The sequence below is a fragment of the Hirundo rustica genome, chromosome 5 (assembly GCF_015227805.2).
Source record: "Hirundo rustica isolate bHirRus1 chromosome 5, bHirRus1.pri.v3, whole genome shotgun sequence".
NCBI lineage: Eukaryota > Metazoa > Chordata > Aves > Passeriformes > Hirundinidae > Hirundo > Hirundo rustica.
The window spans coordinates 22,478,160-22,539,107 of NC_053454.1; the positions used below are offsets into that span (position 1 = coordinate 22,478,160).

The window sequence follows — 60,948 nt, forward strand, 5'->3', positions numbered from 1 at the left end:
GAAAGAAAATATATTCATAAAGGCTGGAGTCCCCTAACTTATGCCTCTCCAAAGAAGACCAACTCTGATAGTCTTCATAACTTAATAATAGTCATTATACCTTATACATGTTTTCTATAAGCTATTGCTTGAGGATTCATATCTGTGCAATATCACTGCTACCTTGGCTTAGGTCCTCTGCTCTATCTCCCTAGAACTATGTAAGATGTTTTATTTGCCTAGTTCAAAACCAGCACCCCTCACTGCTTTGATAAAATTTCCTCTTTGTGCGGGATTGATTTTTTTAATCACAATTTGGCGATAGGCCTTTAAAAACACCTTGGAGTGGGAGAGGCAAGGAGCAGCTCACCTTGCATGTAGCAATGGAACAAGTGGCACATTACAGTAATGAGGAGGGACGTGTAGCTATTAGATAAAGAGGGTGGATAAGCTCAGTTCAGCTCCCAGCTGCACCTACGGCAGGTGTGGGTGACTGGGCAGCTCCCAGCCCCCCTGCACAAGGCAGGTCAGCACCTGTGCCAGCCTCTGATTTAGCACGCCCTGGGCTTCCTGGTCCTCTCTCAACCTCTTCAGCCATCCTCCAGAACCAGCCTGGGCTCACGTGTACCACTTCACCACAGTTCTGCCTTCACTGCAGGCAGAACTTGCAGTGAAGTCCAGCAGGCAAAAACAGCTTCTGCTCAAACCATTGCACAGAACTCAGGCCCCAGCTTTCATTAGGAACAAGTTAACTTTTATCCATCGTTCCTTTCCTCATCTGCCTCTTTCCTGCTGAGTCCACTCCCATTCCCGTTTCAGTGGCATGTCTTTTGTGTGTCATTTAGCTGAACATTAGTGGAATGTAGTATACATGAAACATATATAAAACGTTTTCTCTGCTGGAGAATCAACTCCCTCATGGGGGGCAGTTTTTTTATTTTCCTTCTTTGTTGTTCTGGGAGCAGTAAGAGAAAAGAGCGGACTCAATGGTATTTCAAAGATATAGTCCCACTTAATGAAAATTGAATGAAACAAAAATAAGCAAAAAGGAAATATCCTTCTTTCTACATTCTTTGTAGTACTTCACTCACAGTATCAAGCGGCAGTACAGGGTTAGACTGGTGGGGAGCTTTTTCCCGTACAACCTTGCCAGGGCAGGCCAAAGCAATGCACCTGGCCTGAGATAAAAGGGCTGAGAAATACAGCCTTCACACTTAAAGCTGTTACTGCTGGTATGAAAAAAGCTGTGTATATGTAGATTTGAAGCATGTTAATTGGGATCTCAACCTCCAGAAACCCATCTGCAAAGCACTGATATAGTATAAAGTCACTCTGACAATTGAGATAGCACCAGAAAATCCCTGATGGGTTCACTTTGACTGGTACCTGCAGGCTCTATGCCTCACCCATTACAATGCTTGCCTGACCCCCTCTAGATTTTCACCAGCCAGGCCAGCACAGAGAGGCAAGAGAAACATGCTTGGGGTGATTACACAGAAATGTGATCCTGTGCCACACCTGATCTGAATCAAACGTGTATTTCTGGGAGATCCAGTCAAACACGGATCCAGTGTTAGTAGTCATGGATTTACAGCCTGAGAAGTTTCCAGAGAAAAGACTACAGGCCCAGGAAACAGACACAGATTCATGGAAATTGGAGGCGAAGACAATCAGTATTGCAAATGGCTTCTTCACATAATAAAGCCTTTAAAATTGTGTTGAGAGCCATCTGTTAAGAAATTTTTAATTTATTTAATGCAATCAGGTTGTACTGTATTTCTGTCAGGCACTTTTTAAAATCCGTGTCACAGGGAAAAGTGCTTTTCAGAAGTCTAACAGTTGGCTGGAGGAGCCAATTCTTAGCCCAGCTTCTAATTTGGAACTGTAGGGGAGAGATAATGCTATCAAATTGAAATCTAACTACCATACAATTTAATGGCTGAGCATAAATCACGCGACTAACATTTCCGCTCACTATTTGCATGCCACAATAGCCCCTCTAAGATTTTAATTGAGATCAGAGGAGTTTCCTGCTTCAATCTGATGCAATTTTCAGACGCTAGCACAGATCTTTGCAGATCTCTGCAAGACGCCTGTATGTGCTGAGCTCCTAGGCTGGCAGTTCAGAGGATCGTTCCGACAACTTCATAACGCTCTGGGGAGAGATTTTTGGAAATGTTTAACTTCAACAGTCAGTGCTTTGCGTCCCAGCTGGTTGGTGGGAGCTCGTTTGTGCCCAGCGCAGGCAGGGCCGGGTGCCCCCGGGCACGGCACATCCCGCCGCTCCCCGCGCTGCCCTGGCACGGGCAGGGGCACAGCGCAGCAGTCCCTGGCACGGCAGGGGCACAGGGCAGCAGTCCCTGGCACGGGCAGGGGCACAGGGCAGCAGTCCCTGGCACGGGCAGGGGCACAGGGCAGCAGTCCCTGGCACGGGCAGGGGCACAGCACAGCAGTCCCTGGCACGGCAGGGGCACAGGGCAGCAGTCCCTGCCCCGGGAGCCGGGCCCTTGCTCAGCGCTCCCCGCCGAGCGGCAGGACCGACAGCGAACGCGCGTTGTTGTGCGGCTTGATCGCGATTGCTGATCCTCTCGAGGCTGCTGGAAATATTCTTGTCTCGGTGCAACACCCTGGCTGTAGGCTTTGGGGAGACTGCTCGCAGTAATTACAGTCTGTCATAACACGAGTTCATTACAATAGTCGTGTTCTTGTAATAGGCAGGAATGCTTTTACCCTTATGAAATACACAGATGCTGGAAGATTTATGTGGATAATGCAAACAATAACGCCTTTGCAGATTACAAACCACAGCTAATCTGCATATACTGTACTGAAGTAATGGCAAGAGCAGTTTATAAAGTCATCTGCCTAAAGCCAAGATTTCAGTAAATTATTTATCTTCAAGGAAGCAACATACTGTCTTTCAGTGATGCTTCTATTCATTAACAATTACAAGTTATTTATTGGCGCTTAAAAATAAAACTTGGGGGAAGGGGAAGGGGATTTGTCTGCTCAGGGGGAGGACTTCTGTTGGCATTTTAAAAATGATCAGGCCCTTCCAGGAGCCAGGTACAGCATTACGCTATCCAGGTGCACCAACGTAAGCAGGTTTAGGGCCGAACTCTATTATTATGGCTGCCATGGCTCATTACAGTAGTTGAAGGCCTCGTCCGCAGGGAACAGGCAACCAGATCTCTGCACTGGAGCTTGCTCACAATTATGGGAGCTGAAGGTCCTTAACTCTAAAAGTATTTCTTTAGCCTTTTCAATCAAAGAATCACCTAATGTAGGGGTGAAAATATATCCTTTACTCATCTTCACTAGTGCAGCCACAAGACTCTTCATAAACAGCTACCAAAAATGAGGTTAAATTGTCAGGGTTCATTTAGAACATTTTCTCTTACATAACTTGTTTCCCCAGGCTTACCCGTGTGGTACTGTGCAACTTATATACTGTTTTTCTGTCAGGCACTTTAAAAAATTCATTTTATTTCTTTGTGATTGTTTCAAGAAAGCTTTTTGAAGAGGTGTGGCTCACCCCCCCACTTGTTGACTCTTTTAAAGGACAGGGCCTGAAGATGTCTGTGACGGGCAGGCAGCTGCCACAGCAGCAGATTTGCTCAGCTCTCAGGCTGCTCATTTGTGTCAGTGTCATCCAGGAGATGCTCTCTGTGTCTCACCCAAACTGCCAAACTGCCACAGGCACCTAGCCTTGAGAAAGACTCTGTGGCATGTGTAGAAATTCATCTTCTCTAAAATTGATACTTTTCTCTTGAAAGTTTTTACATCTGTGTGACACTCTCTTGCTGCCATTATAGCAAAGTTTGCAAAGATACTTATTTGTGTTTGGCATAGCAGGTCACCTTTTTTGTACAAGCCACAGTGACAACTCTTATGTTCAGTCACCTCCCTGCACATCAAGGTGACAGCAGGACACGCAAAGAAGACAAGCATAGCAGCAACATCACTGTTTCTTGGATCTGCTGTTGGTTCAGGTCAAAGTATTTTTATTTAAACTATTTTCCTCTGGAAAAGCAGCCAGGTACACACCAATCAGGCGCCAGTGAGGAGAGTAATCAGTATTGCTTATTGTTTAGAAAGCACCACAAAAATATTTGTCAACCTACAGAACATCAGTTCAGAAGTATTGAACAAACATGCAGGATAGCCCCTGTTCTGAGCAGCTCAATTTAAAAACAGGATGTAGTGGGGTTAAGGATAAAAAAAGAGAAAACAGAATAAATGTGTTACTGAAAATTATGTTTAAAAGTTCTGTACTGAATAAATTTAATTGCTTAAGTATTGCTCTGGCTTGCAGCATCCTTTCAGAGCTCTCAGTGTACTTCATGCTTAGCTTTCTACTTTAATTTAATTAATTTTTGAAACCCCAGAGGCCCCCAGTATCCATAATACTTGATGGAAATTAATTCTATTTTAACAACATGTTATATGGTTTCATCTTCTTTTATTCATTTGTTTAAATTTCCCACCTGATGATTTCATTTCATCCCACCTAAATCTTGTACCACAAGAAACAGTAAGCAGTTCAACCCATATGCATTTTCTCCCTTCCACTCTGTTCATTAATTGCTTGTTTATCCTCCCTCATTACCTCTCCTTGGGCTCAGGAATCTTGGTCTACTGAAGTGTTTCTGATATGAAAGCTATTCCATATCTTAAGTGATATTTCTTCACCTTCTCTATACCTTTTATAATGTAACTGTGGCTTTTTGAGAAGAGCACACTGTATTCAGAGCAGGGTTGTATCACAGTTTATACAGTGGGATAGTTTTATTGCTGTAAGCAATTTAGTATTTTCAGCTGCTAGTTTAATTACATTTTGAAAAGAAGCACAAAGACTATAAAGGAAATGTAAATCTTTATAACTTAGTCACCTCACACTGATTCTGGAGCTAATATTCAAACTTAAATTTCTAAAGACTAATTACTGATTTGGGGAATCTAATTGTCCTCCTGGAGCATATAATGCTAAGTATTTTTGAGGCTGTAAAAAGAGACTCAGGTGCTTAGATTCTGTTTGAAAACTCAGCTCTGGATGAAAAAGAAGTGTAATATTTTTGTTTCATTCACTCTCCAAGTTCCTATGTGAGACTAGAGTAAGAATGAAAACTCTTTATAAGTTAAAACATTTAAAATCACAAAATCTCCACTCTGCCTCTGTTTTTTTTTTTTAACTAGTATTTTCTCTGTTTGCTCCTAGAAGCTAAAGATACAACCTATTGCTGTAACTGGCCTAAAAGAGGCTCATAGAGAACTCTATAACGCAAATATACATACATATATACTTTTAATGGTCACACAGTAAGGAAAACTTTTCACATTATGAAACTGGTTATAGCCTATATACAAGGGTATAATGCATCACTACAGCACTTCTTATCACAGAGCATTTGGGTACTTTGAACAATATCTTAAATCAGCATGGGTTCTCTGAAGGTAGTGGAGCCATGAAGGTTGAAATTAGATGAAAAAGGATGAAGCAACTTTCTGGCCACGGCAGAATTGTATGTCTCCTGTCCCTTTCCAAAGTACTTCGAAGGGCTCAAACAGCATGATTTACCTTGCTATAGGAGGTCCAGACTGTCCTTACACTGCATTTGCAAAGCTTTTTGGTCACAGCCGTACTGCTGACAAAGGCATTATTTACACTGACAGGTCTGATAAGAGAATGTAAACACCTTAAAAGTGCCATTCCTCTTGCACAATTAGCTCCTGGCTGCTGAATCAGCATTCTGGGGACAGCCCTTCCTGCCAACCACCCCTCCTGTTGTTCAGCCTGCACCTATCTGTGCTGCCATCGCACCATTCCTCCTCTCCAGGGCTCCACAGGAGCCTCAGAAAGCCCAGCAAAGCCTTTTGCCAGCCAGCACAAAACGATTGTGCCCTTTTTCTAATCCAAATATTTCATAAACTGACAAATTAAAAGATTAGTTGTGTGTGATAACTGGTGAGAATCCTTACCATACAGATATTTTCTTTCAGGTCAAGGGCACTTTTCTTGAATTACCAAACAACCCCCTAAATTAGAGATATGGGAAATCCCAGATAACTATTGACTGGTTAAAAATATTTTTTGCATAAATTTGTGGGTTTCTTCAGGAACCCCATGACTTCATCAAGCACAGTACTCTCTGAGCAGAGACAGACCTACTGTGTTTGCAAAACACACAGCACCATCCGAAATCCTCCATCCATACTGGGTAAAAATCAATTGATTTGAACCACAGATAAAGGTTTATCTTTTATTATCTTTTATTATCTTGTAAGAGATAACAGTAGAGCTGATGATATGGCCCAACAAGTGTTTATAATCATATTATTGTATTTCATAAGCCGCCACTCCACACCTGTCAGCACACCCCTGAGCTGTAGCTGCTGTGCAGGCTGCAAGACAGCAGGGTACACTCTGGGTGCAGATAACTGGTTGAGATGCTCAGGGATAACAGCAGCTGTTGCATGGCAGTGTGAGAGAGGACAGAATCAGGCTCTGCTTGGAGATGCACAGGGGCAGGATGAAAGACACATGCTCCAACATGGGAAATTCCAACTAGATACAAGGAAATTGCTTGCACTATGAAGGGAGCCAAGCACTAGCACAGGCTGCCCAGAGAGGCTGTGGAGCCTCCATCCTTGGAGGGATTTAAACATGGTCTGAGCAAGCAGCTCCAGCTGACCTGCTCTGAGCAGGGCAGAAGGAGTGGAGTACCCAGTATCCAATGTCCCTCCTCAATTACTCCATGATGCTCTGAGTTTGTGGCCAGTTACTACATTGCAGTTGAAGGACTGCTAGCTAACAGGTTTTGAGGATTTTTCACATCACCATAACTATCCAGGGGAAGTAGCAAGAAAGTATTCAAGAAAATTCAAGGACAAGAATTAACCCTACTTAAAAAAAAAAAAAAAAAAAAAGAAAAAAAAAAAAAGAACAGAAATTTAGATGTTGGAGAGATGCTTTCCAACCAAATTATCAACTGGCAGCACAACTTCTCAGGAAATGGAGTTCACTAAGATATGGGGAATTTCCAGCATGCTACAGTGTGTTTTTAACCAGATTTGAAATGAAAAATGCAGATCATATGTTTTACAGGAATAATCCAAAACATTTAAATCAGTAAAAAATGTTAATAGTGTAAGAAGATCATCACACAATACAGACATGCACATACATGCATGAACATAAATAAAATATCAATAAATATGGAAATACAGCAAGAATACCAACACTAAAAATTCAGGAAAAATTATGGAGAATCAAAATAAAGCAGGGAGAGAATATCCAAATGGAATATCACAATTCAATTTTGAATTTCTTTGAAATTTTCCCATTGAAAAAGCCATTTATTTTCAACATTCTTCTTTGTGAAATACATCTTGTACCCTGTGGAGCAGCATTTTCTAAAGGGAAAGTTCCGTTTCAAAACTTTACATCAGTTCCCTTCACCTATTGCTGCAAGAGCCAGTATCTTTGAGGAACATGAGGAATGCAACTCGTATTTTACTGAGCCACAGTTTTCCTTTCATCACATTAAAGCAGTGAATTCTTCACGTTTGTTACACATTCCTATAATGTTTCACAAAATGACATCTACAAATTTTACTGCCCTGTTTCTTTCCGGAGCACCCTAACAAACAACTTCTGCTTTATTTTTAGAATTAGCCCTTCTTGCTGGCTTTTATATTCCTGTGCCACCCTGGCGTGATTTACTGTAATTCAAATTTAACTATTAGTTTGCAGCGCTGCACACCTGACTCTATGGCACAAATAATACTTACTGATTTCCCTCCAAGCCCTCATCGCTCAGGCTATTTGAATTTCCCAAGTGCTGACAAACAAAAAGGACATAAATAATGTAACTTTCTTACTTCAAAGTATGGAGGAGAGGTAAAGAAATTAGCTTCCCAGAGATGCTAGAAATTGGATGCTCACTACATTAAAAGCTTTGACACTGTGCATTATGTCCCTGGGTGTAGGCATATAACATTTATGGATGTGAGTTATGGCCCAGAAAGGAGATTTGTGCTTCCAGTGGTAAAATGCCACTAAAGGTCATGTCAGAAGAACTGAAAGTCTCTGTATCACAAGGTTATAAAGACCCCTGATGTTTCAAACTCATGGTAGTAAAAAAATGAGTGACTGGGGCTACTGCACAGTTAGTGTCTGAAGCAGCTGCTGCTCCACAGTGGGTCAGGAAAAGGTTAAGATTTTCTGGAAGTGATGTCTCCACAGATGGCAAATTCCTCTTTCTGTTCAAATAAGACTGTCAAAAACAAAACAATCTCTTTCCCAGAGAAAGAAAATTAATTTTCCACGAATTCAACCCTTCTTTCTTCCACCATTTCCTCCACTGTTGGTTCACTGCCAGCTCACTACATCCTCAGCCCTCACTCCCCGTGGTTCTTAGAAAAGATCATGTTTGCTGTTTACTGTTGATTCCCAGCCCTGGTTCCCCTTCTCCCTGCTCTCATTCCTACTTTTCTTCTCTTACCTTTGTGGTTGCATCCCCAGTTTTTGCAATATCATGTTCTGTTTGAGCAAAAGATTCTACCTCTCCCTAAAAAATCTGACTCATTCACACCACTGTACTCAAAAAGTTAATTGCCTCAGAGGTTTATTTATCCCAACAGCATCAAGCTAAGCCCCTTTTTCTGATTATTCACTTTCAAATCTGGGTGTCACCAGCTTTTTTTGCAGATCTCTTCCAGTGACAATCTTCATTTGCTTCACTAAGATCTTTAAACTCAGCTGACTTCAAGAGCTGCAGTGGTAGGGGTTTTTTCTACCTTCAGCCTTCCTCCAAGGCTTAAAAGTCTTCTCTTACATTCTCCCTTTTGTTTTTTATCATGTAAGAAGAATCATCTGTAGATCACAGCTAGTAGGAGCTCAGCCATTAGAATTAAAAGTCTTAATGAAGCCCTGTATCCTTTTGTGAATGCCTGAACGCTCATTTCCGAGAATGTGGATGTACAAATTTGCCATTTCTGTGAGCCTAAAACTTTCTCCGTAGCAGACCCATTTCTCCAGGAGGTGTTGTAGTTCTGTTCAGTCTATGGCTCAGGGGCATCAATAACTTAGATATTACTGCACTTCCAGTCAGTTTCGTACTCTCACATGGCTATATTAAGGGGGATTATGTTCTAAGGATTTATATAAAAATCTGCTCAATAACATAAAAAGCCTTTATTAGGTAAACAAGACAGCAGAAGAACAAAATTTTGGTTACCAAAACTTGAATAATAATGTGGAAATATGGAAAAACACATTTGTGTGAGACTGCCACATTTTTTAGGAATTTACATGGAATTTTGAAATCTCAGTTTTTCTATTGGTCTTGGCTGCTTGTGCATGCAGATGTTAATTTAGCAAGTGTCTGCACACACAAATCAGATGGCAAAACTGGAGCTGCACATTGGTGTGGCAGAGGCACTGCTAGTGGCATGACTGACAATGTTTTCATCATTTTCAAGGAGCGAAACCTCATATAATTGCTTTTTGAACGCACACAAAAACTACAGCTGAAGTGATGAAGAAAATTCCCCAGCTGAGAAAGAAAATCCCCAGTCAAACTATTCATGCAGATGGATCCCTCCAGCTCTTGCAAGGGAGACATAGCAGACAGACACCTATTTCAAGGCACCTAATCTCAGTGCTGGGCTAGCCCATTGGATATGCCACTTTCAAGTCTAGATTCTGCCTGTAATTCCCATGCACAACACTCACGGGGGCTCCTCTTCCAGTCTCTTTCTACAGGCAGCTATACTACAGGAACTATGCAGTGAGTGCACACACAGACACGGGTTTAGCTCTACACTGTACATGTTCAGCTGCCGAGTAACTTGGGAGAGACAGGCTGTGTGTGCTTCAGAGCTCAGCTAAACAGGGGAACTTCCCCAAAATGTTGTACTTACAGTGTCAGGGCTCAGAGCCAGTTTTGGTCTTAGAGCAACTAAGGCACTTGTAACAGAAAGCCCCACTTCTGTGAGAAGAGCATGCAGAAGACACCTACATTCGGGAAAAGATAAATACTTTCCACAGGAAAATTGTTAAATTCTTTCTTGATATTATCACACATTTTCTAACTCTATGGCACACAAAAATTATTACTTCACCATCTATTCCTACTGCCTACATTTTGAACTCCATTTTCACTCCCTTCCTAATTCCAACCCTCCCTAATCAGTGCCTTTCCAAAAGCAGTGACCTCTGTCCAAAAGCAGTGCCTACCAGCCCAAAGTGCCCTGTGTACCATGCCTTAGCTGGCTGGTTCACTGATGTCTGTGCCAATTACTCCTGATGGGAGAGGCCTTCGTGGGCCAAGGGAATGGAAAGGAGTCTCTCATTTTGCTAATCATAATTCCAGTTATCAAATGGGATTCACTATTGTTTTTCTTTGCCCTGTTTTCACAGTAGTAGCCGTGAATTTTCACGCAACCTTTGAGTAAGCTGTGCTGGCTGTCCAAGTCCTTCCATTATAAATACTATCTAGAGCTGTTGATCCCTGGGCTCAGTCTCAGCTAAGGAGCAACCTGTTTCCCTAGCCCTCAAATGAAGTCAAGCCAGTCAGTTTTTGCATTGGAAAATCCTTACAAAATATGTCTCCAGTAACTCCAAGGAGTTTCGTAGTTGTTAAATCAAACTATCCCATGACAAAACAGAATACAGTCTCAAAATTCTTGCATTTCTGTAGATAAATGTTAAACGAGGACAACGTGGCAAAATTCCAGATATCTTGCTGGAAAGCAAAAAAAGTTAATTAATCCTCAGTGTAGTTTCAATCGTGAACAAATAAAAGTGCTTAAAGAGCTCGAGGGTTTAGATTTCAACAGAGGCTGCTATGTATATAGCAAGACTGTGATGTTCGTCATCAGTGTCTGGTGCTCCAGAGATTTTCTGTATGAGTCCCAAGATTCAGGATTTGAGTTTTATTCACATAACAAAGCTTAGGCTGAATGGCTGAGCCAAGCTTAGCAAGATGTCAGGACATCCTTCTAGTTTTAACTGCTCGTTTCTCCTCTTTACCATCTCTCCAGCACCTGATCTCTATTCCCTTCAGAAGCCACTGCTGTCAGTTCCACACCAGAGACAGGCTGTGACTGCAATCTGGCATTTCTAACCACGGCAGACCCAGGAGTGTAGTCCATGACAGGAATTTGCCTGTTCAACATTGTGTCCTAAGAGTGCAGTGACATGAAAAACCCTTATTCTTCTACCATCCTAAGTTTCCTGTCCTAGACACTATATTATCCCAAAGGTTTGCCTTTTTTATTTATAGGGGAGAAAAGAGGGGGGGAAAAAAAAAAAAAAAAAAAAAAAAAAAAAAAAAAAAAAAAAAAAAGGAATTTTTTGCCGTATTATAATTGGACAAACATTGAGTGAAAGATCATAATTTCTAGGAGACCTCGAGACCGATAGTTCTGATCCTACCTCAATCAGAGGAGTTTCTTGCCATGATTTTGGTGGGCGTCCAGTCAGCCCCCAAATCTCATGAGTGATGCTTACAGGTGAGCTCATATTCACTGCTGGCTGTTTGCCAGTGTGGCATATGAAAAATCAGACTGCAGCTGCCGTACCCAGGAGCTCAACACTGAGCATCAGCACAATCCAGTGAGAGTGCAGTGAGTGTGACAAGCACGGTGACTTACAGAACAAGGTGGCACACCCAGCATCAGTGTTTCAAGAGCTGGAATCTGATGTATTTGCAGAAGGACAGAGAGCATTAATTAATGTGTATTACAAGGATGTAAATTTGAGCTGTGAAACAGAACTGTGAGACAAGCCACAGCCAAAACTATAGAACCGAGTTTTGTATCTATCTGCTATGGGAAAATAGAACCTTGCATACAAGAGCACTTAAATCCAGGGCTTAGGACTTTGGACTTGAATCTAACTTCTCTATCTTTGTAGGTTTTTCAAAATTATATTCAGATTTGATCTGAAATTCAGGCCCAGACCCAATATCTCAATTCAGACTCAACTCTGCTGAAAACGAGTTACCCAGTTTATGCCATCTAAATCCAAATTTGTCCTAATTTCTAGGAAGTTCAACCTCAGTTAAACTGATTCTGAAGTTTTATGGTGAAGTTCAGGTTCATATACTGGAAACGTGGAGAAATTAAAATACCTTGTGTAAGAGGAAAACACAAGGGTGAAAATCAGAAGGAAAATATTAAGAACACCAGCTGACTGCCAAGAGAGGGGAAAGAAGGGGACACTATTGCATGCCTTTGTTCACAGTTCTGTCAGGTAGGACGTAGTTCTAGTGTGGAAGCTGTGGAGATAGCATGAAATGTCTATGTTATAATCTCTGTTTTCAGGTAGACTTGCTGGAATGAGAACATTCCCATTCTAACCAGTGATGCACACCTGTGACTGGAACTGACTTGTATCTCTCTTGGAAATGATGGCACCTGGCTGCTTTCACCCTGTGAGAAGGTATTTAGTATTTTAGATAGCTGACACACTGGCATGATGGTGTAGAAATGACATGAATGTGGGGTAACTTAGTACCAGTAACATCTCTTCAATGGTGAAAGACCCTTATATTAAAATCAAACTCTTATTTTAAATATGGTTTCTTCTAAACTGAAATGGTAACATTTTTTCTTTAGCCCTGAGAAGGTCATTTCCATAAATGGAGACACGTGGAATATTACTGTTTCAGTTTTGCTGTTCTTGATAGGGAAGGAAAGCACAAATCCTTGCTTGCTCTGTACTCAGAAAGACAGAAGGAAAACCACTAAGTGACCACTTGCTGTGCAAGCACAGCCTGAGATGTATGTAAAAGAATAAAGCCCTTTTTCATTCTCAGTGAGACCAAAGGTATAAACCTCCTGACACATGCTGTCTCCTTGGTGAGCAAGATACGCACGGGCTGTTGAACTCAGCACAAACTGTGTTCAACAGAAACTCTCTCTCTCATATGCTCACCACAGAAAGTAACTCCTCTAGGTGCTGCATAGAACCAAAAAGGTCATTACTCAGACAAGAAAGGAAAAAAAGCATCTTGCAACTGCCCTTAGAAGGGCAGTGACATTGCAGAAACACAAAAAAATTATCATGTGAAACTCAATATGATATTGTGGGGTTTGTCCTTTTCATTATCCACGTTTCTATTTGCCAATTTGTCATGTGCATGTGTGAAACTCTGCATCCAGCCTCGGGTGCAGTTTCTGCTGTACTCTTTTGGACACTCTGTGCAAAGCTTTGGCACACGTGGTCCAAGTGCAGGTTCCACACAACCCACACTGGGCAGTGATGGTTGTGCTGCAGAAACACACAGGGGGAAGAGAAGGCCATGCATGGAAAGGGACCCCAGACTATGTGCCAGAGAAGCCTGATAGGATAAAGTTTGAAATTACAGGATGGTTCTAAAGTTCAGCTAGGACTTGCGTGGGACTTCAGTGAACAGCAGGCTGAATGGGTTCTCTCATAAAAAAGAGAAGAAATCCTAGCAGTGTTTAAAAATTTTGTGAAAAGGAGAAAGCAGAAGCAGTAGCTACAGAAGAAATTGAGATCAAAGGTGGAGATTTTTTAAAGTGGAAAAGTCAAACATTTGTTTGCATTATGCAGCAAAAACTCCCAGAACAAAAAGAAATGAATGTGGCAAGCAGAAGAGAGTAGAAGTGGAGAGGTGCAGCCGGAGATCAGCCTCCAGCAGCGGCATATTCCCTGCTTCTCATCCCGCACACTACTGCCAGCCATAGGGTGCCTGTAGCTTGCACAGCACAACCATTTTCTCTAAACAGCTGCTTAACTGATCATATTCCTCTTTAACCATTCTGGAATGTGTATTTAGGATGTTTTTGGCTGATCATTGCAGTGGGCCAGGGAGCAGTAAGGACAAATCTGACCTGGGCTCTTGCACCTGTAAGTGCACATACAGACTCTGGGCACAGCCTGTGCTCAAAGTACACTCAACTTTTCAAAGTATGTTTTCCCCAAACAGATGGCATAGTCTGGGAAATGAAATCTTGTCTCCAGAGCATTGCACTGGGACCCACAGTGCATTTTTAATTCCATGCCTCATACACAGCAATTTATTGATGACTACTCACACAGTGAGCTGCACAGTTACCCCCACACAGCAATTGCTGGGAAGTATCTTCCAAGATAAAACATTAATAATTTTTGACAGAGGTGGAAAAGTTAAATTAAGGTGAAGCTCTCTTGGTTTTCTTTTCCTTTTTGTGAGACATTCACCATTTGTCTCAGTCCCAAAGTTATTTAAGTGTACTTGGTGCTCACACAAGAGTTTGAGGCTGTTGAGCATCCCAGAGGGACGGGGACACAAGTCCAAGGCTAAACTTTTCTTAAGGAAACATTTCAGGTTACCTTTAAAAGTATTGGCTAAATGGCAACAATAAAACAGGTAATAAATTACTATCACAACCAGAGCCTCCTTTGCAAGCAAACATCTGAGCAAGACCAAACTACCGGTAGTGCAATAAAACACATAGGGTGTGGAGGTTGTGTAACATGAAGACATAGTTTCTGCTTCATGAATCTACTTATAGAAAGAGGAATGAAATTGTGGGAAGTAAACAAGTCCATTTAAACAGAAAATAAACTTCAAAGAGAATCATAAAAAGAGGAGGGCAAACACAGAGATCACTTCGTTTTGAACTCTGTCCAATTGCTCAATAAAAATGTCTGCTATTCATATTTAATTTTTGGTTTAAGCATTACAGTTTCTTTTACCACTCTTGGCAAAATTATCCTCCTATCCTGTAGGCACTTCTGTCATTACAATTTTTCTTGGCCTCTGAGCTTAAGGCTTCACAGGGACACCAGAGTTCATTCCCACAGACTGGCCTCCAGGACTGTGGGTTGCTTATAGCTTATGTGATGGAGTGATATTTTCAGATATGGACACCGTATCTGCAAAAGCAGTACAAGTTTGACACACTGGATGAGTTTGAGGAACTGGATGTGCAGGAAAAAAAATTCCATTCTTCATTCTTTCTTTTCAAGCTACAATATAGATTTTAACTACAAGTAATCTATTTCTGATTTTTAACTTAAAAATGCATCTCTTTAGAGCAGCAGAGCGTTAGCTGGCAAGTCAGCTCCTGCTTTTTCCTTGTCTCTCATCATAATTCCTCTTTTAAAAGACTATTTGTGATCCTCTTCTGCAAGGCGTATCATTTACCAAAGAAAGATTTTAATTCTTATCAAATGTTATAGCTATATTTTACCCACAATTTTCATATTCTCCTGAGAACTGAACCAGCTGACATTTATGGATTTAACTATTAGCATACTATACATGATATATCTTATCTTACATATGCAGTCTGCATACAGTGGCAAGGATTGCTCTCTTTAATAATTAAATTTCCCATGGCATTTATTAGATCAAGCTACCTATGGGAATCAACATTTTCCTGTCTTTGAAAATCCAAACCGATATTAATATCTAACAGATTTTATAGCAACTCTTTTAATACCCCAAAGAAGACAATTGGTATTTGCATACAGCAGATCCCAAAGACCTAAGAAGATAAAGAAAACCGAAACACAAAGTCCACCGGAGGCAGAACAAAGACGTGGTATGACCCCAGCGACATCAGGATCATTCTGGTCATCTGCTGCACTGAAAGCTGGGCGGGGGCAGTTCCTTATTTTCCCACAGGCTTGTCCTCCTCTTGTGAACATCAAACTCACCTGGAGCATGAAATGTTTCTAGAGACTACGGCGTTGTTTTGGTCTGGTTAATATTTCTTTTTGTGAAGCTTTTTATCTTGTTTTTCAAACAGTGCTAGCACGAAAATGACCTGTCAGCTTTTATTTTTAAAAAAGTATCACTGGTCAGATTCCCAGGAATAACTATTTAAGCCAAAGGACATGTGGTAGCCAAAGATCCTCTACACATATAAACAAGTAGTTCTATAAAACATTACTTCAGGCAGAGAAATGTGGCAGATAAGGCTCGCTGGATGACAGCTACATTTTCCTCAAAGCAGGAAAAACAATGTCACAGTTCCCAAAGGCCCCATCTCTGTAGGCTTGAAATAGAGCAAAAGAATTAAAAAGAATGAAAAAAAAAAAGCAGGCACAGTTTTCCATTTCTCAAGAACTGCCAGTAATAAAAAGACAATGGATAAGCCTTTCTTGCACTGTATGTAGTATTTTTCCATCTTCATGAATGTTATACCCATATATACAAAGCATACACAGAGATATGAAGAAAAATAACACCATCAGTGGAACCACAGAGCTGAGAAAACAGGCATTCAAAGGCGGGGAAACAGAATCTTAAAATAAAATGCTGTCCCTGAACTTTACCCTCCTATATGTATTCTAAAATATTGGATTGGACTCCAAGAGCACAAAAACCATAAAACCATTTTTTGTACAACTCGGCATATTATCCTTCACCAAACGTAATGCTTGGCCCTTGCACATCTATAGGCTGGAGAACTTCTTCTCAGGTAGTTTTCTGCAAGCCTGTCATATTTGAATTGCAAAAGTGTATTAATTAAGCTAACTTTGGTTAAACTGTCTTATTGCTCAGTTATCCTTGCACAATGAAAGTGTGGTTTTATCAGGGGAAAAGTTATTTAATGTGTTTAGAATGAAAAATGCAGTAGATACAGTCTCCTTGCTGCAAAGGGACAAACTATGAAACTCAATTAAATTTAGTAAAATTGCATACCTTTGATGTAAGGATTTAGAAATCTAAACTAAAGATTTCTGGTTAGGACTCAAAATTACTACTACCGTCCTTTTTTAACCCACTCAAATGTTAATGGTCTCGTAAATTAGGCAACACACACTCTGAGTACATCCTTTTGTTTGTTTATTTTTATGTGAAATAAAAATAACAATGAATTCATTAACTGTCTGCATTGATATCAATCAGGGACATTTAATTAAGTACTTTACAAATGCACCATTGAAAAAAGTATTCCTGTAGGTTAAAAATAAATTAAATGTAATATTAGTTCCTGTATTTAGGGATTAGAATCAAGGACTCCTGCAGCATGGTGGAGGTTATCAACTGAAACCACAGAAGAGAAAACAGAGGATACCAAGACCACAGGAAATCCATTAGACCCAAATGTAATTATGAGCTAAGTAATGCGGTCCTGGGATATTTCCACTGGAAATGGAACAATATTCATGGAAATGTGCATTGCTTCACCTAAATCTGAAGTATTTAGTATACAATTCTGGACACTCATTGTTCAGAAGGGATGAATTCAAGATGCAAAAGCAGTGCAGATGACTGGCATGAGCCAAAGAATGGATAGGCCACCATACAGGAAAATACAATAGGCTCACCTGTTTAGCCTAGTGAAGTGATGGTCATCAGTGAAAATGGAATCAAGCATAACACCAGAAAGCAAAAATAACTTTTTCAGCTATTGGATAATGCTGACATTTGATGGAAATTGGAATTCTGTCATTTTTACAGTAATGTAGATCCTTAAACAGCAAAGAAATACGTTTCTGAAACAGACACTGAGTGAGAACGGAAACCGAATTGCTTTGCCGAGAGACACAAGTAACTTGTGAGAGGGACTGTATGATACAGCCGTCTGCAACAGGAGAGATGATCCAAAATGTCCTTTTGAATTGTATCATCCTACCTAATAGGTATTAATCATATAGATATGGTATCATCTATAGGTTTAATGAGGTTCAGCCATCCATAGAAGACTGGGCATCACCAACATTTCAAGGATTGCAACAGCTGACAGGTACTACCACCACAAAATCACTTTTAAATTTAAATCAAGAGCTCTCAGCATTTACCCATGTTTACCATTTTCCTGAAATCACTCTGGTTTGCTACGGCTACAAACGTGCTGCCAGTGGCTGTCCCTGCTAAAAGCAGCTCCCAGCACACAGGTTACCCAGATTGTGCTGTGTGGGGTCTCTTCCCTGCTCAGGCTTCTCTGCCAAGCGCTGCCCAGTGACACAGCCCTGCTACAAACTGCCTTGCATTGATCACCAGCACTCAGGGAGCTGGAAACCCTGCACGGAACATGCAGTAAACCTAGAGGACTGTGGGAGGGACTAGCAGCGTTGAAGCGGCCAGGATTTGGAAATTTTGGCTTTCGAGAAGAGGACAGTTTGTTAACATGAACTGTGGATCCTGGAGCGTTCTAAGCCCGGCTTTTTGACTCCAGCCTGTTTTTGTCAAAGACCATCTTTCTGTTGAATGGGGTGGTCCCAGCAGGGGTCACTTTCTGGTCTATCTGCAACCCTGTCACCACAAGGTGAAACTGCAGCTATTGTTACACTGAAAAGAAGTTTTGCCCACCTACAGCCATCACCTGCTATTCCTCCTGCAATCTCATTAAGCCGCGTTTTGCTTTGCTGACGCCAGCGCTGCCAAAAAGCTCAGCTGGCGAAGGAGTGTGTGTTAGTAATGTGGCTGGCATTCTGCCTCCTGCAGCTGAGGTCACTTCTGAGCACTTCTGAGTCTCTGCTGGTCCACTCGGATGGATGGCCTTAAACCGTCTCCCTCTGTTCAGCTTCCCAATGATGCAGCAGGCTTGAAATTGGACTATTGCACTGGCCTTGCTCCCTAGCAGTGATAATATCTATAACTGCTATTTTTCTTGCCTTGTATCTTCCCTAGCCAGCCACCAGAGTTGTTGAAATACTTCGTGATCCTGTGTTCCCGTTCCACTCAAAAGTTCCAAGCAGCCGTGCAGACCATTCCCCCTAATTCATGGAAACAACTTAGCTTTGCTGGAAGATTTTACTTAAATCGTTTCAGATATGGGTTAGAATGCTTCTTTCTCAGCTCCTCTGTGAAACCCTCATCACTCTCACTCATGCAGGTCTTTTGATTTCAGAGGCCAGAGATGTGAAGCACAAACTGCTTTATTTGCACAGTCTATAAACAACCTTAACTGTCTAGGATGGAGTCCATTTCACTTCACCTTAGCCATTGAAAAGTCAGCCTAAGCCAATAATTTAGATTATCTCTATAATGGCTAGAAATGAGAAATTTCTTTTAGCAGGAAAACATCACCTAAACTGACACATGGGGAGATCTTACCCCCTGGAAAGGTCTCGCTCCACTACATGAATGTCCAGGACATCTAACACCAGGAAACAAAAGGTAGATGAGTCTGATGATTGATGGTCTATGTCTTGATGGTACTTTGTAACAGAAACTAATTATTTCTGGCTCCTAAAAGCTAAGTAAAACCTTGTAGCTCATTTCAGAGAAGGTAAATAGAAGCACATAGAGAACACCTGACCTGTCAAAAGACAGACTGGCAATCACTGTCAAAGTCACAAGATGAAGACAGGAGATCCTCAATCACAATCCTGTGCTAAGACCATTAAACCATGCCTCTGCCAACAAACACCTTTCTACTTGTTGCCTGCAAACATATCAAAAGCAGGTTTATATGGGTTATTAATTGCTTGTAGCACCTTGCCTAGAATAGTGCAGTCACACACAAAGGATTTTCTGGTGGCCAGTCCATGCCCCTTAACCCAGCTTGAAGAGAGCATCCAGGTTCCACATCCAGAGCCATTCTAAGTGATACTTCACTCTTCCAGATTCAACAAAATTTCAGTGGAAACACAGTTGTACCAGAAAAGTGTTGGTTCATTTCTGGTTGTTTTGTTTTTTTTTTTCTCAGGAAAGCAGGGATATGATCAAAAGCAATCTTTCCTCTGATCGTAGTCATGGAAGGTTTGCCAGCCCCAAACATATTTTCTAGAGTAGAACAGACCTCAGGCCTTCACAAGTACTATGTCACCTTCCATACATAAAAGTCAGGCAGCTAACCTTCAAGTTCTTCGGTTATCCAAGCCACTATGTGACTATCTGTAATAATATACACATTTACACATATTTGAGCATACCCAGAAGTGTTTGCATGAGCACACACACAGTTTTATCATTTTTAGGAGTAACTCTAGATTCTGAAATACCTGTTCTTACTAATGAAGTATACAACTCACTAGAAATGTGTATGCACCCACAGGGGAACTCCAAAGAGATATCTTTCACTTTATCATGCTGGACTTAGCCTTCTGAAAAGATTGACCAGATCAGGAAGGGAGAGGTATGGCTATAAAGCCAGGGTGAATAATCTGTGGTGCAATGTAGTTGTAAAATCACTGGGCAAATACCTACCGTATCCCTAATCCACTGAGCTGCTGCATGTGGTGCATGTTGTGGAGAAGCTCAGCTCTGTCATAGAGAGGCTGTATGGAGTCCTGAATTCTTATTGCCAGCTTATCAGAAAGAGTCGTAAGATGAAGGAAATGCTCTTTTTCAGACAGTTTAGTAGCTGAGAGCAGAAATAGTGGGTTTGTTTGTGGTAAAGACACAACTACACCTTTCACTCACTCTGCTACTGTACAGAAAGAAAATGTAAGAATGCAAAGCAATAGCATTTTAATTTCAGGTTGTAAATGCTACACTCTGCCCTTCATGCCCTATGCTTCATGCCAAGGAAAAGCTGCAGCATGCCAGACGGGAGCTCTTTTCAATGAGCAGAAACAAAACTGAGGAAACTGGAAAACCACACTGTTTTACTGCATTTAAACTCCCTTCTCATGGTAAGCAACAGCAGCACCAGCCACAAACCAAGAGACACCTTAATGGTCCAGGAAGTTCCGAGATCTTTGAGTTAAATATTGAGCAATGCAGGTGCAGGCTGCAGATGGGAGGTTTGAGTGTGAAAGTGGGAAAGCATGCCAAGGGCATAACAAAACTCGATTGAAAGAAGCCAGTATTAAGATCTCAGTCTGAATTCATTGCACATAGATGGCAGGAATTCCACAGATAGCCTGTGCGAAACAAGAGTTTTCAAGGTTCCTCAGTGTGCAAGCCACAGGCATAAAAAGGGACCTGCATTGCTTTGCTCTCTCTCAATTATCAGTATGCACACCCAAGGATATCTTCTGCTAAATATACAGCAGCAAATAACTTCTTGGTGCAACACAGCTGAGGTGACTGTACCCACAGAATCAATGTTTTTTCAAGATTTGTGTCTAATTATTTCAGATTTAAGAACTGAGTATTTTGCTGGTCTTACCCCATGATGCTATTTCATCTGTAAACTATGAGAGATAATAACAGAGGTGACTCTCTTACACATAAAGCTTAGTGAAGGGAAACCCTATCAAAGTAGCCCCTTGCATTTCCTTGGAACCATTGATATACTGGCATTTAGAATCTGGGCATTGTTCATACAGTGGTTTTGATATATAAAGCCCAGTGCCTACACTAACTACTCCATTACTATTGACACATACTTTAAAAGACTTTATGATTTATTCTTCATGCTTTACATTTCTTTGCTTAGGTTCCAATTCTTCCTAACCTTTACAGCCAGCATTTTAAGTTTACACATTTTATCAATTATTATACCAGAAATACATGCAATATATTAGGTTAGACATACACGAGTCTTGGTAGAATGTAGGAGACTTCACAAAGACCGAAATTCTCTCTCCTCAAGTGTCTTTGAAATTACCCCTAAAGTTTTATTCCAACTTAAGGATGTATATAGGATTTATGCATGAAATCAGCTGTTGCTGGCTATTAGCACATGGGTGAATTTGGTCCAGTGGGTGTGTATGTTGATTTTCCACTCTAGAATTTCTGATCCTCGCAATTCTTCATTAATACCTGCCAAGATTGCTATTGTTAGGTTTGGTTTTTTGTACACCTGAAGAAAGATTTATAACCTTTATGGTCAAAGTATTCCACATCTGATCCTTTTTCTATTTGCCTTTAACTCTCTTCCCCAGCCCTGATTATAGCTGCTTTAAAAAGTTTAAATGGCTTGATGAAGTTTTTATTAATTATTCATGTAACTAAAAGCTAATTTATTAACTGAGTTAACTTGGTTTCTGGAGTACTGGGGGAAAAGCATGTCACTGAGACTTCTCTAAGTTTATGGTGTCCATATAAGAGGTTCTAACTTTCTCAAGTGCTTATTTCTAAGATCTTCCACCTGCAAAGGACTGGTGTTTGCAACCATTTTCTTTGGAAGATTTGAGAGTTCAAATGTTTCAGACTTAGTAGCAGATTTTAAAGCAAGTTAACAGACCTTTCTGAGAAACATTAATTTGTATTTTGAGTTATATAATTATTACCCTAAGATAATAAAATTCAACTGCTTTTGAAAATGAATGTTATTTTACCTCTCTTATTTTTTAAAATAGTATTTCCTTAACCTTGATTCTTAAATTAAAGTACCTTTTCTATTTTCACATTACATCTTAAATAACTTGACGCATTTTATGAGCCTCTTTGGAACCCAATAAGTAAAGGTCTGATTTGAGACTTCTGTATTATGAATTTATAGTTCTTGCCTGCCACAAGCACACTCCAAAAAGAGAGGAAACTTTGTGCCAGAGTGTAATGCTATTCAAGTACAGAAGAACAAAAAACCAGAAAGTTGAAAGTTGCATTAAAAGCACCATTAGTATTATCCAAGAAAAATACATATAGTCTCTACAAAACTGGGGATTCCACAAACCCCAAACTCTAAATTTTCAGCTATTAATTGAATACACACCTGCAGCAGATTGTTCAGGCCTTTTATTACAAGTATAAACAATATTGCCCTCTCGAGATGTACTCTGCCACTGCTTCATAAAGAGGAGAAATGGCAACAGGCACAATGGAAGAGGCCAAAGGAAGACTTTGGACATTGTTTGGCCTGAAGAGACCAACACAACAGATTTGATGCCTGCAGAAATTAATACAGCATCTTTATTTCTTTTAAATACAGCTTTTATTTCTTTTTTAAAATGAGCTTCAGGATTTCTACAGCAGATTTTTATAATAGTATTTCTAAATAACTGATCCCCAAAGGGTGAATTTCTTCACTGATGTGAAGATGTTTTTGCCATGCCTCACTGGTGAGGTTTTACTGAAGCAGTTTCTTTGAGAGGTCCTCACTACAGGAATAACTTTGCCGTTCATAAGGGATCTAAAGAAACCTGAGGAGAGCATGCCTTCAGCATAGACAGAGGAGAGTAAACAGAAAAGCCATCTTCATGTTCTCCTAATCTTGTTCTAGTCCCATGTCATTCAGACATCCCAGACAAACTCTTCAATATGCACGTGAGCAGCAGTGCTCTTCCAGAACAAATACACTTTAAAATGCAGCCATTATTAACATTCCCATGACTCTTCCCACACCCATTCCTACTAAAACCCTCTAATCATGTTTCTGAAAGCATCTTTGGATCTTTGGAAAGTGCCACTTGGCTATGCCTGTTCCTGTTCCAGGTAAACTATCTCCTCTCTAAAGACCTCTTCCTCTCTTCCATCCCTCTGTGAAAGGACACAGTAGGGATAAGGCTTTCATCTACAGTTTGTATAGATCCAACAACCCATGTTTTGATGTGACCCAGGAGAGGTAAAATCTAATTTCTGGATAGTTTTCAGTAACTTTTTCCTGTTTTGGGAACTGTTTTATTTCTGTTTAAATGTTACTATAGATACTGGAACTTAGCCTTACAAAGTTACATAACCAGCCTCTGCAGAGGCGAGGGCAAGGGTGTCTGGAGGGACATAACACCCTCCTGTGCAAATCTGACACAGAGAACGTTTGGTGCAAAAGTGCTGGGAGGGAAAGGTACCCTTCACACCTCTCCAGGTCTGGGAGGCTGTGTGCCTGCCCTGAGGCCCATAAGGGACAGAACATGGCTGAACAACATCTGGGAACAACTGGGTGAGATAAGTCATAGGACAGTCATAAAAAATTGAAAGGGTAACAGCAGACATTGTTCAGACAGAGAGAGACAGCAACACAGACTAGCAGACACTCCACAGCTTGGAAACAGGAATGAAGGTACATTGCATTTGTCAGGACTATTCAGGACAACGATGTGTAAAGAAACCAAACACCTTGGAAGAAGCCGAGTCTGAGCCCAGGGTGTCAGAGTGGCCAAGCACACCGGCTAACTAGCCCAAAATGCAGAGCTAGTCAGTTGTGTCACTGCTGTCTCTGTGCCCAAGATCTGTGGTGTTGGCTGGATAAGCACAGTTCAAAACCCACCAGTTTCCTCAGCACAAACTCTGAGCAATGTTACCTAACCACAGTAGTTTGTTCATGGTCTCAGGCATTTGTCTATTAGTCATGAATATTTCTTTATAATATGGTAGGGAAAAAGAAGTTTCTAAACCAACTTAATCATTAATTTGGCTCTTTCACCATCATGTGCATAATTTAGGAACTTGCTTAGGAAAAGTCCACTATCCTCAAAGCCCAGAAATTCTCTATTGCTCCACCAAACACATCTGAACTCCAAGTGGACACCTGCGTGTTAGAGGGGAAGGATGGTGCACTGCTTTCCCAATGTTTTCAACAAAGCCAGGTTCAGCTCTTGACCTCTTGAAACATTGAAGCCTAAATCCACAATTCTGAACTGAGATAGACATTTGAACATTTAACAGTGTCTACAAATTCAGACACTGTAATCTTCACACTTCCCTGCTCACACTACCAGTTTCCTGAAAATGGTGCTCATGCTTCCCTATTTCACAGAGCTGCAGCAAAGAAATTCCCTTAGTGAGTATGTGATGCTTGTCATCAAAATCTAAAGAAAAGGACTGAAGAAGAGCTGAAATGGAAATTCCCTGCATCCCAGGCATATAAAATGCCCAAATGCTTTTTATTTAAATTCATGTCCATTGTATTCTTGCCCTTCTTGGCAACTGCTACAAATGGTCCCTTTACAACCAGTGCAGATGCTGCTGCTTCTTAAGTGAAACAAGGAGAGAGCTCAACAAGACAGAAGAGACATCAGGCACAGTCATTTAGGACCAGAACTAAGGATTAATCAGTATCACATGGCAACAATATAGGCAAGCAGATTTTGTGAACAGAAGCCTTTTTTCACCTTCCCTGCATATACCTGCTACCTCAGTTTTATATCTCACAGCTCTATCTCACTGCCAGATACCAGAGCTTTTCACCCATATGTAGCTTTTAATTAAATTTTAATTTAATTAATGTAGCTTTTAATTTAGATACTCTTCACAAGCTACGAGTGTAGTGCTGTACTTGAAAGTCTCCAACACCATTTGAAATAAGTACACACTTAAGTTAGTAGATTTTTGCCAAAGCATGTAAAAACAGGTCAGGCATGGGTCCACTGCATTTGTACATTTGAAAAACAGGGTTTATGTAAACACAAAGAGGGACAGTAAATGATCTAGCATTGAGAAGGCAAGTAGGAGGTCCTGACTCCAGTGCTTGTAGTGAATAGATATAGATATACACAGACATTTCAATTTGATTTCCACCTTCTTTTACGGACAATGAAATGAAATTAAATCCCTCACAAAAAAACAAAACAAACAAAAAAACCCCACCCACAAACACCCACACACCTACAAAACAAACAAATTTTTAAAAGCCCACTTTGCCTTGAGAAATGCCAATAGAGAACAATTTCTGTGATGTATTGGCTCCCCCACCTCCCATATTTTCACTGGGATAGAGTGGATTTTTCTCTTAGTAGCTGGTACAGGGCTGGGGTTTGGATTTTGTCTGACAATGATGTTGATAACACACTGATGTTTTAGTCGTTGCTGAGCAGTGCTTACTCTAAGTTGAGCACTTTTCAGCTGCCCATCCTCTGCCAGCAAGGCGGTCCACAAGAAGCACGGAGGAAGCTTGACCAGGACAGTTGGTCCAAAGAGATGTTCCATACTATAGTGTCACACTCAGACTAGAAACTGGGTGTGGGAGGAGACTTAGGGTTTAGGTCAAGGAGGGAGATCGGATTTCAGCCTCCTCCAAACAGGACTCCATGGGAGAGGGGTCAATCACTGCGCAGGGATAGGCCTGGCATTCGTCAGCGGGCGATGAACAATTACAGTGATCATCACTTGTGTTTCTTGGGGTTTATTTTGCTGTCTCTTCTTTTTGTTGCCTCCTTTTTCATTTAAACTATTATAATAGTATTATTATATTTTATTCCAATGATTAAGTTGTTCTTATCTCAACCCACAGGTTTTACCTTTTTTCCCCCAATTCTTCTCCGATCACACTGGGGGCCAGGGTGCAGCAAGCAGCTGTGTCATACCTAGTTGCCAGCTGGGGTTAAACCATGACTTCCACTTTTTAACAACCTCATTCCTTCAAAACTGTTTCAAGATGCACTCTGAAAACCTGAGGACTTAAAAAGAACCTGGAAAATGTAGTACTAGTATGAAGTGATGTAGATTAAGGAACAAAAATTGTGAATTTTCCCTCAAAGCTTAGACTGGAAGATGTTTTTCTCATGATGGTTTTATCTGACTCATGAAAAATTTTTAAGGTGTTTGGCAAAACATACTGTACAAATGTTTTTCCTATTGCATTGAAGAAGCTATGAGCACAACTGAAAGACTTTCACGTAATGTGAAATAGTTTCTTTACTTTCACATAATTTTAATGTCACTCACTTTCTTGATGAAATCCTGAACCATAAACTGAGCTGTAGGCAGGATCCCTATGAAGTAACCCCCCCACGATGTTCTGAATGTCACATCCCCTTCCATCTCAGTACCTTTACTTTTACAATTCCATAGGGCTTTGCTTGAATTATAACTACTGCTGGAGTAGTTCAAATAAATTCAGGCCACTTTAACCAATCAGTTCAGTGTCATTCTTTGCTCAGAAATGCCAGTGTGACCTTACTATTTGCTGAATCTGTAAATAAGTAATTATTTGGCTTACTTATTAAGGTAACACACCCTAGCCAGGATGAAAAACCAGACCTACAAGATAATCCTCATCTCAAGTTTCTGCTGGCTGTACTGTCCCAAAGAATATACCCATATTGAATAAGTGGAATTTCATCTAGCCTTCATACTGTAGTTGGATGTGTGAGGCACGGGGGGTCAAAGCAATAGCTATTGAACAGGCATTTTCTCCCATTAATTTATGAGTATAGAATTTTGCTCGGCAGATAGAGAGATATTTTTCTTACTGCAGAAACTGTATTGCTAAGTATGCAATTAAAATTTTCTGTCAAACCACTTTAAATAGGTGGATCAATAATGACATTATTATATACCTGTGTAGAAGGCAAAGAAATTAAATTTCATAGAAGAGGTCTATATTTCACACTATAGCTGATATCACCCCATTAATATTTTTTTAATATACACTGAAATTCTAAATATCATTGTTTTACAAAAGTAGTTTGGAAGTATCATGAAAACAGCAGTTATATTTTAAAAAATAGACATGCTGATACAATTTTTAAAATGTTTTGAAATTATGTATTTTCCTAGGTTCTAGTTGTTTTGTTTGTGTGTTTTCTGTTGTTGTTTTCTGTTGGTTTGTTTTTTGGTTTGTTGTTGTTGTTTTTGTTTGGGGTTTTGTTTGTTTGTTTGTTTGTGGTTTGGTTTTTTTTTCTTTTTCTTTTAATACTTAGAATATGCAGTACATTTTTTAAAAATTGATGGAACAGAATTTAAAATGGAACAGAATTTGTTCTCTGTTTTTAACCAATAGATGCCATTCTTGCTTGAGCATATAGTACTATATATAGTTATGTAAGATGGTAGCCACTGGCTATTCCTGTACTTTGTTGTTAATGCCTGCCTTATGATAATTTTAACTTGCAATTTGTTCTCATTCAGGTTTTCTTTTTAACAAGTACAACATTTTATAGCTAGAAGTTGCCATGAACAGCCTGATTTTAAAGTACATAATGATCCTTATCTTCCCCCAACAGTGGTACTTAATACAGCAGCAAAGAAATCACAGGGTTGGTCAGGCTGGAAAGGATGTCAGGAGGTCATTTAGTCCAAACTCCTGCTCAGAACAGGTTCTGAGTTTAGAATGGATTTGTCTAGACTTTGTCCAGTCAGATCCTGAAAACCTTTTGAAAACATTTCAGAGCCTCTCTGGGCAACTTGTTCCAAAACATCACAGCACAAAAATGTTTATTCTTGTTTTGTTTTGAATTCCCCTCCCCCATTCCTTCATTTTTAGGAAACCACTGTCTCCCATTTCCACACTGTGCTCCTCAGCTTCAGTTTCACCTCCTCAGTAACCTCCAGTGCTCAGGAGGCTGTTCTTAGATCTCCTGACACCATTTCTTCTCCAGGCTGTCACAGCCTTTACTGAAATACTTGTTTTATATAGTGATATTTTTAATTTATGAAAATCAGCTAAAGATGGCAGCTAGTTCAAACTGGTCACCGTCTGCGAAGGTTTTTCAAACAGCAAGAGAAGGAACCAATATCTTACCAATTTCAGTACATTCTTCAGCCAAATGTAATTAATTCTACATTTTGCCTGATAAGTAATTTCAGGGCCTCACAATTCAGCAAAGAAATGGGCTAACTTTTCAGTAAGTCTTTAGTAACATTAGAGTAAAAGAGACACAACATTTTTTAGTTCTATATTAACTTCTCAAATTCTTCTAGTATATATTTTTCATACAATACCAGCTTTGCAAGAGAAGAAAACCCAAAACAACAAACCAAACCAAACATTGTTTCCCAAAATTGCATGCTTTTGGAGGTTGTTTTTGAGTATTGAGCATTATGAGTCATTTGTGACTGTGGAAATTCCAGTAAGTCAATGGAGTTACGTCAGACCTGAATTGGACTCTTTAATTCCTGACGGAACATCCTAAACTACACAAGCAAACAATGTCCCCAAATGTGAAAGGAGTGTTAACATCCTCCATATTTTGAGACAGTTCTCAATCACCCAGATTAAACCCAAAACCTCCATTCTTGCAGGACACATAAAAACCTGTGATCTCTGGATATATGAAACCTCCAAAGATCAATCTGTCTCCTACTCAAGTTACATAAAGCCATACATAATAAAACACAATAAATATTTTTTTTTATAAAAATAAATTCTTTAACAAAACAAAATAAAAACACCTCAACAAAATTCTTTAAATTTATCTATTTTCCCATCAGTCAAGCAAATTAATAATAAGTGAAGGTCCAGCAGCTTTAACTATAGGCTACTATAGTTAGATAGCCTTAACTATCTCCTGATGATCCGAGACCTGGTTTTCCCCTAGGAGTAACCTGGCATTACTCCACTGAGTTGCTTAACTGAGCAAAGTCAAATGGCTTTTACATGATACTGATCCTCAATAGACACAAACTGACACATCTAAATTACTTTTTGTGCAACAAACTCAACTTCCATCTATTAACAATTCCACTTTCTATCTAACTGGTGCATTACAAGATTTTCTGAGAATAGCAAAGAGCAGAATTACTTCTCTTGATTTCTCACCTGCCATGGGTTGACCCTGGCTGCATGTCAGGCACCCACCAAAGCCGTTCTCCACAGTGGGACAAGGGAGAGAAAATACCATGAAGGGCTCATGAGTTAAGGACAGAGAGAGATCACTCACCAAATACTGTCATGGGCAAAACAGGCTTGAATTAGAGATGTTAACTGAATTTATTGTTAACAAAATCAGAGTAGGATAATGAGAAGTAAAATAAGACCTTAAAAACACATTCCCTTACTCCTCCCTCCTTCCCAGCTCTACCTCCTCCCCCAGCAGTGCAGACAGAGAGGGAATGGGGATTACAGTCCGTTCATCACGTCGTTTCTGCCACTGCTCAGGGAGAGCAGTCCTTCCCCTGCTCCCTCCCACAGGAGACAGTTCTCCAATGTTGAGTCCATCTCACAGGCAAAAGTTCTCCACAAACTGCTCCAGCACAGGTCACTCTTCCACGGGGTGCAGTCCTTCAAGGACAGGCTGTTCCTGTGTGGGTCCCCAAGGGATCACAAGTCCTACCAACAAACCTGATCCAGCATGGGCTCCTCTCTCCGTGCATCTGCAGATCCCTCCCAGGAACCTGCTCCAGGACAGGTCTCCCATGGGGGTCACAGCTTTGTCTCAGGCATCCACCTGCTCCAGTGTGGGACTCTCCCATGGGCTGCAGGTGGATCTCAGCATCTCCATGGTCCTCTGCAGGCTCCAGGGGCAGAGCTGCCTCACCTCACAGCTGCAGGGGTGTTGGAGTCCAGGGCATTCCTTTGGTTGCCCTGGAGGGTCAGAGACCTGGGCAGGGGGGGTCTAGGACCCCAGCCCAGAGCTCAGAGAGACACTGGCTTTGATCTCAGTCCATGGGAGAAACTTCCTACACTGAGAGAGGGTTTACAGGCCACAAGAGTGTGAAAAATAGTAGTTTAGCTTATCACAGGGTGAAAATAACAGTAATTTTAGATTCCTAGCATTGAAGTGAATGGGGGCAAGATGGAGAATTTGGGGCGTTGTCTCCTTCTTCTTTACTCTCCTTCCCTCACTCCATTTCAGCAGTGACGTGGCACAAAGTAGTTAGTGAGGATTGGGTCAGAGTAAAGATGACCTTTTTAGTAATAGTGATAGACATTGGTAAGAAATAGTAAATAAAAAATACGTAGCAATTAGTATAAAAGATAAGGACAACCCAGCTCGGGGGGAGACGTGAAAAGTCCATGCAGCTGCAAAGATCTTGTTGGACTGAGAGAATTGTAAGATAAGAAACAATAAATGAAATATGTGCCTTGAAAAATCTAAACCTGAAGACTCCGTCTCTTCCTTCGGTTTGGCTCAGAGCTGTGCAGAGGGGCAAGAGACTCTGAAACCACGTGAAAAACGGGGAAAGCCCTGACACAGGGGAATCTCATTTCCAGGGCCTGGAGCACCTCCTGCCCCTTCTTCTCCACTGACCTATCTGCAGAGTTGTTCCTCTCACATATTCTCATTCCCCTCTTCTCTGGCTGCAATTACGTCTGCACAATAACTTTCTTCCTTCTTAGACATGTTATCACAGAGTCATTACCACTATTTCTAATTGGCCCAGCCTTGGCCAGCAGCACAGCTGTCCTGGAACCATTTGGCATTGGCTCTGCTGGACATGGGGGAAGCTTCTGGCAGCTTCTCACAGAAGCCACCCCTGTAGGCCCTCACTATCAAAACCTGGCCATGCAAACCCAACACACCATTTCAAGACTTCCAGAGCATATATTGGAACACAGAACAAATCTTTATACAATTAAAGTCAACAGAGTAACTAATTTTTTATCCATGTGTTTTCCATTGCTTTCTGTTGGGAAGGAACAGTGAACATAGATTGAAAGCAACAGACCTTTTATAACCAAACCACTGACTGCATATATTTTTGCATGAGAGAACCACGCCATCTTTCTGTTTCCTGTTCTGCACTCTGGAGAGAAATTCCAGCCCTGGTACTGAGGAAAACACCATTATAGAAATAAAGCTCAAGAACAGTATCAAGAAACAGGACACCTACACAAGACCATTCTCAATTATAACATCATCCATACATTGTCTTGAACTCACGTCAACATATACTTTGCTGATTTGGTCTCCAAACCCACCAATCTTCACACATACATACTCTTGCTTCCAAAATTGTTATTCTTTCTACTGTGGAAATTTCAGGTGTCCCTCAACTACATCTTGGACATCACTACTAAATTCAACCCTCTTTCTACACTTCAAATAATAAAATTCAAGCTCAGCAGCCTTCAGCAGTCATTACACCTGCAACAAAATCACGCCTGTTCTTTAAAACAGCATGTAGCAAGAAATCCAACACACACATATCCTAGTCCCCACATGTTGCCTCTGTACTTTTGATTGTTGCAGTGGACTTGAGGGCTGGCCCTCAGAGAGCTGATTTTTACTGACTTGTTGCTTTTAACTAGAAAGAGCAGCCATCCATCCCTCCTTGTGTGAGGTGGTGAACACAAAAGAACCTCGTGTTGAAATTTGTTTCTGCACGAAATGTGAATTAATTTCAGGGATGAGGAAGTATAGTAACTGTCTTGGTCCATGGGCCACAGGAAGGGACAGGCAGGAGGAAGAACCTGGGCCAGGTCAGGCAGCAAGACTCGTCATCCATGTGTGGGCAGGAGAGATGCAGGGAGGGGTTCACACACTAGCCTCTGCCCTAGGCCCCATGCACCTCAATACCTGCTCTGCCCAAGCTCCTCCAGTGGTTTCCTCTTGTCCACACCTGTATGACAGAGCCAGGAAGCCTGGCTACTCACCCTTGCCTTGCCCTTCCTCCAAGCAAACAAGAAGGACCCAATTATGCAAACATGCAGATTGACTCACAAGCTGCTCACGTGCCTACAAGATGAGAGCCCACCATTACAACACCGGACCTTTCAATGCAAAAAAAGGTGCATCTTATGTTTGCTGTGAGTTCTTTAATACCTGCAAAAGCCTTTCCCATAGACCACTGAATTGACACTAGCCACAAAACTCCCAGAAGAGCTTGGGAATCATCCGCCAGAAGACAAGGCTGAGTCACAGAATTCACAGAAGGATATGTCTGTGCTACAGTCACAAGTGATGTGACTGCAATACCGTGTATACACAGCCAGGCAAGCTTTACATTCCTTGTCTTGGGCACTGGTAGTAGTCTGGCCATTGAGTTCAGGCCAGCCTCACCACTCAAGTATTTACCCAGCTTTTTGGGCATGTTTTCCAGATAGCTACAGGGCCCACACTGCCACAGCTAGATTGCTACCAGTTTCCCAGCTGACTAGTTTTAAACTAGCTCAGGTAAGTACATGACTGTAGTGTAAACATACCTAAGCTTTTAAGTCATTTAAGCTTCTATTCAAATTCATACTGCCTCAATTTCTACATTTCTAACAACTTGGACTTATAGCATGTATCCTCACTGTATTGTGGAGATGAAACATTTGGGGTGCAATTAATTAATAGCATTTTAAGTGTGAAATTTATGGTTCTTCCAAAACGGGAACTGTCTTTAACAAAAGTAATGAATATTGCTGGCTATGTGATGATCTCTCCCTCATTCCTCCCAGAAGCTGTTCAGTGAGTACTAGATGTATGAGGCGACTATCTGACCTGAAACTCTGCAGAACACAGTAAGTTTATACACAGATCTTCAAATCTCTCAAACATGTATCCGTAGACTAAGGAAAAAGCCACTGGTTGCAGCGGACATTTTCCCTACATAAATAACACTCACTGATTATATATATAGTACATTTTGTAACACAGAACAACTTGGAAGAAATTCCAGCTTAACAATTGTACTGCTTGGATCCAGCAAACTACTTTCAATTCACCTCATAACCTAAAGTTGAATTATGGACTGAAAAAGTACACAGAATTCTTAAGTATTTTTTATTTTTTAACTGAATTTTGAGAAGCAGAATATGTCAGAAATGTGACAGAACAGTCACATTTATCACAGTGGCAATTTGGTTGAATACAGCAAGGGTTAATTTCAACAAATGGCTGGATTTGGTCTTTTAACAGACATTTGAAGATATTATACCCTTTCATTTAAAATTTTAATACTGATTTGTTCACACCAGAGATTCATACATTCCCCTCAACCCACTCTAGGTAACACCTCCTGCCTGCTTATATCAGAAACCTATAACATGTTGCCAACACTCTTCCTAATGCTTGGAATTATGGATCCTCAAGGCCCCATCATGTTAAATGCTCCATCTTGTTGCAAGGGCTCATGGCAGGTGCTACAAACCAAAGGACACCCAAGCAGCATTCTTTGTTTTTTTCAATACCAAGGACTTGCATATCACTTCTCTTCCTTCCGTTTTGAGACAGAAGTCATTCTGTGGGGATGATGGGCAGAGCAGAGATAGAAGAGGTCTTGGGCTAGATGTTGTTAAGGGCTGCCATCAACCAGTCCTTTGATCTAGAAACACTTCCAGACCTGGTTAAAACTGCTGGGTCTGCTAACCAGATGGCAAGGACTCTCTCTGCTCCCAGCTTCTCCCTTCTGGTTTTTCAATTCCCACTAAAATCAGTAAGATTCTGTTCCCTTCAGAATTTGGTCTTGCCAGAAACAAACATGGGAAGGCAACAAAATGCTGACAGATGTACAATCTTGACAGTGCAAAAGCATCATTCTCAATCCTCCCTCTCCTGCCACTTCACAAGAAGACAGTAAAATTACACCAGATTAAAAGAGGTTCATCTGAGGCCAGAGCTAGACAATAGCAAGAAAAGCCAGTGACTTCACCAGGAGCAACATGCTGGCTACTACTAAACATTTTGGCATTTCTCACAATTTGACATCAAAACAGCTCTGCCTCTGACCTAAGGGTTTCAGCTAGCTGTTTAATATCTGCTAGTTCCCAGAATGAAAGAATGCAAACTGGGACATACCTACTTTATCTTGAGCATGTTCATGCAAGAAAACTACAGCAGCTCATTTTCACAGTCCTAATGAAATATTTTGAGCCCATGTGTGTAGCACAGCATTCTGTTTATTTTATAGACTTATATAAAAAATGACACTTTATGAGCTACATGATAGTATTTCAATACCTTGTTGTGACATGATATGGTGTAATTACTTAGCAGGAGATACTACAATTTATTGTTATGTCACTGAGTCATACCCCTCAGGGCTTCAGATTGGTGTCTTAATTTGCTTTTTTTAAAGCTATACAGACTAGCAAGATAAGTAAAGGGATTTATTAAAATATCCTAGGAATAAAGACATAGTCTGAACATGCGTGCACAGTCGTGTGTTTGAAAATACTTTCCCTATCCTTTCCCCTTCCTTCTTTGCTTTGTTTTAACAGCATTATGGACTGGATCAATAAAAATCAAAGTGAGCAGAAATTTCAAACATACAAAGAAACAGCTATGTTACACTTGGGCCCTATTAAGACAGTTATATAGACTGGTCCTGCAGAGCCAGAAATACTCAGCCCCTTCCACTAACTTCACCCACGAAACAAAGCATGTAAATGAAGACCTGCCGGGTGACCTGTCCAACCACAAGTATCACTGGCTTTTCATCTGTCCATGCCATTAGCACTGGACAGGGCCTTGCCAAGCACAGCATTTGCCTCTTCCTTGTTCTCATAGTTAGGTACCATACACCAGTAAGGAGAGAACACGATTTCAAATGGCACACTAAAAATCGTAAGCAAACTGCAGTGAATAAGTGGCAGCACTTTCCCTTAACCAGTGGAATTGATACAATCAGCCAAGATACTTTTTTTAAAAAAAAAGTATTGCTCCCGGTAAAGTCCTTCGGCCTATCTGTGGCTTAAGTGCCTCCTATTTTACAGAGGGTGCGTGCAGTGCACTCCGCTGAAAACTGTCTCGAGCAGCGAGCGCAGTCCTGGGGCAGAGCCAGCGTCCCGCCGTACCCCGCACCCCCGTGCCGGGAGCGGCCCCGCAGCGCGGGCCCCCGGGCAGCGCGGCCCAGCGCCGCTCCCCGCTCCGGCCCCTCCCGCCGCCGGCGGAGCCCGGAGGAGCGGCGGGCTGGGTCACGCACGCACACCTGCCCCGGGCCGGTGCCAAACGCAGGGCTGGGCGGGCAGCGGCGGCACGGGTGGGGGAGGGAGGGGATCGCCGCCTCTGGCGACGGGGGTCGAGTCGAGGGAAGCCGGCAGCGCCTCTCCCCGCCAGCCCCTTTCCCTACGGCGGGAGCGCACCCGAGGCACGACGGGCCGAGCGCAGCTATAAAAACCACCCCGGCACGGGCCTCAGCAGCCGGCGGTCCCGGCGGGCGAGCCGCCAAGCCGGGGCGGGGCCGGGCCGACACCTCTGCCCCACGCCCGCCGCGCTCCAGCCCTCGCCCCGCCCGGCCCCGCCACCTCCCCTGGCGCGACGGGGCGCGGCGCGGGCAGCCCGCGGCGGCAGGGCCGGGGAGCCGCCGCCCGGCTCCGCGCCGCCCCGCGCCCTTTCCCAGCCCCCGCCGGCAAAGCCAGCTCGGCGGCAGTGGCCCAGCGTGAGCACCTCCCTTCCTTCCCCCCGGGCGCAGGGTGTTGCTGTTGTTTTGCTGCCGCCGCAGGTCGGCCGGGGTGGACGCGGAGGGAGGGGAGCAGGGAGGGGTGCGCCGTGCCGCAGGGCCGCTGCCAGGTGCACGCCTCTGCCTGACACACGGGCGGGGAGGAGGAGCTGGACGGGCAGGTTTGTCGGTGGGGCGGCCCCGCTCCCCTCCCCTCTCCTCCCCGGGCTGCTGGGGATAATTAGTGTCTGTGCGAGGCTGTCTGCCCCCGGGAGGCAGGGCGGGCGCGCAGTCAGTGCGTGCCCGCCTGCTTGTGAGCGGTGACTCGCCCCGGCCCCTCGGCGGAGCCTCCACCCCGCGGGCGGGGACCCGCCCGGCCGCGCTCCCTGCCGTGACCCTCCCACCACCACTCACCCCGCCGGCCCGGGGAGCCTGGCAGGGCGAGCGGCGCCGGCGTCATGTGACAGTGCGGCCCGGTGCCAGGAGCCCGGGGGGAAGGCGAGCGGGCGGAGGGCGGGAGCGGACAGCTTCTCCTCGCACACAGACCCGGAGACACCGCTGAGGCGTCTCAGCCGCGGGGACGCGGGATACGCCGGCCTCGCGCCTCGGTCCCGGCGGAGCGCCCACGACCTCCGCCACCTACCGCGACCCCCGGCGCGGCGGGAGCCGACGGAATCGCGGCGCTCTCCGCACCGCCTGTCGAGCGTAAGTGTGAGGGCGGGGGTAGTGCGGGGGCCGGGCTGTGCCGGCTGCGGGATGGAGGTGCCGGAGGAGGAAAGTTTCCAGGCACTGAGGCAGCGCGGAGCCCGAGGCGGCAAGGTGGTGCCGCGGGAGCCGCAGCCACGCCGGGGGTGGCGGGAGCCGGGTCTCCGTCAGGCCGCAGTTGCGGGAAGGGGGCAGCAGATCTCGCCGCGGGTGCTCCCTCCGCGGCGCCTGGAAAACTCGCCGTGCGGCCGGCGGGAGCCGGGGGCGGAGGGCCGCCGCTGTCCGCCGCGCCCTCCGGGCGGGGAGCGCACCTGTGTGGCCGGCGGGGCCGCTCGGGGGGCGCCTTCCCCGGCGCCCTCCCCCCTCCTGTCCCCGGCGGGGGGGCCCGCGGCCGCCCGCCCCTCGGGGCCGCTCTCCCGCCCGGCCCGGCCTCAGCCCCCGGCCTCTCGCCGGGGCGGGACAGGCGCGTCTTCGGGTAGAGACTGAAGTGCCATCGGATCCCGGGCGGGCTACAGCGCCCGAGCGAACCGAGGCGGAAAGTATAGCGGGCTCGCTCGGTTCCGCGGGCGATGGGGTAGATGCCAGGGCGGGAGCTCGCGTGTGGGCCGTGTCCCAGCCGTAGCGGGGAGAGGATCGGCCATGTCCCCCGTTTAACTCTTGGTGAAGTCCAGGATGAAATCGGCTCTTAAAAGCCTGCCCCTCGTATTGTCGCGTCACCTTAGCACCGCTTGGCCGCCATGGAGGCGAAGGTAAAACGTGGGACAGTACAGCAGCGAAGTGCCGAAGTGCGGAGTTAGACATAACCTTTCCTTTGCTAGATGCCTTTTGTTTTCTTTTCTTTTTTTTTTTCTTTTCTTTTTTTTTTTTTTTCCCCTGGATTTCTCTTTATTTATTTGTTTTTAACTGAAATGGGAATAGAAGTTACCTGGCTTGGACCACTGTCTGGTGAGTGCCTGGCACAGCTAGGGGAGCCCTGGCAAAGCAAGGATCAGCGGCATGAGCCTGCGCTGGGAGATTACAGCACCTAACTGGAGTTTGGGAGAAAGACCTGGTTCAGAATAGCTCAAGTAATCATTCAGGAATTACATTAAAAAAACACATTAAAGTTTTGTTTTGTGCACTTGCCTTTTGATTCAGGTACTGTACCTGCACTGTCCGCTGTTTTATTCACTTCCTCACCTTTGAAAATTCAGGAAGTGCCACGCTTTGTAGAACTGAACTCTGAAGGTTTAATTGCTGGGAAAAGCTGAGTTTAAGTGGCTGGTAGGAGAGCTCTGAAGACTTGACTTCATTTAAACTACTATAAATATACATTATCTGTATTGAAAAATAATTATATGGCTGCTGACTAGTGACATTTTCATCAAATACTTTTAAGATACTGGCGTGATAATCACATGAGCAGCTGGTACTTGTGTGAGAGGAATAACATCTGGATTTGATACTCCCACCTGACCCAGAAGACTCTTATTTCAAATTAGCAAAATACCTTATATTTTTGAGAATATATTATTATTGCCTAGCATCAAAATATAAAAAACCCAAAGCTAACTTGAGTAGCCTTTTTTGCACAAGCAGGCAAATATTTCTGGTTTTTTTTACCCTGTGCACACCGTTACAGTTATTGTACAGATCACAAGAGAGACTGGGAGTAAGTGCGAGGGGTGGGGGCAGGAAAGAATGCTAAATGTTCTCTCCCTTCCCTAAGAATCCATGCAGAATTTCCTCCCAAGTTGCAGAACTGCAAGGGAGCCCTTAGGTACTGTGTACATTTGACCTAGTCAACACCTGTTTAGGCAACAGCCTTCGGATAAATAAGGATGTGTCAGTGAGATGAGTTGAAGACTCTGATATTAGAGATGTTATACAATCACCAAATTATCTACTCTTGCAGTTATTCAGTATGAAAAATTAAGGAACTGATACTATTGGCATAAAACCTACACCTTGCTGTGTAGATTCTGTACTAGCCAGTTTTTACCCCATGTTCGTTATTTAACTCCAAGCTTGGAACCGCAGAGCATTCATTGGTGTTGCTGTGGTACTCATCCACATAATTTGCTGTAACATTCTCACTCTTAATATTAGATGTCCCACCCGTGGCATAAAAATAACTGATGCAAGGTATCTAGGAGAAGAGAGAGTATTTGAAACCACAGCTTTTAGGGAAAACAAGTGTTGAAGTTATTCTACTGCATGAAATCTAGGCAAGTTGTGCTGTTCCTCTGCTTCAGCTTACTTCATTTATTGAGCTTTATATGTGGGTGTTTCAGAAATAATAGTAGTAAATTCATAGGAAATCAGATTCTGAAATGAAATCTGAGTGTATATTAAAACAGGGATGTGGAAGGCTTAAGCACGTGATGGCTTAGAAAAATATTCTTGGGTGTACTGCGTGACGTTGGTCCTCAGCTGTGGAGCAGTATTGAGCATGAGTGAGCCACTGTCCAGGAGCAGCCCCAAGCTTTACAAATCCTTCCTGCAATGGTCTCATCCCCCAGCTCTGTCTGCGAAGAAGGTACTTACTGCCAGGCTGGGCGCTGCCTCTTTGATGTCATGAAGCCAGAGCTCTGTTTAGCTACTGGCATTCTGTAAATAACCGTAATAAACCAGCTGGTCTAAGGGAAGGTTTCAGTGAATCCTCCTGACCTGTGGTGTCTTAAAATCTCCTGCTCCCTCACGTTAAGGGAGACTGTTTGTAAATAGGGCAGGTCCCCTGCATAAGGACAGTGTTTTTATTCACACCCAATGAACAAACACCTCCACCCACTGTTGTTGTTTTAAAAGACTCCAGCTGCTCATGAATATAGGGTCAGGGAGGGCCGCCTAAATGTTTCTCTGTGCTTTCTCCCCAGCACAGCCAGCAGAGCTGTTTCCTGTTCTTTGTTTCAAGGCTGGGGTTTGCGTCACACATTCCAAGTGGCATATGTGGTGCTCTTTCCTGTTTCAGGCTGTTTTCTGGCAGTTCGGTCGCCTCGTCCAGGCCCCTTGTCACTGCCCCTCAACTCCCAATCCCCACCCGATGAGTTATCATGTCTCTACACACTCAGGATTGCTTAAGATGCCTGGGTTATGTCATAACGAGGTTTCCAAGTTAACCTTTAACGCGCGCCTTCGACTCCAGTGTAGTTGTGGGGGTGAACTGGAGTTTTTAGCTCTGCTCACTGAAAACTTGAACTCAAGTCTCCAGAAAGTTGTGAGCTAGTTTTCTGCTCTCACTTGCTCATCAGCTGATCTGGAATAGCTCCATTAAAGTCACAGAGTTGCACTGATGTTTAAGGGAGAAGAAAGTCCACATCTGTGGGCTCATAGTTGTGAGAGGATTCTGACTTCAGCCCTTACTCAACCTGGATTGCTCACTGTAAGCACTTTGTATATCCAAATCTCAAAAAGAGCGGGTATTTTCTCCTTACACAAGCTAGAACATTCATTGTCTTCCAGATGTAATACAGAAAATAAGCCATTGCTGTCTAACTTTTCTTTGGCGTTAATAAATACTGCTTTCCCACATCTTGCATTTTTGAAGGCATAAAAGCAATTGTTTACTCCTGATTTTATATTTATCTTTCCCCTTCACCTGGTTGCAGGCAAATGTGAAAATTTGAGAGGAAATTGAGAAAAACATTAATCTTTCTGTTGCTTTGAATTTGTCAGAAGAAGAGCTAAAGGACCCAAGCCAAAGTTCATTGAAATAGAGAGGAAAAACTTGCATTGACTTCATTGTGCCCCGGATGAAAATGCAAGATGGAGTATTTATTTTTCTCTGTCTCTTGTGAGCTGGAATATGTATGGTTTCTGTACACAGAGAAATATTCCAGCAGCCTTTCATTTTACTCTTCTTTTTTTTGTTTTGTTTCGGTGGTTTTTTTGGTGTTTTTTTTTTGTTTGTTTGTTTGGTTTTGTTTGTTTGTTTGTTTTTGTTTTGTTTTGGGTTTCCCCCAGCCATTTTTAAAGTAGTCTTTTAGTCCCTGTTCTTGCTCTTCTGGATGCTACAGGTTAGGTGTTTGAGATCATTGAAGGTATGTTTAGGAAGTATCTGAAATACATACTTTAAACTTCTTTCAGAGATTAATTGTATGTGAAAAAATATATTTATTGGATTATGTGCACATACTTACAGCAAACTGTTTTTTGTCTGTTCAGAAATCCAGATAAAAAGAAGTCTCTGGCTACACAGTTTTGGTAAGTTGTTTATTGATTATTCTGATCTGTTGCTCCCAGTTGTTTTTATTTTGTAGTTTTTCTGTTCATTTTAGAACACCATAGATGAGTTTATCCATTAGAACACATTTACATATTTTAATTCTTGCACTGTTAATTTGCCCAAGATTTCAAACAGTTAATCCTTTTTTTTTTCCGAATGACAGAGGAAAAGATTTGCATTTAACTGTGTTTAATATTGGAAACTACTGTATAATAAATGCAGTAAATTTTGTGGTTCACACCTTTTTGTAGCCAGAAGTTCTATAAAACAGGGAACTGAGGCTAAAATTATAATAATTTTTGTAAACCAACTTTTAAATATTAATTAACGCTGCTAACAGGAGGTCTTTTAGAGTTCTTTTATGCTGTCAGCATTCAATCTCTGTGTTTTCATTCCGAGGCTAGTTGCTTCCAGAATATGAAGTTTGGCAGAGCTGGTTTTAGGAAAGATTTAACTCTTCCCTGTGCAGCATTCAGTTGATGCCAAAAGATTCCTTTAAGGGGTTTGTAGTTGTAGGTGATATCTCCCAAGGGAAGGAAGTGCGAGTGTAGATCAGCCAAATGGAAAGACCAAGCTCCAACAGGTTTTAAATAGGAAACTAACTCAGAAGGGAAAAAACCTCCAAGCAAACACATGGTCTGCCTATCATGCAGTCAGTGTGTGTTTCCAGCCAACTAACTTGATCCATGAAGACATGACTGAGTTTTCACTTTTAAGGAGTCTAAGCTGCTCGGATCACTGTCACATTTGTACCCACTACACTGTCCACCTCTTTTCCCTGGTTGGTTTGGTTTTTTGGTTTGATTTTTTTTCATTTCCATAAGTTCACAGAAGTTCATCAGCATTTGCCCTGTATTCAGATTCTTTTTCAAAGCAATCATTTAGGTAGTTATTAATAAATGTATACTTCCATTCTCTAGGATTAGATTTTCTTTCTTCTTTCCCATGCTATAAAAATGTTGAATCTCTTTTTCACGTTTCCTGAAATAGCAGAACCCTTCACATAAGAGAACAGTATTTTCTGTCATTTTCCCCTCACAATTAAAGGTTTAATATTTTTCCTTTTAAATTATCTTAAAAATTAACCTCTTAAGAAGAACACAACAAGAAAAGCGAAGCTCAGTTTGGAAGGGAAAGATTATCATACCATTCCACATACTTCATTTGTTTTCAAAAGTCTAATCTTTTATCCTTACTCTGTTTCTCCTTCTAAGAAGTAGCTTGAGACAGGAAACCAGACAGCAGTCTGGCCTGATAAGGGAGAATATTGTCTAATGGAGATGCCTCAAGAGCTTTTCTTTCTCCTCTTAGGTTCAGTAAGTATAGAATTGAATGTTGAACAGGGTTTACATGGGCTCAGTTTTTCCTTGGTAAAGAAGATACTTCCTTAACAAGCACTTCAAGAACATTTTTTCCTAAGATTTTTGTGTACAAGAAAGCCATTTCCATACACGTGGCTTCAAAGAGCTTGCAACAGTATTATCAGAAATTTAATTGAAATACCGATTAGTCTGCTACATGTCAAAGCAGTTCTAGGTCAAACAAGGTGACATCAGCAAAGGTATGATGCATGAGTTGTGCAAAAACACAAGTTTTTCATCCTGGTTGCAGTCCGGAAGGAAGATAAAAGATTTTCAAGTCTTTGCGAAGAAACAAATATAGTTTGAAATACTGAATTACAGAATTTTGTAGAAATGCTCTTTTTCTTAAGGCCTATTAATAAAACTTCAAGGAGAAAATTTTTGCCTAGGTACCATTTTCTGTTAAAAAGTATTCTAACTTTTTAAACAATTATTATTGTTACCCAATGGAAATCCAGCAAATAAACACAGAAAGCTATTGATCACTAGAAGATTTTCTTGGTGTGCTAGATCTTCATGATTCTCCTTCTGCTCTGTTCCTCCTGGTCTGACTGCTCTGGTCTCTTCCCACTGACTGCTCTGGTCTCTTCCCACTGCATCATGTATGGACCTTTGTTGCTTTGGCTGAGTCTGACTGTTGTGGTGAGCTGGAGAGCTTCTTTGCCTGCTGCTATTTTGGGGTCAAGTGCAGTTAAGCACTTGCTTACTTCCCATTAAAGTTAATGGAACTTTAGAAACACTTTTTTGCTGACTCAGGTCTTTATGAGCAACTAGTACAGTAAAGTGCAGACACGTTACAAGCTCTGGAAAACAGCTTCCACAGGGAATGTTTGTCTCAGAAACTGGTTCCTCTCTGTCAAACTCTTTGGAGGTTCCACTGAAGGCAACTTCTCACCTTGGTTCAGAAAACCTCCCTTCCCTTTTGGATTTCATCAGTGGCGGTGGAGAATCTTCTGATACTATTGCTTCTCCCTTGAATCAGAGGAAGTTTGACTTGAGATTCACAGTAGTCATAGGTTCAGAGCAACAGGTCTGAGTCCCAAAGTGCGTGGACTGAAGAGCTTTTGCAAGGTGACTATTTCCTGCTGGATTCAAACAGTGCTGCAAGAGCTCCAGTTCCTTGCAGAGGACACTCATGCGGTGCTAATTTAGCAGATATCATTACATTATTCTGTAATTATACAGAATATTCTGTAATTATACTGACTGTCAAAAATATGACAATAACAGTCATACCTTGAAGCTTCTAGACAAAGATTTGCTGTACATGGGGCAGCATTCCCTTGCTTCCCCCAGGCACAAAGACTGAGGAAAGAAACCCTGTATGTGTTCTCAGGCAAAGTGAAGAGTGGCAAAATAAATGCTCACAACCCCCCTTCCTGCAACAAAAGTCAGTCACTGCTCTTCCAGGTGTTCAGTGAGAGCACAGGCTTTATATTAGAATAAACCTTTGTTATTGGATGTGCACAGTCAAAACTGGCCCCTCCACCCCACCCTTTCCTTTCCTAACAGGTCTGCAGAATTGGTGAACCTTGAAAGTAGATGTGCAGGATTGCTGGGAGTAGCTGCACTGCCCTTTTCCAGCTGCTCTGTAGTGCGGATGTGTAGTCTGAGTGCATTCTTTAACCACTTTGCACATTTCATCCAGGGTAAATAATCCATACAAGCCCTTATTGTCAGAATACACGTTTAAGTACCTTTAAGCTTTCATTTAATCTTAATTATGTCTCTGAAACAATAAACCATACACCTGTCAGGAAGTTAATATTTAGAAGTGTTCAATCCTGACAAGGTGATGAGCTCTAACGATAATGAACTTCCCTTCTGGAATGGATACCTTGCTGTATATTGGATCATAAGGGCAGAGTTTGTGTTGTTTCTGGCTTGCTGTCTTCACTGGACTTCAGATAGGAGAATACTGAGGGACTTTGCCTGGACTTTACCTTGCACCTGTCCTTATTTGCATACAAAACCCAGTTGCTTCATTCGTCTTTCTGAAGTACAGGGTGTGAGCAAAATCTTATCAAAAGCCGTGTCCTGTTTGGACAAGTTGGACTGACTTGGCAGAGGTCCACAGGGTGGAGTGAATGGGAGGAGGCAAGAAAGTAAAACTGGGTGGCTTGTTAGCAGAAAAAAAGAGGGAGAGCAAAAAAAAAAGAGAGGGTGGAATGTTTGCTTACTGGATTGCAGTTAATTATTTAGTTTCAGATTACATTAATTTTAAATTCTTTTACCTCACATGAGAAAACCTTTAATGCAAAATAGTTTACCTAATAAAGTTGAAGACAAAAATTCTTAATTTTTAATACATTTAACACTAATATATTGTTGTCACCTCACCAGTTTTTCCAGAGCACCTCAGGAATGAGAGACAGTAATTTGATTTTCCAGAAATTATTTGTATATACTAAACAATTTGCAGGCTTTCAAACAAGTACATCCTGAAATCACTCTGTAAAGTAGAACCCAATTGTTTTTTTATTCCTTTGTAATAGAAACAGATAAGACTGTTTACCTTCCCTATTGCCCCCTTTTCACATGTTTAGGAAAGACTGAGAATTTTTGAGTTAATAGACATGATTTTATAAATATACTGGGAAAAACTACCTACTTCCTAGTAGAAGTACCATACTTTATTTGTGTGTGAGTGTACATGCACATATTTGCTCATGAGTTTGGTCCAAGCTATCAGTTTGGAGCATACATACAAAGAGGAGTCTTTTGTGAGTTTATTTAAAGCCTTAGAAAAACTTCATTTTCAGCTAAATTTTAAATGCCAGATCCAAAGCTGACTTATATTGACTCTAGCAGTCCTGCAGGACCAAGTGTTACATCTTAATTAACTTTCCTTTGTTGAAAATTGGTTTCCAGTCACTATCAAATGGGGAAAAGAAACCTGCTTAAGAGTAACATAATAAAGAAGTGCTTGATTCCTATACTCTGGTGCAGCATAGTAAACTTACGTAAAAGTAAAGTTTTCCTCTGCTCTTCTTAGATGACTGCACTTGGAAAGATTGAGAATTACTTTTCACTTTTGTTCAGAGTAGTACACTTCCTGTTGTCTGTGTCAGTTTAATTCCTGCATAGTGATTTAGAACTATCTCAGGAAACACTGAAATGTGTAGCATATCATATGAAATGTGTATAAAGTGTCTTTTCACACACTTTCTTGGAGTAAAAGGTGAAAAGGAGTAATTCCTAAACTGAAGAAAATATGGTTTCAGAATTACAAAAAAATTACAGAAAGGATGAGCATCATTGCATTTACTTAAAACTTTTTCTCCCTCCCTCCCTCTCCCTCTCTCTCCCTCTCTTTTTACTCTATTACTCTTCTTTCCTTCCTTTCTTTTCTTTTCTCCTTGCTTTCTTCCTAAAGTACAAATTGATGTGTTACTTTATCTGTGCACATGCAAGCTAAAAATCAAAAGTTTCTGAAAACCTTAAAGGAATTATTTCCAAATTCCTGTGTAGGAGCTCTGAGTGGCTACATTTTACCGTAAACTTTTTTTCATGTCTAAAAGCACAACTTTTCTATTTTCACAATGCAGATGAATGTGCGAGAATATGAATGATGCATAGATTCATGGATATATTTCTGGCAAGTCAGTATTCTGAAATGTTAGTTCTAGCTATGTGACATGTTGAAACCTGAAAAAGGTAACTAGATAACAGCTATCTGATTTATAACCATTCAAAGAAAACAGTATAATTAATAGCCTTCTCACAAACATACCTAAGGTATTTATGGAATTATCACAACTTTTAGCAAATAGTGCCATCTTACACGACTGCTCCCTAACTAAAATTACATATAAAATTTAAACTGGAAATTGCATTAAGCTGCATTATTTGTTTCACTGTAGTTTTGCCATTTGTTTTTGCCAGGCCTTCAACTTTTATAAGGTGAATTATGAAGATACTATAATTTACTCTGCTACTTGTTTGATTCCATTATTCAGAGTGCACACTGTTGTTATATATTTCCAGAAGTCTTTAAACTTTATTTATGTACCTGAGTAACTAATGGTAGGCTTGTAACAACTCATGCCATCTTTCTCTGGAAGCTCTTAACAAATTTTGATCTATGAACACATGTTAACTGCAAAATTGTTCATTAGCGTAGGCTTATTAGAATTGTTTTCGTTTGAGCAGGTACATCTTTAAATGTTAATTTACATTTCTGGGAGAATTTCCCAGCCACAACTACAAATCTGTTGGTGAGCTTTCAGCCTGTCCTGCGGGGTGAATTGCAGATGGTGGAGTCTGGCTGGATTCTCTTCTTTCCAGTGCCATCTACCGGCCAATTGGAATTTGTGTCATTTACTTTTGCCCTCGCATCTTGAAAGAGGTTGTATCGCTTCCAGGCAGGGCTATGAAGTCTACGGTGTACGGTCAGAACTCGCTTCTTTGCCATCAGTCACAGAATGTAGAACCTCGGGTGATTTATAAACAGCTTGGCAACATCTAAATGTCACTGTGAGCAGCTTCCTTTTGCTTCCCCTTAGCTTCTCTGTGTACCCTCATGGCTTTACCCAGAAGAGGTATCTCCTTTCCTTCCCAGTATCTTTCCAGGATGACCGTGGCAAATGTGTAGTATGACAGTTATGACATGCTATATGTATTTGTGCTAAATACTTTTATTTCAGGCATTTAGAGATTGGACAAGTAAGGTTGAACACTGTAGAAAAAAACCCCTGAAGCTGCACAGAATACAAGCAGATTTTTTAATGAGTTTTTATTTTGCACAGTTAGCACAAATAGTTGTTGAATTGTTAGTAAATCTATTAGGTTATAACTGATGCATTTTTTTTCTTTTAAATCATTGTAGCATGTTGAATGTAGGCCAGGTTAGTCTTGAATTTTAATCTTTTTTTTTGCTTTGATATCAGGGTCACTGTATGTGATTTACTGAGTGTTTCTATTAGGACTCTTAGGAAAGAGAGATCCTCTCCAGAATCAGTTCAGTTGTATAAACAAGATTATTCTGAGGTTGTAATACTGATGAGAAATGCCTGGTCTTAAACTGTGATGTGTTAAAACACTTGACAGCTAATGAAAGTGAAAATTTTGTGGTCTTGGTGGGCTGACATGCACAACAAAAAATCAATTTGACTTGCATTTAAGTGAGATGTTCCTTTATTTCAATACAATTTGGAAAGAAAAAACTTGCAATAAATTCAGTCAAAATTTTAAAAAATCTGTATTAGAGATGGATAAATATTCACATTAATCTGACAAAACAGTAGATTTTCTACAATTCAGAAAGTTGATTCGGCTTCCTGTGGCTTTCTAACAACTCTTAACACCTTGTCTTTCCCCATCAGGACAGAACCTCAGAGGCATCAGAAGAGGTGAATAAAAAAGATGCTAATGTTTGACCCAGTCCCTATCAAGCAAGAAGCCATGGAGCCTGTTTCAGTGGTAAGACTACAAACATATTGGCCCTAAAGATGACTCTTTAGTTTTTCCACCTTTGTATTCTTAATGAGGTGTAATTAAGCTTTGGAATTGCTTAGGAAAGCACGTGAAGCTATATTTTGCTCTTAGTGCAGTCAGATTCACGTTCTAGGAAAACTTTCTGTAGTTTATTAATTTATTGCCTTAAATGACTGATCAGTTGCCTCTCAGAGGAGAGAGCATCCATGTATTCCTGAGCCACTGCTCTGTTAAATACCATCTCTGTAGTTCCTGCTGCTGATGGAGATGGTTGAAATGAAGTTGCCGTGCTTCATTGGTAAATTGGCAATAGTCTGTGGTTTCAATGTTACACCTTTGAACTGAGTAAAAAGCTTCTTGCTGTGCCTGTTTTTCTCTTGATTGTGGTAGCAGGTGCCTGTGGCTAAGTGCTCTAAACAGCAGAAAATTAATCCCGCAAAAACCCAAACCAACAATGGCTTTTTGCTGGGTAAACTGGTTGCACTACTTTACCAAGTGAACAAATGAGAACTAGGGCAATGGAGAAGGAATGTGGGGAAAAAAGGGAAGTGGAGACACTTCTTTAAAATTGGGTTAATTTTCCGTCAACTTAGAGTATAGGGTCATCTCAGAGAAGAGTCTGATAAGCAGCAGCTGCAGGGACATGTAGGTGGGAGCAGTACAGTGAGAATTGTGATGATACAGGCTGCTGCTGAAGGGAAAGATTTTGACTTTGCTCCCTCCATACCACTTTGTGTCTCCTTTGTGTGACTGAAGAACTGTGTGGTCCTAGAATGATTTGGAGCCTTTGGATCAGCTCAGTGAATGGTCAGAAGTCCTAGCCCACTAAAAATACTTACTTTTTGGTCAGATCAGGAAGCTGATGTGACTTGTTCTGTGCCGCTGCTCAGAATTCGAGCAAGGGGAGGAGGAAGGATGAGAGAACAGGATCTCCCCTCTCAGCAGTAGTCTGCAATAATAGATTAGGTGTAACCTGAAACGGCACCCCTAGAAAGGCTGATCCATTAGAAGGGTGAAGTCAGTGTACATAACTCAGCATGCATTAAACTTGTGCTCTGAATGGCAGACGTTTCAAAGTTTGTTTCCTGTTTTATTTAAAATAAAGAGTAATTTTCATAAATAGAAATGCATCTGTAAGCAATCTGATTTCTTCAATGCTGTTAATAACACTTCTGGGAGTTAAGTTTATATGCATTTTAAAATTATAGTTTGACTTTCGTAGGGTTTATTTGCTGGAGAATAATGATAGAAAAATAACTGTCACAAAGATTTCCAATATTTGGGTCAGGAAAGCACTTTAGTATTGGCCAGCCTGTCTGTCACTTTAATCAGTTATTGTGTAACTATATTAAGATTAGTGGTAATCATCTGCTCTAATCTAAGATTATCTAATGGTGTGCATTGTAATCAGAAAAGAGGCCGGTTTTACAAAAGAAGTGTCATTGCTCACTTTTGGTCCACCTTTTATGCACATCTGCCTTCATCTCCCAGAGAAGGTTCTGCAATGGTTTGGGGTTCTGCAGAAGACCCACAAGTGCCCCAAACAGTTGTGTGCTTCTGTGACCTTGCCAGATGGGCAAGGTCAGTCCCTCAAAAGGTTCACCAGGAGAGGAGCGAGCAGTCTTTCCCAGACCAGCAGATGAAGGAAAAACTGCAATGGGAAGAACAAGGGAGCATTTCTGAGCCAAGTGCATTTCAAGACTGGAGTTCCAAATATTGGTTATTCTGTGCCATATCCTTCTCCTAGTAATGTGGTGCCTTCCATGCATTGGACTTCTGGAGTCTTCTCATAAGTCAGTGTAATCACTCTGATCAGCTATTAAAGACTAGTCAGAGCATTTTACTACATCTGTATGTTTTTTGCCATTGCATAAAGGGGAAAAAAAAAAAAAAAAAAAAAGCAGAAAAGAAAAACCAGAAAGTCCAGAGGAAAGTATGGTTTCTGAATGAAGTTTCCATCACTGGACACTACTTTGTTTTCACTCAGGCTGAGGATCATACGTGTTTTAGCTTCTGTACACACACAGGTTGCTTCACCCCAAGCCCTCAAGCTCTCCAGCTCTTCTTGGTCTTGTGGCTTCCTTGGAGCCCTGGTGCCACAACAGAAAGGCTCTGGAGACACTCTAAAGGGAGGTATTGTCATGTGGAGAGAACATAGGAAAGCATAGCAGCCACTGAGTGAGTTTGTTTTCTTGACCACCTTTTGAGGAGGTGGGATGAGAGAGAAACTGTTAGTGTGATGTTGAGAAGTGCTAAGCAAAGTAGTATGAGCTAACATAACCCAGAAATCTAAAATTAGGATTATTTGTGTTGCATCTTTCTTTCTGATGGAATCATCAGAGGCCAAATAAAATTAAGCACCTTAGGAGTGAATAACTCACTCTTCTGTCTGAATGTACACTGTAGGTGTAGAGTCTGTCTTTAAAACATCGCAGTAGTTGGAGTGGAAAGAGGAAACTGGTAATGGTTTTGACACCACTGTTTCAGGGTGTGTGGCTTAAAGGATTAACTATACTTCTCAGGTGACTGAAGCTTGCACCCACACTATTTCATCTCTCTACCAGCAGCTCATGTAATTTATTGAAATGAATTATTGAATATATATTATGATAGTTCTTAATGAACTACTGACAAAGGCATCCAAGTCTACCTAAAGGACTACCTATTTTCTGCGAGGACTTTTTAAACATTCGGACAAATACCAGTTATCATTTGATGAAACAAGTTGCTTTTTTGTTTGAATTGGAATAAACAGTTTCTCTCTGTGTAGCAGAGTAGTAGAGAGAAGACGTGGTCAGGCACAAGAAATATGACACTGGTGATGTGGGTTATGGTGATTAGATTTATTGATAATGCAGTATCTAAATATTGCCAATGCAGTATGTAATACAGGGAGCTCTAAAGGGTTATAATATATATATACGTGTGTGTGTATATATATATATAAGCTAGGTTCAGCTAGAAATGTTTACAGTCTTTGGCCTTGCAGTATGCATAACTACAAAGGAACAAAGCACCTGTGGAGCTACTTCAGGGTTTTATCTTTGTATGTGACTGAATCTTGGCATTTTTACTCACCAATCCAAAAGTGAGAGTTCCAGTGTTCCAGTCCTCACTGTGGGAGTATTCTGCTGGCCTCTCTGCTGAGGAGGGGGATCTACCTGGAAGCTGCCCTAAGTCTCAGGCGACCAGTTTTCCCAGTCTCCAGCGGTATTTCTACCCTTTCGCAGGCTGTGCACCAAAATCAGTCACAGTCATCATCACTCCCTTTCAAAAAATGCATAAACTATGTGAGCATCCAGACAGTTAGTTATTCCTCAAATTCCCACCAGGTGTTCTTAGGATAAGGTTACACCTAGGGATGCTTGTTCTTAATGGACTCATTGGCCAAAAGCATTCCAGGAGATTTAAATTTCACAGGCCTTTTCCTTTTTAGCATTCTTGCAACGAAAGAAAAGTTCATAGGCAATGACATTGTGATCATCCCTGACAAACCTGCAGCACTTTAAATGCACTGATGCTTTGTGGTGGAATGTTCACAGTTTGTTAAAGCTGGGTGAATTCTGTACTGTAAACCAATAACAGGAGTTTTAACAGATGTATTTCATGTTTCTTACCTGTTAAAATTTTTTTGGCTATGCCCATAATTTGATCAGATTTAATAGATACTAAATGCTGTTAAATATTAAATTATAACAATATTTAGTGGTCTCCATCACTTAAAATGCTAATAATTTCAGTGCTTGGCTCAACAGTGCTGGCAGGTCTACAGACAGCACTTCTTTAAATAATGGCATTTAATAAAATTCTGACCAACCATCAAAGATGAATGTTCCTATCGATGGAATTTGTAAGAAGAGTCATAAAGAGAATATATAACTTTCAGAGATTTTAATGTAATATTTACTGTTTGAAGATTATTCACTGTTGTGTGTGCTGCTTTATTTGAATGTTTTATGGACTGAGTGACTCAGCTTTGTTGTTTTATCACAGTGCTCTGAATGCAGTAGGAGAATTTAATATTTTCTAAACTCAGTGTTTCAAACAGTAACTGAAAAGAAGAAAATTACATGTGTCATTTTGCAAAAAAAACTCCAGTTAATATTGATATTTAAAATGAACCAGGTGTTCTCTCACAGGGAGGACAGAGGTAAGAAACCAGGAAGATGTATTGACAGAAGTATTCACCCCAGCAAGAAAAACAATTGAAATGTTATGGAAATAATTTTATAAAAATACACTAGCTTTATACTTCTGATCTGTTTCACTTTACACCATTTTGAACATTTTTTTAATCCCACTCATCAAAATATTTTTGGTAGCCAGAGAAGTAGTTAGTTTCTTACTTACCTAAAATCCAAAGATAGCATTTTATTTCGAAAAGTTGACAACACGACTAAAAATTTCTGTGCATTGCATTTTCTGTGTCTCACTGCTGTTAAGAGCATCACATCAGTTTCCATTGTGAGTTAGCTGTTAGTAAACAACCTCAGTTTTCAACAGTTTTTAAATGCAGTATTTGTCTGGATATTTGTTTAATAATACTGCACTCTGCAGTTAATGTTAAAACTTCTTGGTTTACAAAAATCACTAGATATGTGTGTTACTTATATAATACATACATATATAAAAATTATTACTAAATTGTGGAGATCATTACACAGGTCAAGATTAGCTTTGGTGTTTATATTGTAGTGAGAAGTGCTAGCTACCATTAACAGGAATATTCTTCCAACACACCAAATGTTTATTCTTGTACTCATTTTCCAAAATTAGACTGGCTAGTTAGCTGCTTTATATCACAAAAAATAGTTTAGAAAGGTTTAGATTTTACCTTTTGCACCCTTGAGTGTCTCACCCATTACTTACATAGTTCAGCTGAGTATTTTGTATTGATTTTAGGCTTCAAATTCATAATTTCTTTCTTTAGTGATGATTGTTTTTCAGTTACTTTGAAGATTTGATTGGGACCCATTACTTGCAGTTCTAAGCCCAACTGAATTCTCCTCTTGCCAGAATTGATGATCCTCAGTATATGGTTATATGCTTGGTATAGCAGATGTATTTCCCAGGTCAGTTAAGAAATGTACAGCTTAATATATGACAGGCAATTTTAAAGGGAGAAGAGTAGTTGAATAAGCCTTGAAGATTTTTTTTCATAATCTGTTTTACATTGCTTCTGAAACAGTTAGTGAATCAGAACTTGATTAACTTACTGTGTGTGGAATCTGAGGCTTTATTTAATTCACTTTTATTTAGAAAGTACATTAAAGTGCTTTCTTGAAACTTTTTCATTTTGTCTGTTTTATTGGCTGCCTTTCTATTTTAGCAGTAGCTGTGTGTATGTGTTGATTTATTATTTGATTCCCTTTATTTTTTTTCCTCTCCTTCTGACAGTCGTACCCATCCAATTACATGGACCAAATGAAGCCAAACAAATATGGTGTCATTTATTCTACACCAAGTATGTTGCACAATAAATTCTACTCAAACCCTGAAGGAGTATCAAATGGAATCCAGATGGAGCCAGTAGACCTTACGGTAAATAAACGGAGTTCACCACCTTCAACTGGAAGTTCTCCTTCCCCGCTAAAATTTCAGACTGGGCATAGGAGAAGTTCACCTGGATTGACTCTGTCCTCACCCAGCTCACCTCTCAGTAAATTCACACCGTCACCCCCAGGAGTACAGCCTCTTTCTATGCCAATAACAATCCCACCTGTAATGGCCGCTGCTCTTTCACGCCACGGACTGAGAAGCCCTGGGATACTCCCAGTTATACAGCCTGTTGTGGTCCAGCCAGTTCCTTTCATGTATGCTCCCCATCTCCAGCAGCCTATCATGGTGTCCACAGTTCTTGCAGATGAGATGGAAACTCCAAGTAGCATGCAAGGTTGGTGTTGTCAGAATTCCTTTTTATGCTGTCTCATCCCGATAAAATAACAGAAATATCCAAGCATTTGGTTTCTGTGGATTGCTGGCATTTTAGGAAGTGGAACATAATTCCTGTTCTTCCAAAATAAACAGGCATAGAATTTGTTGTGTACATATTTTACCAGACTTACCAAGGTCATAGGATCACAGAACCAGTTAGGTTGGAAAGACCTCTGAGATCGAGTCCAACCTGTGACCAAGCACCACCTGGTCAACTACAGCATGGCAGCAAGTGCCACAGCCAGTCTTTCCTTAAACACCTCCGGGGACGGTGACCACCACCGCTCTGGGCAGCCCATTCCAATGTCTAAGCATCTTTTCTGGGAAGAAATTCTTCCTAATGTCCAAACTACACTAAACCATTTCCTCTTGTTCTGTCTCAAGTTTTCTGGGAGAAGAGAGACCGATGGCCTTTCAGGCAGTTGTAGAGAGTGATAAGGTTTCCTCTGAGCCTCCTTTTCTCCAGAATAAACAGCCCCAGGTCCCTCCGCTGGTCCTCACATGACTTGTTCTCCAGACCCTTCACCAGCTCTATTGCACTTGTTTGTATCTACATAAACTATTGATCCAGCAAGATTTGGACTGATAATAACATCAGACTGATGAAAATGAATAAAAATATTTTGAATCACAGTTCATCAGGAGATAACTAAAACTGAAAGATTTTGCGTTTAGTGTAAATTGTCACAGTAAATGTAGACCTGATTGATTTAACTATAGATTTTATGTATATTATTTATTTCCATAACTCTTCATCATTTTTATGTGTTGCCCTCCCTCTCCTACCCTCTCCCATACAGTGCCTGTCATTGAGTCTTACGAGAAGCCCACACTGAAGAAATCAATCAAAGTAGAGCCAGGAAGTGAACCATCAAAGACTGACTTCTATCCTGAACAAATGTCACCTCCAATGATGACCTCATTGTCTCCTCAGCAAGTAATGTTGCAAGAGTAAGTAGCTAAGAGTAGTCCCAAGATCAGCAGAGGAACAGAAAGCAGTTTACTACAGCAGTTACCAGTTCTGAGGAGTGGGAAGGATTGTTGCTATGCTTTAGAACATGTGATAGAATACAGGAAAATGTTCATCCCTCCCACCACTGTCACTGTGAAATGTGATTTCAACTTTCTTTTCCCCCTTCTTCAGCAATACAGGAGTTGATCATGTTTATACATTGCAATAGATCTGCCATTTATATAATGCATTTCTAAAGTGATGATAGGTCCCAGTTCCACAATTTACTGAAAGTAGGATTCCTAATAAGCCAGTGATAACCTACTTATGTAAAACCAGCAGCGAAATTGAAAGAAACTTAAAAGACAGTTCATACTGATGTCTCTGTTCATGTTACTTGAAATACCTTTCTTTAAAATGAGTCTTGTGTTGTGACTTTTTATTCTTGGAGGACCTTTGTCTTTTCAAAAATTTTGCCTGCTTGATGGGAAGAACCTCTTCAGGCTTACAAGTTCTGCGTGTATCCAGTGAAACCGCATTTTAGCCTGAGGCCATTGTTCTGGGAGTGATTTTTTTGACAGCTCAAGTAGTTTCTGAAGCTTTCTTCCCTCACAGCCACTTTCCCATCCCAGTATTAACTCGCTGCGCTGGTATAGCTGTTACTGGGGCCACTGCATGAACTGGATCAGATCTAATGGGTTTTCAAACAATGTTGTTTGCAGCAGAAACGACAAGGGCTAGAAGAAGAAATTTGGTCTGGGGTATAAACCTTTTAATTGAAAACATTAAAAAGTTCTCAAGAAAGTACCTGAGGAGCTATGGGCACCCTTCCATATCCTGTTTTCCTAGGAAAAAGCCTGTCGACTTACTAAAACCATGGAATGACCCAGAGCCTGGCTCATCCTTCAGGCAGTGCTCTGGGTAGGAAGGCAGGCTGCCAACGTGGCTCTGGCAGGAGCTGAAGCTGGGAGCTTAGCAGGGCTCACGGCACAGAACCTCAGAATCCATGTCTGCACTTCCCTCTTGCTCACTGTTACCCTTGAGGTGGTTGTATTTGACCTCACCTCATAGAGTAAGGGAAAGAGGGCTTCAAGCCTGACACTCAAAACCTGGTGTGAGTATGGTTCAGAGAGAGAAAGAAAAACATAGGATGGATGGGTGCTCTCCTGTATTTCCTCCAGAGTGCTGCCTCTTCCTCCTGCTCATGGCCATTGGGTTCAAAAGCCCACCACAGCACCAGGGCTGGGTACACTGCACAACAGCCTTCTTGTGGGCGCCCCTCCTTGTCTTCAGACTAGATGCAGCTCCTAGACTGCGGGCTCTTTGCAATTAGTTGCCAGCTAGCTTTTATAAACTATGTTTGTATGCTGTTTCTTTTAAATCCCCTTATACATTTTATTGTAATAAACATACTACTGCTAGGTCAGGACTATAAAATAGTTAAGTCTCTTTAACGAGAGCAAACCAGTAAGTGCTGTTTCTGGCTGGTACCACACCCTTCCTCCAGGGCTGAGACTTCTGCAGGCTTGTCACCTGCATTAGTGATTTGCATTATTTATTTCCCAATGGGTCTAGTTTCCCCAGGAAACCCATCCACTGAGCAAAGAATATAAAATTTGGTATAATGTGTAGATAGCTTTGTTGCAGAATACATTTGTATGTGCATGTTTCCAAAGCATCTCCTCTACTTGCCCATGCAGAGTGTTACGTAAATGGAGATTCTTGCATTGTAACACCATAAATTGCTTTGCAACTGTCCTGTGGAGCTCTAGTTCTTGCTCCTAGAGCCAGCCCTTTCAAGTTCAAATTCTGCTGTGTCCAAAACAAGTTTCTTATTAAAAAAAATACATAGACAACTCACAGAAGTTGCAAGATGAGATACTTAAACCTTTATTTAAAAAAAAGAGTTGTTGTCTCATAGCTTTATGAGCTATAGACACTAGTTAGGCATTGAAGTTTTTATCACTATTCAGTGGTTCCAGCTGCCCAGACTGTACTGTTCAGACACCTAAGCTACATTAAAGGGACATAGGTAACCTTTAGTGTCGCTGAAAACACTTATTTAAGATCTTTAAGTGACTTAATTTGCTTTAGTGTTAGCTTTTGGCAGTTTATCTGTCTATTTCTGGATATCCATATCTATCTGTCTGTCTATAAAAATAATGTTAGTGGCATTTCTGTAGGGATGACTGGACTTTCTAGTATGTCTGATAATTGATGTTCAGTTATTTCTAAAATCAAACTTGAGGTAGTAATAATAATAATCTCTGGCCAAATATAAGGAGCCTCAACATATTTTCATGGAAGTTTCAAAGTCTAACTCATGTGGTCAACATAGTGCTGTGATAAAGAAGAAAAAGCTGTTGAAGTTTTAATGTAATTTTTGGAAGATACTCTTACCTATTGAAGAGTGACACATGCGTAGACTTACATGAACTTATATCTGGTTGTAGAAGAGGGAATGAAAGAATTAGGGCTGTGCTTTTATTATTGGCACTTACTTAATATTTACCTCTGAATTTGACACCACCCTAACCATTTTTTAAAACTGCCACGCCTTATCTGCTTATTGATAACGTTCTGTTGTCTTGCCAGCCTCCTCTCCCATAAGGGTAAAAGGAGACATTCTCAGTGCTTTTTCCAGACACTTGTAGATTGAAAATCTAAATCGCAAATGGTGTATGGCCAATATCCTTTTTCTCCCTTTTCCCAGATATAACCATGTCCAGGACTAGCTTCCCACATAATGATTTAAACCAAGTCTGTTTGCTGTCCTAAGCCAGAGCTTCTCCAAAAAGACTGGTATGCAACTGCCTTAAAACCGAGTATTGGTTTAGAGAGACATTTCTTTGGAAGCTAGAAACCAGCTTTCTTATTCAAGAGTGTGTGCATCTCTGTCTAACATCACCATCTGAGGTTTCCTGCCATTATAATATTTTTAGCTAGATTTAATGTGTACTTGAAGAGTACATCACTCAACAGTCACAGACCCACCCAAGAAAGAGCATTTGGCTCCCAGTTCCCAACTTCTAACTCTTATGAAGAGAATAACAGAATTCAACTGTTCCCACATCAATAATCCCCATCCTGCTGCTGTGGGGTCATAGAAAAATCTTTTCTTCTTGCACACGATTTTCTGTCTTTAGCACATGCCTTTTATTTTGCTGAGAGAAGTAGGTATTCAGTGTTCCTGAAAATTAGGCTCTAAAGGAACTTGTAGTAAGTAATCAATAGAACGCAGTGTTGCAAAACATAAGTTGATTGGTAAAAACATGTAAAATACATTAACTTGGAAAAGACAGGAGTTCGAGAAATCTCCTTTCTGTGGCATGGAGGAGCTCGTTTTGCAACAGGGAATGCTAATATCTGCATGTTATATTCTACACGTACCATTTTCTAAGATTGATGTGGAGGAAAGAATCAAGGTTGTCCCCAGTTCTACAGTAGGGGTGTCGCTCAACAGTCAAAGACACCTTTTAAGAAGCTTGTATGTTCTCGCACGCGTGAACACTTACGGGTATGTTTGTTGCGGAAGTCCATATGTAGTTCGTATATGTCTTACCTGCACAGTACCTGTGGGTTCTAAAGTGAAAAATTATGTTTATGAAGGTGGAGGGACAACTTCAGACATCCTGTGGGTGTGCCACACAGGCTGAGCTCTACTTTTAGGAATTGACGTCAGTGGTACAGGGAGGCCGCACCCTGCTGCCAGCACCAAACAGGAAATTCATAATTACATTCTAAAGGAGTGGCTGGAACAATAAAGATTGAGTTCTGCTTTGAAACCCTAAAGATACAATTTCTTTAATAATATGGAATAGCTGTTTACAATTACAATCAAATTAGTTGTATTTGAAGGAAAAATAGTAGTGAACAAATGCAAGAAAAGTTCACTCAGGGTTTAAGAAATCTGAATTTGACTGAAAAACACGAAGTTGTAAGGGGATTTTTCCTCCGTCAGTTTTAAAAAATAGCTAGGAAGTAGTAAAAATGGCTACATCATGCCACAAAGTGAGTAAACATTTAAAAATATTACTGCTAAAATACACAAAATTTGCTAAACCCTGTTGAATTTTTCGACATGCATGTAATGTTGTTCTTTCTGCCAAAAGACAGAGTGGTAGTGAATAAAAAGGCTCTGTTATGAATCATATTAGCTGAGGTTTGCTGTGCTAAATGTTTTTGATTTTTAACATTAATTTGACTTTGCAGGAATCACCCTTCAGTTATAGTTCAGCCAGGAAAGAGACCTTTACCTGTGGAATCTCCAGACACACAAAGAAAACGCAGAATACATCGATGTGATTATGAAGGCTGCAACAAAGTCTACACTAAAAGCTCCCACCTGAAAGCTCACCGAAGAACCCATACAGGTTTGAGCATAGCTATGCTTCTCTTTCATCAAGTCTATGGTAAAATAGTAGGCTAAGCTTGTAATTTCTGCTAATGGCCAGGTGACCACAGGTGTAAATAACAAAATGACAGAAGGTAGATCTGGCATTGTTGTGAAAATAATTATAGGCTGAGCAAAAGACAGAGGACATAGTAGGAAAAACCTACAAGAAGAGACTGTAAGCCAGAACAGGTTCGCAGTGCCTGCTAATGTGTTTTACATTCACTGGCACTTCACTCATTTTGTGTCCAGTTGCTTGCAGTTCACTCAGTCCACACACCCTGTAAACAGCAAATTAGTTCAAATTGCACTGGCTCACCTCTGACATCACTGTTAAATTTGACTCTGATTTCCATGGGAGTAGCCCGTTTGCAGAAGTCTGGACCGTATGCCAAATGCAAACACATCTGCTCTGTGGAGATGCTAACCACTGGTGCAGTGGTGCTTTTTTTCTGAATGAGTGTTCCAATAAACATACCCCCATCTCTGTTCTCCAAAGAAATGTTCATCTTGGCATGCTGAATGAATATATAAACATCCAAGGTTTTTGCAAGGATTTACCTCTTTTAGGAAAAATGGAGCCCAGTTCACGTCTGTTGTGCATCAGGCCAGCCCTTTACCTTTTGGGCAATACAGTGGTGTTAAAGGAGGAGGATGACATATTAGTGGTGATAGAGAGAGAGTTTAAGTTGAGGTACTTCCGACAGGGATGCCAGTCATTTACATTCAATTTCAGAAATCACAAGATTTCTGCCTGTTGTGCTTTATGGTAGCACAGTCCTTTCCCCCAGAAATCTAGAAAATGACATCCCTGTTTTGAAAATACTTGAACAAATGCTTAAACCTTCATCCTTCTGGGTTTCGTGAGACAAAACAAGTGCTAATGTGGCAGAGAGAGGAACAGAGAGACAATAAAAACTGAGTTGTCACAGATAAAAATTTTTTGGTCAGTTAACTTTGACTACGCAGTTTCCAGCGCAGAGTACTCTTCAGCTTTGAGCTGTCTGGGGGCTTTTTGAGTAAGCATTGAAGTACTTGCTAAAATTTGACTAGGCAATAGAATAAATCTGTCAGATGTATGTGTGAACATGTGATCAGAAATGATGTGTTCATGTTTTAAATCCCCACTTCTGCATTTCCTTTGCCAGGAGAAAAACCGTACAAATGCACTTGGGAGGGATGCACGTGGAAGTTTGCTCGTTCCGATGAACTAACGCGGCATTTCCGCAAGCACACGGGAATCAAACCCTTCCAGTGTCCAGACTGTGACCGTAGCTTTTCACGTTCGGACCATCTTGCTCTTCACAGGAAGCGCCACATGCTAGTCTGAATGTCTTCTGTCCCTGACTCCTGTCACACTTTATTTGTTTTTTACACATGCATTTTAATTTGGATTCAGCTGGTCTGGATCTCTGAGTTTATACCATTAAAAGCGTACGTATGGTCAGTAACAGATGTTATCTAACCCTTCTATGTCCTTGCCACGGGTCAGACCTAAAGAATGTGAACACGTCTTTTTTTTTCTCCGGGGGGTGCTAAGCAAACCCTTTCTGTATTCAGTATGTTTATTGTATTTCATTTGTGAATAAGGGAATTTTTAAACTAACAGCTTTTGTTGGTTCCTTCGTATAATCAACCCAGCATATACTGGTAAAATAGTAAATGTTATTGAATATCCAAAATGCTAGTCCTTGCCAGAGACTGTTATATATGTGCCCTGTAAGGGATACACTCTCATTTTATGCTCAGCAATGCAATGAATGGACTCTCCCAGCTGTGTTGATTTCTGCAATTTGGTTAATACAACAGTTTTACAAAGACACCTGATTTAGAAATCCCCTCTGCCCAAACAGTGAGTAATGCGGAGGAAATAAATCTAAACAGATTAATTGCTTCACAGAAAGATTGAGTCATAGTATCATTTACCCCAGTCAAGAAGAAAAATGGGCAGGAATTGATCCGTACATAATACCGTGCATGTAAACCGATGTCATCTGTCATCTATATTATAGTGTAGTGTGTATCCGTGTTTTTATTGCACAATGCCCCGGTGGATGTTTTAGGGAAGACTTTGTGTGACTGTATGTCTGGTTTCTGTGCAAGTGTATGGATGGAACACACACAGTTGAGGAAACGGCTTGAAGCTGAGTGAGGGGTTTGCCATCAGGAAGTTTTTTACCCAGAGGGTGGTTGGGCAGTGGAACAGGCTTCCCAGGGAAGTGGTTACAGCACCAAGCCTGTCTGAGTTAAGTGTCTGGACAACGTTCTCA

General features: G+C 41.3%; 1 protein-coding gene across 3 annotated transcripts; it reads left to right on the forward strand.

The window, feature by feature from the left end:
- Positions 1-36,273: 36,273 nt before the first annotated feature.
- KLF3 (KLF transcription factor 3) lies at positions 36,274-60,581 on the forward strand. 3 transcript variants are annotated; one of them, XM_040064878.1, is made up of 7 exons: positions 36,274-36,398; positions 40,542-40,580; positions 47,288-47,384; positions 52,797-53,292; positions 54,134-54,284; positions 58,498-58,658; positions 59,827-60,581. In XM_040064878.1, exons 3-7 carry the CDS (start codon positions 47,328-47,330, stop codon positions 60,006-60,008), a joined length of 1,047 nt encoding a protein of 348 aa, XP_039920812.1. In that variant the 5' UTR covers positions 36,274-36,398; positions 40,542-40,580; positions 47,288-47,327; the 3' UTR covers positions 60,009-60,581. The 3 variants fall into 3 exon arrangements, with proteins under 3 accessions (XP_039920812.1, XP_039920814.1, XP_039920813.1); XM_040064880.2 differs by lacking the exon at positions 36,274-36,398 and adding an exon at positions 36,988-37,147; XM_040064879.2 differs by lacking the exon at positions 36,274-36,398 and adding an exon at positions 40,387-40,417.
- The last annotated feature ends 367 nt before the right edge of the window (positions 60,582-60,948 follow it).

What these genes read in the sequence shown, in the direction of transcription:
- KLF3 (XM_040064878.1), top strand. Translation starts at nt 47,328, where the DNA reads ATGCTAATGTTTGACCCAGTCCCTATCAAGCAAGAAGCCATGGAGCCT. An exon ending in CCATGGAGCCTGTTTCAGTG is followed by an intron (nt 47,385 to 52,796) that starts GTAAGACTACAA and finishes TCCTTCTGACAG; the next exon opens with TCGTACCCATCCAATTACAT. An exon ending in TCACCGAAGAACCCATACAG is followed by an intron (nt 58,659 to 59,826) that starts GTTTGAGCATAG and finishes TTCCTTTGCCAG; the next exon opens with GAGAAAAACCGTACAAATGC.